We start from the raw sequence: 72089 nt of genomic DNA on the forward strand, positions 1-72089 counted from the left end.
CCTTCCTGCCATTATACACAGAGTGATCTGCCTCATCTGTGCCCTCTCCTGATTATCTGTCCTTCCTGCCCTTATACACACAGTGATCTGCCTCATCTGTGCCCTCTCCTGTTTATCTGTCCTTCCTGCCGTTATACACAGAGTGATCTGCCTCATCTGTGCCCTCTCCTGATTATCTGTCCTTCCTGCCCTTAAACACAGAGTGATCTGCCTCATCTGTGCCCTCTCCTGTTTATCTGTCCTTCCTGCCCTTATACACACAGTGATCTGCCTCATCTGTGCCCTCTCCTGATTATCTGTCCATCCTGCCCTTATACACACAGTGATCTGCCTCATCTGTGCCCTCTCCTGATTATCTGTCCTTCCTGCCCTTATACACAAAGTGATCTGCCTCATCTGTGCCCTCTCCTGATTATCTGTCCTTCATGCCCTTATACACACAGTGATCTTCCTCATCTGTGCCCTCTCCTGATTATCTGTCCCTCTGCCTCTTCTGTGCCCTCTCCTGTTTATCTGTCCTTCCTGCCCTTATACACACAGTGATCTGCCTCATCTGTGCCCTCTCCTGATTATCTGTCCTTCCTGCCCTTATACACACAGTGATCTGCCTCATCTGTGCTCTCTCCTGATTATCTGTCCTTCCTGCCCTTATACACACAGGGATCTGTCTCATCTGTGCCCTCTCCTGAATATCTGTCCTTCCTGCCCTTATACACAGAGTGATCTGTCTCATCTGTGCCCTCTCCTGATTATCTGTCCTTTCTGCCCTTATACACACAGTGATCTGCCTCCTCTGTGCCCTCTCCTGATTATCTGTCCTTCCTGCCCTTATACACAGAGTGATCTGCCTCCTCTGTGCCCTCTCCTGATTATCTGTCCTTCCTGCCCTTATACACACAGTGATCTGCCTCCTCTGTGCCCTCTCCTGATTATCTGTCCTTTCTGCCCTTATACACACAGTGATCTGCCTCCTCTGTGCCCTCTCCTGATTATCTATCCTTCCTGCCCTTATACACACATTGATCTGCCTCATCTGTGCCCTCTCCTGATTATCTGTCCTTCCTGCCCTTATACACACAGTGATCTGCCTCATCTGTGCCCTCTCCTGATTATCTGTCATTCCTGCCCTTATACACACAGTGATCTGCCTCATCTGTGCCCTCTCCTGATTATCTGTCCTTCCTGCCCTCATACACACAGTGATCTGCCTCATCTGTGCCCTCTCCTGATTATCTGTCCTTCCTGCCATTATACACAGAGTGATCTGCCTCATCTGTGCCCTCTCCTGATTATCTGTCCTTCCTGCCCTTATACACACAGTGATCTGCCTCATCTGTGCCCTCTCCTGATTATCTGTCCTTCCTGCCATTATACACAGAGTGATCTGCCTCATCTGTGCCCTCTCCTGATTATCTGTCCTTCCTGCCCTTATACACAGAGTGATCTGCCTCATCTGTGCCCTCTCCTGTTTATCTGTCCTTCCTGCCCTTATACACACAGTGATCTGCCTCATCTGTGCTCTCTCCTGATTATCTGTCCATCCTGCCCTTATACACACAGTGATCTGCCTCATCTGTGCCCTCTCCTGATTATCTGTCCTTCCTGCCCTTATACACAAAGTAATCTACCTCATCTGTGCCCTCTCCTGATTATCTGTCCTTCCTGCCCTTATACACACAGTGATCTTTCTCATCTGTGCCCTCTCCTGATTATCTGTCCCTCTGCCTCATCTGTGCCCTCTCCTGTTTATCTGTCCTTCCTGCCCTTATACACACAGTGATCTGCCTCATCTGTGCCCTCTCCTGATTATCTGTCCTTCCTGCCCTTATACACACAGTGATCTGCCTCATCTGTGCTCTCTCCTGATTATCTGTCCTTCCTGCCCTTATACACACAGTGATCTGCCTCATCTGTGCTCTCTCCTGATTATCTGTCCTTCTTGCCCTTATACACACAGGGATCTGTCTCATCTGTGCCCTCTCCTGAATATCTGTCCTTCCTGCCCTTATACACAGAGTGATCTGTCTCATCTGTGCCCTCTCCTGATTATCTGTCCTTCCTGCCCTTATACACACAGTGATCTGCCTCCTCTGTGCCCTCTCCTGATTATCTGTCCTTCCTGCCCTTATACACAGAGTGATCTGCCTCCTCTGTGCCCTCTCCTGATTATCTGTCCTTCCTGCCCTTATACACACAGTGATCTGCCTCCTCTGGTCCCTCTCCTGATTATCTGTCCTTTCTGCCCTTATACACACAGTGATCTGCCTCATCTGTGCCCTCTCCTGATTATCTATCCTTCCTGCCCTTATACACACATTGATCTGCCTCATCTGTGCCCTCTCCTGATTATCTGTCCTTCCTGCCCTTATACACACAGTGATCTGCCTCATCTGTGCCCTCTCCTGATTATCTGTCCATCCTGCCCTTATACACACAGTGATCTGCCTCATCTGTGCCCTCTCCTGATTATCTGTCCTTCCTGCCCTCATACACACAGTGATCTGCCTCATTTGTGCCCTCTCCTGATTATCTGTCCTTCCTGCCATTATACACAGAGTGATCTGCCTCATCTGTGCCCTCTCCTGATTATCTGTCCTTCCTGCCCTTATACACACAGTGATCTGCCTCATCTGTGCCCTCTCCTGATTATCTGTCCTTCCTGCCATTATACACAGAGTGATCTGCCTCATCTGTGCCCTCTCCTGATTATCTGTCCTTCCTGCCCTTATACACAGAGTGATCTGCCTCATCTGTGCCCTCTCCTGTTTATCTGTCCTTCCTGCCCTTATACACACAGTGATCTGCCTCATCTGTGCTCTCTCCTGATTATCTGTCCATCCTGCCCTTATACACACAGTGATCTGCCTCATCTGTGCCCTCTCCTGATTATCTGTCCTTCCTGCCCTTATACACAAAGTGATCTGCCTCATCTGTGCCCTCTCCTGTTTATCTGTCCTTCCTGCCCTTATACACACAGTGATCTTCCTCATCTGTGCCCTCTCCTGATTATCTGTCCCTCTGCCTCATCTGTGCCCTCTCCTGTTTATCTGTCCTTCCTGCCCTTATACACACAGTGATCTGCCTCATCTATGCCCTCTCCTGATTATCTGTCCTTCCTGCCCTTATACACACAGTGATCTGCCTCATCTGTGCTCTCTCCTGATTATCTGTCCTTCCTGCCCTTATACACACAGGGATCTGTCTCATCTGTGCCCTCTCCTGATTATCTGTCCTTCCTGCCCTTATACACAGAGTGATCTGCCTCATCTGTGCCCTCTCCTGATTATCTGTCCCTCCTGCCCTTATACACAGTGATCTGCCTCAGCTGTGCCCTCTCCTGATTATCTGTCCTTCCTGCCCTTATACACAGAGTGATCTACCTCATCTGTGCCCTCTCCTGATTATCTGTCCTTCCTGCCCTTATACACACAGTGATCTGCCTCATCTGTGCCCTCTCCTGATTATCTGTCCTTCCTGCCCTTATACACAGAGTGATCTGCCTCATCTGTGCCCTCTCCTGATTATCTGTCCTTCCTGCCCTTATACACAGTGATCTGCCTCATCTGTGCCCTCTCCTGATTATCTGTCCTTCCTGCCCTTATACACAGAGTGATCTGCCTCATCTGTGCCCTCTCCTGATTATCTGTCCTTCCTGCCCTTATACACAGTGATCTGCCTCATCTGTGCCCTCTCCTGATTATCTGTCCTTCCTGCCCTTATACACACAGTGATCTGCCTCATCTGTGCCCTCTCCTGATTATCTGTCCTTCCTGCCATTATACACACTGTGATCTGCCTCATCTGTGCCCTCTCCTGATTATCTGTCCCTCCTGCCCTTATACACACAGTGATCTGCCTCATCTGTGCCCTCTCCTGATTATATGTCCTTCCTGCCCTTATACACACAGTGATCTGCCTCAGCTGTGCCCTCTCCTGATTATCTGTCCTTACTGCCCTTATACACACAGTGATCTGCCTCATCTGGGCCCTCTCCTGCTTACAGTACATGTCCTTCCTGCCCTTATACACACAGTGATCTGCCTCATCTGTGCCCTCTCCTGATTATCTGTCCTTCCTGCCCTTACACACAGAGTGAGCTGCCTCATCTGTGCCCTCTCCTGATTATCTGTCCTTCCTGCCCTTATACACAGAGTGATCTACCTCATCTGTGCCCTCTCCTGATTATCTGTCCTTCCTGCCCTTATACACATTGTGATCTGCCTCATCTGTGCCCTCTCCTGATTATCTGTCCTTCCTGCCCTTATACACAGTGATCTACCTCATCTGTGCCCTCTCCTGATTATCTGTCCTTCCTGCCCTTATACACAGAGTGATCTGCCTCATCTGTGCCCTCTCCTGATTATCTGTCCTTCCTGCCCTTATACACAGTGATCTACCTCATCTGTGCCCTCTCCTGATTATCTGTCCTTCCTGCCCTTATACACACTGTGATCTGCCTCATCTGTGCCCTCTCCTGATTATCTGTCCCTCCTGCCCTTATACACACAGTGATCTGCCTCATCTGTGCCCTCTCCTGATTATATGTCCTTCCTGCCATTATACACACAGTGATCTGCCTCAGCTGTGCCCTCTCCTGATTATCTGTCCTTACTGCCCTTATACACACAGTGATCTGCCTCATCTGGGCCCTCTCCTGCTTACAGTACATGTCCTTCCTGCCCTTATACACACAGTGATCTGCCTCATCTGTGCCCTCTCCTGATTATCTGTCCTTCCTGCCCTTATACACAGAGTGATCTGCCTCATCTGTGCCCTCTCCTGATAATCTGTCCTTCCTGCCCTTATACACAGAGTGATCTACCTCATCTCTGCCCTCTCCTGATTATCTGTCCTTCCTGCCCTTATACACATAGTGATCTGCCTCATCTGTGCCCTCTCCTGATTATCTGTCCTTCCTGCCCTTATACACACAGTGATCTGCCTCAGCTGTGCCCTCTCCTGATTATCTGTCCTTCCTGCCCTTATACACAGAGTGATCTACCTCATCTGTGCCCTCTCCTGATTATCTGTCCTTCCTGCCCTTATACACAGAGTGATCTGCCTCATCTGTGCCCTCTCCTGATTATCTGTCCCTCCTGCCCTTATACACACAGTGATCTGCCTCATCTGGGCCCTCTCCTGATTATCTGTCCTTCTTGCCATTATACACACAGTGATCTGCCTCATCTGCACCCTCTCCTGATTATCTTTTTCCTCCTGCCCTTATACACAGAGTGATCTGTCTTCTCTGTGCCCTCTCCTGATTATCTCTCCTTCCTGCCCTTATACACAGTGATCTGCCTCATCTGTGCTCTCTCCTGATTATCTGTCCTTCCTGCCCTTATACACAGAGTGATCTGCCTCATCTGTGCCCTCTCCTGATTATCTGTCCTTCCTGCCCTTATACAGAGTGATCTGCCTCATCTGTGCCCTCTCCTGATTATCTGTCCTTCCTGCCCTTATACACACAGTGATCTGCCTCATCTGTGCCCTCTCCTGATTATCTGTCCTTCCTGCCCTTATACACACAGTGATCTGCCTCATCTGTGCTCTCTCCTGATTATCTGTCCTTCCTGCCCTTATACACACAGGGATCTGTCTCATCTGTGCCCTCTCCTGATTATCTGTCCTTCCTGCCCTTATACACAGAGTGATCTGCCTCATCTGTGCCCTCTCCTGATTATCTGTCCCTCCTGCCCTTATACACAGTGATCTGCCTCAGCTGTGCCCTCTCCTGATTATCTGTCCTTCCTGCCCTTATACACAGAGTGATCTACCTCATCTGTGCCCTCTCCTGATTATCTGTCCTTCCTGCCCTTATACACACAGTGATCTGCCTCATCTGTGCCCTCTCCTGATTATCTGTCCTTCCTGCCCTTATACACAGAGTGATCTGCCTCATCTGTGCCCTCTCCTGATTATCTGTCCTTCCTGCCCTTATACACAGAGTGATCTGCCTCATCTGTGCCCTCTCCTGATTATCTGTCCCTCCTGCCCTTATACACACAGTGATCTGCCTCATCTGGGACCTCTCCTGATTATCTGTCCTTCCTGCCCTTATACACACAGTGATCTGCCTCATCTGTGCCCTCTCCTGATTATCTGTCCTTCCTGCCCTTATACACAGAGTGATCTCTCTTATCTGTGCCCTCTCCTGATTATCTGTCCTTCCTGCCCTTATACACAGTGATCTGCCTCATCTGTGCCCTCTCCTGATTATCTGTCCTTCCTGCCCTTATACACAGAGTGATCTGCCTCATCTGTGCCCTCTCCTGATTATCTGTCCTTCCTGCCCTTATACACAGTGATCTGCCTCATCTGTGCCCTCTCCTGATTATCTGTCCTTCCTGCACTTATACACACAGTGATCTGCCTCATCTGTGCCCTCTCCTGATTATCTGTCCTTCCTGCCCTTATACACACTGTGATCTGCCTCATCTGTGCCCTCTCCTGATTATCTGTCCCTCCTGCCCTTATACACACAGTGATCTGCCTCATCTGTGCCCTCTCCTGATTATATGTCCTTCCTGCCCTTATACACACAGTGATCTGCCTCAGCTGTGCCCTCTCCTGATTATCTGTCCTTACTGCCCTTATACACACAGTGATCTGCCTCATCTGGGCCCTCTCCTGCTTACAGTACATGTCCTTCCTGCCCTTATACACACAGTGATCTGCCTCATCTGTGCCCTCTCCTGATTATCTGTCCTTCCTGCCCTTACACACAGAGTGATCTGCCTCATCTGTGCCCTCTCCTGATTATCTGTCCTTCCTGCCCTTATACACAGAGTGATCTACCTCATCTGTGCCCTCTCCTGATTATCTGTCCTTCCTCCCCTTATACACATTGTGATCTGCCTCATCTGTGCCCTCTCCTGATTATCTGTCCTTCCTGCCCTTATACACAGTGATCTACCTCATCTGTGCCCTCTCCTGATTATCTGTCCTTCCTGCCCTTATACACAGAGTGATCTGCCTCATCTGTGCCCTCTCCTGATTATCTGTCCTTCCTGCCCTTATACACAGTGATCTGCCTCATCTGTGCCCTCTCCTGATTATCTGTCCTTCCTGCCCTTATACACACTGTGATCTGCCTCATCTGTGCCCTCTCCTGATTATCTTTCCCTCCTGCCCTTATACACACAGTGATCTGCCTCATCTGTGCCCTCTCCTGATTATATGTCCTTCCTGCCATTATACACACAGTGATCTGCCTCAGCTGTGCCCTCTCCTGATTATCTGTCCTTACTGCCCTTATACACACAGTGATCTGCCTCATCTGGGCCCTCTCCTGCTTACAGTACATGTCCTTCCTGCCCTTATACACACAGTGATCTGCCTCATCTGTGCCCTCTCCTGATTATCTGTCCTTCCTGCCCTTATACACAGAGTGATCTGCCTCATCTGTGCCCTCTCCTGATAATCTGTCCTTCCTGCCCTTATACACAGAGTGATCTACCTCATCTCTGCCCTCTCCTGATTATCTGTCCTTCCTGCCCTTATACACATAGTGATCTGCCTCATCTGTGCCCTCTCCTGATTATCTGTCCTTCCTGCCCTTATACACACAGTGATCTGCCTCAGCTGTGCCCTCTCCTGATTATCTGTCCTTCCTGCCCTTATACACAGAGTGATCTACCTCATCTGTGCCCTCTCCTGATTATCTGTCCTTCCTGCCCTTATACACAGAGTGATCTGCCTCATCTGTGCCCTCTCCTGATTATCTGTCCCTCCTGCCCTTATACACACAGTGATCTGCCTCATCTGGGCCCTCTCCTGATTATCTGTCCTTCTTGCCATTATACACACAGTGATCTGCCTCATCTGCACCCTCTCCTGATTATCTGTCCTTCCTGCCCTTATACACAGAGTGATCTGTCTTCTCTGTGCCCTCTCCTGATTATCTGTCCTTCCTGCCCTTATACACAGTGATCTGCCTCATCTGTGCTCTCTCCTGATTATCTGTCCTTCCTGCCCTTATACACAGAGTGATCTGCCTCATCTGTGCCCTCTCCTGATTATCTGTCCTTCCTGCCCTTATACACAGTGATCTGCCTCATCTGTGCCCTCTCCTGATTATCTGTCCTTCCTGCCCTTATACACACAGTGATCTGCCTCATCTGTGCCCTCTCCTGATTATCTGTCCCTCCTGCCCTTATACACACAGTGTTCTGCCTCATCTGTGCCCTCTCCTGATTATATGACCTTCCTGCCCTTATACACACAGTGATCTGCCTCAGCTGTGCCCTCTCCTGATTATATGTAGTTACTGCCCTTATACACACAGTGATCTGCCTCATCTGGGCCCTCTGCTGCTTACAGTATATGTCCTTCCTGCCCTTATACACACAGTGATCTGCCTCATCTGGGCCCTCTCCTGCTTACAGTACATGTCATTCCTGCCCTTATACACACAGTGATCTGCATCATCTGTGCCCTCTCCTGATTATCTGTCCTTCCTGCCCTTATACACAGAGTGATCTGCCTCATCTGTGCCCTCTCCTGATAATCTGTCCTTCCTGCCCTTATACACAGAGTGATCTACCTCATCTCTGCCCTCTCCTGATTATCTGTCCTTCCTGCCCTTATACACATAGTGATCTGCCTCATCTGTGCCCTCTCCTGATTATCTGTCCTTCCTGCCCTTATACACACAGTGATCTGCCTCAGCTGTGCCCTCTCCTGATTATCTGTCCTTCCTGCCCTTATACACAGAGTGATCTACCTCATCTGTGCCCTCTCCTGATTATCTGTCCTTCCTGCCCTTATACACAGAGTGATCTGCCTCATCTGTGCCCTCTCCTGATTATCTGTCCCTCCTGCCCTTATACACACAGTGATCTGCCTCATCTGGGCCCTCTCCTGATTATCTGTCCTTCTTGCCATTATACACACAGTGATCTGCCTCATCTGCACCCTCTCCTGATTATCTGTCCTTCCTGCCCTTATACACAGAGTGATCTGTCTTCTCTGTGCCCTCTCCTGATTATCTGTCCTTCCTGCCCTTATACACAGTGATCTGCCTCATCTGTGCTCTCTCCTGATTATCTGTCCTTCCTGCCCTTATACACAGAGTGATCTGCCTCATCTGTGCCCTCTCCTGATTATCTGTCCTTCCTGCCCTTATACACAGTGATCTGCCTCATCTGTGCCCTCTCCTGATTATCTGTCCTTCCTGCCCTTATACACACAGTGATCTGCCTCATCTGTGCCCTCTCCTGATTATCTGTCCTTCCTGCCCTTATACACACAGTGATCTGCCTCATCTGTGCTCTCTCCTGATTATCTGTCCTTCCTGCCCTTATACACACAGGGATCTGTCTCATCTGTGCCCTCTCCTGATTATCTGTCCTTCCTGCCCTTATACACAGAGTGATCTGCCTCATCTGTGCCCTCTCCTGATTATCTGTCCCTCCTGCCCTTATACACAGTGATCTGCCTCAGCTGTGCCCTCTCCTGATTATCTGTCCTTCCTGCCCTTATACACAGAGTGATCTACCTCATCTGTGCCCTCTCCTGATTATCTGTCCTTCCTGCCCTTATACACACAGTGATCTGCCTCATCTGTGCCCTCTCCTGATTATCTGTCCTTCCTGCCCTTATACACAGAGTGATCTGCCTCATCTGTGCCCTCTCCTGATTATCTGTCCTTCCTGCCCTTATACACAGAGTGATCTGCCTCATCTGTGCCCTCTCCTGATTATCTGTCCTTCCTGCCCTTATACACACAGTGATCTGCCTCATCTGTGCCCTCTCCTGATTATCTGTCCTTCCTGCCCTTATACACAGAGTGATCTCTCTTATCTGTGCCCTCTCCTGATTATCTGTCCTTCCTGCCCTTATACACAGTGATCTGCCTCATCTGTGCCCTCTCCTGATTATCTGTCCTTCCTGCCCTTATACACAGAGTGATCTGCCTCATCTGTGCCCTCTCCTGATTATCTGTCCTTCCTGCCCTTATACACAGTGATCTGCCTCATCTGTGCCCTCTCCTGATTATCTGTCCTTCCTGCCCTTATACACACAGTGATCTGCCTCATCTGTGCCCTCTCCTGATTATCTGTCCTTCCTGCCCTTATACACACTGTGATCTGCCTCATCTGTGCCCTCTCCTGATTATCTGTCCCTCCTGCCCTTATACACACAGTGATCTGCCTCATCTGTGCCCTCTCCTGATTATATGTCCTTCCTGCCCTTATACACACAGTGATCTGCCTCAGCTGTGCCCTCTCCTGATTATCTGTCCTTACTGCCCTTATACACACAGTGATCTGCCTCATCTGGGCCCTCTCCTGCTTACAGTACATGTCCTTCCTGCCCTTATACACACAGTGATCTGCCTCATCTGTGCCCTCTCCTGATTATCTGTCCTTCCTGCCCTTACACACAGAGTGATCTGCCTCATCTGTGCCCTCTCCTGATTATCTGTCCTTCCTGCCCTTATACACAGAGTGATCTACCTCATCTTTGCCCTCTCCTGATTATCTGTCCTTCCTGCCCTTATACACAGTGATCTACCTCATCTGTGCCCTCTCCTGATTATCTGTCCTTCCTGCCCTTATACACAGAGTGATCTGCCTCATCTGTGCCCTCTCCTGATTATCTGTCCTTCCTGCCCTTATACACAGTGATCTGCCTCATCTGTGCCCTCTCTGATTATCTGTCCTTCCTGCCCTTATACACACTGTGATCTGCCTCATCTGTGCCCTCTCCTGATTATCTGTCCCTCCTGCCCTTATACACACAGTGATCTGCCTCATCTGTGCCCTCTCCTGATTATATGTCCTTCCTGCCATTATACACACAGTGATCTGCCTCAGCTGTGCCCTCTCCTGATTATCTGTCCTTACTGCCCTTATACACACAGTGATCTGCCTCATCTGGGCCCTCTCCTGCTTACAGTACATGTCCTTCCTGCCCTTATACACACAGTGATCTGCCTCATCTGTGCCCTCTCCTGATTATCTGTCCTTCCTGCCCTTATACACAGAGTGATCTGCCTCATCTGTGCCCTCTCCTGATAATCTGTCCTTCCTGCCCTTATACACAGAGTGATCTACCTCATCTCTGCCCTCTCCTGATTATCTGTCCTTCCTGTCCTTATACACATAGTGATCTGCCTCATCTGTGCCCTCTCCTGATTATCTGTCCTTCCTGCCCTTATACACACAGTGATCTGCCTCAGCTGTGCCCTCTCCTGATTATCTGTCCTTCCTGCCCTTATACACAGAGTGATCTACCTCATCTGTGCCCTCTCCTGATTATCTGTCCTTCCTGCCCTTATACACAGAGTGATCTACCTCATCTGGGCCCTCTCCTGATTATCTGTCCTTCTTGCCATTATACACACAGTGATCTGCCTCATCTGCACCCTCTCCTGATTATGTGTCCTTCCTGCCCTTATACACAGAGTGATCTGTCTTCTCTGTGCCCTCTCCTGATTATCTGTCCTTCCTGCCCTTATACACAGTGATCTGCCTCATCTGTGCTCTCTCCTGATTATCTGTCCTTCCTGCCCTTATACACAGAGTGATCTGCCTCATCTGTGCCCTCTCCTGATTATCTGTCCTTCCTGCCCTTATACACAAAGTGAACTGCCTCATCTGTGCCCTCTCCTGATTATCTGTCCTTCCTGCCCTTATACACACAGTGATCTGCCTCATCTGTGCCCTCTCCTGATTATCTGTCCCTCCTGCCCTTATACACACAGTGATCTGCCTCATCTGTGCCCTCTCCTGATTATATGACCTTCCTGCCCTTATACACACAGTGATCTGCCTCAGCTGTGCCCTCTCCTGATTATCTGTAGTTACTGCCCTTATACACACAGTGATCTGCCTCATCTGGGCCCTCTCCTGCTTACAGTACATGTCCTTCCTGCCCTTATACACACAGTGATCTGCCTCATCTGTGCCCTCTCCTGATTATCTGTCCTTCCTGCCCTTACACACAGAGTGATCTGCCTCATCTGTGCCCTCTCCTGATTATCTGTCCTTCCTGCCCTTATACACAGAGTGATCTACCTCATCTGTGCCCTCTCCTGATTATCTGTCCTTCCTCCCCTTATACACATTGTGATCTGCCTCATCTGTGCCCTCTCCTGATTATCTGTCCTTCCTGCCCTTATACACAGTGATCTACCTCATCTGTGCCCTCTCCTGATTATCTGTCCTTCCTGCCCTTATACACAGAGTGATCTGCCTCATCTGTGCCCTCTCCTGATTATCTGTCCTTCCTGCCCTTATACACAGTGATCTGCCTCATCTGTGCCCTCTCCTGATTATCTGTCCTTCCTGCCCTTATACACACTGTGATCTGCCTCATCTGTGCCCTCTCCTGATTATCTTTCCCTCCTGCCCTTATACACACAGTGATCTGCCTCATCTGTGCCCTCTCCTGATTATATGTCCTTCCTGCCATTATACACACAGTGATCTGCCTCAGCTGTGCCCTCTCCTGATTATCTGTCCTTACTGCCCTTATACACACAGTGATCTGCCTCATCTGGGCCCTCTCCTGCTTACAGTACATGTCCTTCCTGCCCTTATACACACAGTGATCTGCCTCATCTGTGCCCTCTCCTGATTATCTGTCCTTCCTGCCCTTATACACAGAGTGATCTGCCTCATCTGTGCCCTCTCCTGATAATCTGTCCTTCCTGCCCTTATACACAGAGTGATCTACCTCATCTCTGCCCTCTCCTGATTATCTGTCCTTCCTGCCCTTATACACATAGTGATCTGCCTCATCTGTGCCCTCTCCTGATTATCTGTCCTTCCTGCCCTTATACACACAGTGATCTGCCTCAGCTGTGCCCTCTCCTGATTATCTGTCCTTCCTGCCCTTATACACAGAGTGATCTACCTCATCTGTGCCCTCTCCTGATTATCTGTCCTTCCTGCCCTTATACACAGAGTGATCTGCCTCATCTGTGCCCTCTCCTGATTATCTGTCCCTCCTGCCCTTATACACACCGTGATCTGCCTCATCTGGGCCCTCTCCTGATTATCTGTCCTTCTTGCCATTATACACACAGTGATCTGCCTCATCTGCACCCTCTCCTGATTATCTGTCCTTCCTGCCCTTATACACAGAGTGATCTGTCTTCTCTGTGCCCTCTCCTGATTATCTGTCCTTCCTGCCCTTATACACAGTGATCTGCCTCATCTGTGCTCTCTCCTGATTATCTGTCCTTCCTGCCCTTATACACAGAGTGATCTGCCTCATCTGTGCCCTCTCCTGATTATCTGTCCTTCCTGCCCTTATACACAGTGATCTGCCTCATCTGTGCCCTCTCCTGATTATCTGTCCTTCCTGCCCTTATACACACAGTGATCTGCCTCATCTGTGCCCTCTCCTGATTATCTGTCCCTCCTGCCCTTATACACACAGTGATCTGCCTCATCTGTGCCCTCTCCTGATTATATGACCTTCCTGCCCTTATACACACAGTGATCTGCCTCAGCTGTGCCCTCTCCTGATTATATGTAGTTACTGCCCTTATACACACAGTGATCTGCCTCATCTGGGCCCTCTGCTGCTTACAGTACATGTCCTTCCTGCCCTTATACACACAGTGATCTGCCTCATCTGGGCCCTCTCCTGCTTACAGTACATGTCCTTCCTGCCCTTATACACACAGTGATCTGCATCATCTGTGCCCTCTCCTGATTATCTGTCCTTCCTGCCCTTATACACAGAGTGATCTGCCTCATCTGTGCCCTCTCCTGATAATCTGTCCTTCCTGCCCTTATACACAGAGTGATCTACCTCATCTCTGCCCTCTCCTGATTATCTGTCCTTCCTGCCCTTATACACATAGTGATCTGCCTCATCTGTGCCCTCTCCTGATTATCTGTCCTTCCTGCCCTTATACACACAGTGATCTGCCTCAGCTGTGCCCTCTCCTGATTATCTGTCCTTCCTGCCCTTATACACAGAGTGATCTACCTCATCTGTGCCCTCTCCTGATTATCTGTCCTTCCTGCCCTTATACACAGAGTGATCTGCCTCATCTGTGCCCTCTCCTGATTATCTGTCCCTCCTGCCCTTATACACACAGTGATCTGCCTCATCTGGGCCCTCTCCTGATTATCTGTCCTTCTTGCCATTATACACACAGTGATCTGCCTCATCTGCACCCTCTCCTGATTATCTGTCCTTCCTGCCCTTATACACAGAGTGATCTGTCTTCTCTGTGCCCTCTCCTGATTATCTGTCCTTCCTGCCCTTATACACAGTGATCTGCCTCATCTGTGCTCTCTCCTGATTATCTGTCCTTCCTGCCCTTATACACAGAGTGATCTGCCTCATCTGTGCCCTCTCCTGATTATCTGTCCTTCCTGCCCTTATACACAGTGATCTGCCTCATCTGTGCCCTCTCCTGATTATCTGTCCTTCCTGCCCTTATACACACAGTGATCTGCCTCATCTGTGCCCTCTCCTGATTATCTGTCCTTCCTGCCCTTATACACACAGTGATCTGCCTCATCTGTGCTCTCTCCTGATTATCTGTCCTTCCTGCCCTTATACACACAGGGATCTGTCTCATCTGTGCCCTCTCCTGATTATCTGTCCTTCCTGCCCTTATACACAGAGTGATCTGCCTCATCTGTGCCCTCTCCTGATTATCTGTCCCTCCTGCCCTTATACACAGTGATCTGCCTCAGCTGTGCCCTCTCCTGATTATCTGTCCTTCCTGCCCTTATACACAGAGTGATCTACCTCATCTGTGCCCTCTCCTGATTATCTGTCCTTCCTGCCCTTATACACACAGTGATCTGCCTCATCTGTGCCCTCTCCTGATTATCTGTCCTTCCTGCCCTTATACACACAGTGATCTGCCTCATCTGTGCCCTCTCCTGATTATCTGTCCTTCCTGCCCTTATACACAGAGTGATCTACCTCATCTGTGCCCTCTCCTGATTATCTGTCCCTCCTGCCCTTATACACACAGTGATCTGCCTCATCTGTGCCCTCTCCTGATTATATGACCTTCCTGCCCTTATACACACAGTGATCTGCCTCAGCTGTGCCCTCTCCTGATTATCTGTAGTTACTGCCCTTATACACACAGTGATCTGCCTCATCTGGGCCCTCTCCTGCTTACAGTACATGTCCTTCCTGCCCTTATACACACAGTGATCTGCCTCATCTGTGCCCTCTCCTGATTATCTGTCCTTCCTGCCCTTACACACAGAGTGATCTGCCTCATCTGTGCCCTCTCCTGATTATCTGTCCTTCCTGCCCTTATACACAGAGTGATCTACCTCATCTGTGCCCTCTCCTGATTATCTGTCCTTCCTCCCCTTATACACATTGTGATCTGCCTCATCTGTGCCCTCTCCTGATTATCTGTCCTTCCTGCCCTTATACACAGTGATCTACCTCATCTGTGCCCTCTCCTGATTATCTGTCCTTCCTGCCCTTATACACAGAGTGATCTGCCTCATCTGTGCCCTCTCCTGATTATCTGTCCTTCCTGCCCTTATACACAGTGATCTGCCTCATCTGTGCCCTCTCCTGATTATCTGTCCTTCCTGCCCTTATACACACTGTGATCTGCCTCATCTGTGCCCTCTCCTGATTATCTTTCCCTCCTGCCCTTATACACACAGTGATCTGCCTCATCTGTGCCCTCTCCTGATTATATGTCCTTCCTGCCATTATACACACAGTGATCTGCCTCAGCTGTGCCCTCTCCTGATTATCTGTCCTTACTGCCCTTATACACACAGTGATCTGCCTCATCTGGGCCCTCTCCTGCTTACAGTACATGTCCTTCCTGCCCTTATACACACAGTGATCTGCCTCATCTGTGCCCTCTCCTGATTATCTGTCCTTCCTGCCCTTATACACAGAGTGATCTGCCTCATCTGTGCCCTCTCCTGATAATCTGTCCTTCCTGCCCTTATACACAGAGTGATCTACCTCATCTCTGCCCTCTCCTGATTATCTGTCCTTCCTGCCCTTATACACATAGTGATCTGCCTCATCTGTGCCCTCTCCTGATTATCTGTCCTTCCTGCCCTTATACACACAGTGATCTGCCTCAGCTGTGCCCTCTCCTGATTATCTGTCCTTCCTGCCCTTATACACAGAGTGATCTACCTCATCTGTGCCCTCTCCTGATTATCTGTCCTTCCTGCCCTTATACACAGAGTGATCTGCCTCATCTGTGCCCTCTCCTGATTATCTGTCCCTCCTGCCCTTATACACACCGTGATCTGCCTCATCTGGGCCCTCTCCTGATTATCTGTCCTTCTTGCCATTATACACACAGTGATCTGCCTCATCTGCACCCTCTCCTGATTATCTGTCCTTCCTGCCCTTATACACAGAGTGATCTGTCTTCTCTGTGCCCTCTCCTGATTATCTGTCCTTCCTGCCCTTATACACAGTGATCTGCCTCATCTGTGCTCTCTCCTGATTATCTGTCCTTCCTGCCCTTATACACAGAGTGATCTGCCTCATCTGTGCCCTCTCCTGATTATCTGTCCTTCCTGCCCTTATACACAGTGATCTGCCTCATCTGTGCCCTCTCCTGATTATCTGTCCTTCCTGCCCTTATACACACAGTGATCTGCCTCATCTGTGCCCTCTCCTGATTATCTGTCCCTCCTGCCCTTATACACACAGTGATCTGCCTCATCTGTGCCCTCTCCTGATTATATGACCTTCCTGCCCTTATACACACAGTGATCTGCCTCAGCTGTGCCCTCTCCTGATTATATGTAGTTACTGCCCTTATACACACAGTGATCTGCCTCATCTGGGCCCTCTGCTGCTTACAGTACATGTCCTTCCTGCCCTTATACACACAGTGATCTGCCTCATCTGGGCCCTCTCCTGCTTACAGTACATGTCCTTCCTGCCCTTATACACACAGTGATCTGCATCATCTGTGCCCTCTCCTGATTATCTGTCCTTCCTGCCCTTATACACAGAGTGATCTGCCTCATCTGTGCCCTCTCCTGATAATCTGTCCTTCCTGCCCTTATACACAGAGTGATCTACCTCATCTCTGCCCTCTCCTGATTATCTGTCCTTCCTGCCCTTATACACATAGTGATCTGCCTCATCTGTGCCCTCTCCTGATTATCTGTCCTTCCTGCCCTTATACACACAGTGATCTGCCTCAGCTGTGCCCTCTCCTGATTATCTGTCCTTCCTGCCCTTATACACAGAGTGATCTACCTCATCTGTGCCCTCTCCTGATTATCTGTCCTTCCTGCCCTTATACACAGAGTGATCTGCCTCATCTGTGCCCTCTCCTGATTATCTGTCCCTCCTGCCCTTATACACACAGTGATCTGCCTCATCTGGGCCCTCTCCTGATTATCTGTCCTTCTTGCCATTATACACACAGTGATCTGCCTCATCTGCACCCTCTCCTGATTATCTGTCCTTCCTGCCCTTATACACAGAGTGATCTGTCTTCTCTGTGCCCTCTCCTGATTATCTGTCCTTCCTGCCCTTATACACAGTGATCTGCCTCATCTGTGCTCTCTCCTGATTATCTGTCCTTCCTGCCCTTATACACAGAGTGATCTGCCTCATCTGTGCCCTCTCCTGATTATCTGTCCTTCCTGCCCTTATACACAGTGATCTGCCTCATCTGTGCCCTCTCCTGATTATCTGTCCTTCCTGCCCTTATACACACAGTGATCTGCCTCATCTGTGCCCTCTCCTGATTATCTGTCCTTCCTGCCCTTATACACACAGTGATCTGCCTCATCTGTGCTCTCTCCTGATTATCTGTCCTTCCTGCCCTTATACACACAGGGATCTGTCTCATCTGTGCCCTCTCCTGATTATCTGTCCTTCCTGCCCTTATACACAGAGTGATCTGCCTCATCTGTGCCCTCTCCTGATTATCTGTCCCTCCTGCCCTTATACACAGTGATCTGCCTCAGCTGTGCCCTCTCCTGATTATCTGTCCTTCCTGCCCTTATACACAGAGTGATCTACCTCATCTGTGCCCTCTCCTGATTATCTGTCCTTCCTGCCCTTATACACACAGTGATCTGCCTCATCTGTGCCCTCTCCTGATTATCTGTCCTTCCTGCCCTTATACACAGAGTGATCTGCCTCATCTGTGCCCTCTCCTGATTATCTGTCCTTCCTGCCCTTATACACAGAGTGATCTGCCTCATCTGTGCCCTCTCCTGATTATCTGTCCCTCCTGCCCTTATACACACAGTGATCTGCCTCATCTGGGACCTCTCCTGATTATCTGTCCTTCCTGCCCTTATACACACAGTGATCTGCCTCATCTGTGCCCTCTCCTGATTATCTGTCCTTCCTGCCCTTATACACAGAGTGATCTCTCTTATCTGTGCCCTCTCCTGATTATCTGTCCTTCCTGCCCTTATACACAGTGATCTGCCTCATCTGTGCCCTCTCCTGATTATCTGTCCTTCCTGCCCTTATACACAGAGTGATCTGCCTCATCTGTGCCCTCTCCTGATTATCTGTCCTTCCTGCCCTTATACACAGTGATCTGCCTCATCTGTGCCCTCTCCTGATTATCTGTCCTTCCTGCCCTTATACACACAGTGATCTGCCTCATCTGTGCCCTCTCCTGATTATCTGTCCTTCCTGCCCTTATACACACTGTGATCTGCCTCATCTGTGCCCTCTCCTGATTATCTGTCCCTCCTGCCCTTATACACACAGTGATCTGCCTCATCTGTGCCCTCTCCTGATTATATGTCCTTCCTGCCCTTATACACACAGTGATCTGCCTCAGCTGTGCCCTCTCCTGATTATCTGTCCTTACTGCCCTTATACACACAGTGATCTGCCTCATCTGGGCCCTCTCCTGCTTACAGTACATGTCCTTCCTGCCCTTATACACACAGTGATCTGCCTCATCTGTGCCCTCTCCTGATTATCTGTAATTCCTGCCCTTACACACAGAGTGATCTGCCTCATCTGTGCCCTCTCCTGATTATCTGTCCTTCCTGCCCTTATACACAGAGTGATCTACCTCATCTGTGCCCTCTCCTGATTATCTGTCCTTCCTGCCCTTATACACAGTGATCTACCTCATCTGTGCCCTCTCCTGATTATCTGTCCTTCCTGCCCTTATACACAGAGTGATCTGCCTCATCTGTGCCCTCTCCTGATTATCTGTCCTTCCTGCCCTTATACACAGTGATCTGCCTCATCTGTGCCCTCTCTGATTATCTGTCCTTCCTGCCCTTATACACACTGTGATCTGCCTCATCTGTGCCCTCTCCTGATTATCTGTACCTCCTGCCCTTATACACACAGTGATCTGCCTCATCTGTGCCCTCTCCTGATTATATGTCCTTCCTGCCATTATACACACAGTGATCTGCCTCAGCTGTGCCCTCTCCTGATTATCTGTCCTTACTGCCCTTATACACACAGTGATCTGCCTCATCTGGGCCCTCTCCTGCTTACAGTACATGTCCTTCCTGCCCTTATACACACAGTGATCTGCCTCATCTGTGCCCTCTCCTGATTATCTGTCCTTCCTGCCCTTATACACAGAGTGATCTGCCTCATCTGTGCCCTCTCCTGATAATCTGTCCTTCCTGCCCTTATACACAGAGTGATCTACCTCATCTCTGCCCTCTCCTGATTATCTGTCCTTCCTGCCCTTATACACATAGTGATCTGCCTCATCTGTGCCCTCTCCTGATTATCTGTCCTTCCTGCCCTTATACACACAGTGATCTGCCTCAGCTGTGCCCTCTCCTGATTATCTGTCCTTCCTGCCCTTATACACAGAGTGATCTACCTCATCTGTGCCCTCTCCTGATTATCTGTCCTTCCTGCCCTTATACACAGAGTGATCTACCTCATCTGGGCCCTCTCCTGATTATCTGTCCTTCTTGCCATTATACACACAGTGATCTGCCTCATCTGCACCCTCTCCTGATTATGTGTCCTTCCTGCCCTTATACACAGAGTGATCTGTCTTCTCTGTGCCCTCTCCTGATTATCTGTCCTTACTGCCCTTATACACAGTGATCTGCCTCATCTGTGCTCTCTCCTGATTATCTGTCCTTCCTGCCCTTATACACAGAGTGATCTGCCTCATCTGTGCCCTCTCCTGATTATCTGTCCTTCCTGCCCTTATACACAAAGTGATCTGCCTCATCTGTGCCCTCTCCTGATTATCTGTCCTTCCTGCCCTTATACACACAGTGATCTGCCTCATCTGTGCCCTCTCCTGATTATCTGTCCCTCCTGCCCTTATACACACAGTGATCTGCCTCATCTGTGCCCTCTCCTGATTATATGACCTTCCTGCCCTTATACACACAGTGATCTGCCTCAGCTGTGCCCTCTCCTGATTATCTGTAGTTACTGCCCTTATACACACAGTGATCTGCCTCATCTGGGCCCTCTGCTGCTTACAGTACATGTCCTTCCTGCCCTTATACACACAGTGATCTGCCTCATCTGTGCCCTCTCCTGATTATCTGTCCTTCCTGCCCTTATACACAGAGTGATCTGCCTCATCCATGACCTCTCCTGATTATCTGTCCTTCCTGCCCTTATACACACAGTGATCTGCATCATCTGTGCCCTCTCCTGATTATCTGTCCTTCCTGCCATTATACACACAGTGATCTGCCTCAGCTGTGCCCTCTCCTGATTATCTGTCCTTCCTGCCCTTATACACACAGTGATCTGCCTCATCTGTGCCCTCTCCTGATTACCTGTCCTTCCTGCCCTTATACACACAGTGATCTGCCTCATCTGTGCCCTCTCCTGATTCTCTGTCCCTCATGCCCTTATACACACAGTGATCTGCCTCATCTGTGCCCTCTCCTGATTATCTGTCCTTCCTGCCCTTATACACACAGTGATCTGCCTCATCTGTGCCCTCTCCTGATTATCTGTCCTTCCTGCCCTTATACACAGAGTGATCTGCCTCATCTGTGCCCTCTCCTGATTATCTGTCCTTCCTGCCCTTATACACACAGTGATCTGTCTCATCTGTGCCCTCTCCTGATTATCTGTCCTTCCTGCCCTCATACACACAGTGATCTGCCTCATCTGTTCCCTCTCCTGATTATCTGTCCTTCCTGCCCTTATACACAGAGTGATCTGCCTCATCTGTGCCCTCTCCTGATTATCTGTCCTTCCTCCCCTTATACACACAGTGATCTGCCTCATCTGTGCCCTCTCCTGATTATCTGTCCTTCCTCCCCTTATACACACAGTGATCTGCCTCATCTGTGCCCTCTCCTGATTATCTGTCCTTCCTCCCCTTATACACACAGTGATCTGCCTCATCTGTGACCTCTCCTGATTATCTGTCCTTCCTGCCCTTATACACACAGTGATCTGCATCATCTGTGCCCTCTCCTGATTATCTGTCCTTCCTGCCATTATACACACAGTGATCTGCCTCAGCTGTGCCCTCTCCTGATTATCTGTCCTTTCTGCCCTTATACACACAGTGATCTGCCTCATCTGTGCCCTCTCCTGATTACCTGTCCTTCCTGCCCTTATACATACAGTGATCTGCCTCATCTGTGCCCTCTCCAGATTCTCTGTCCCTCATGCCCTTATACACACAGTGATCTGCCTCATCTGTGCCCTCTCCTGATTATCTGTCCTTCCTGCCCTTATACACACAGTGATCTGCCTCATCTGTGCCCTCTCCTGATTACCTGTCCTTCCTGCCCTTATACACACAGTGATCTGCCTCATCTGTGCCCTCTCCTGATTCTCTGTCCCTCCTGCCCTTATACACACAGTGATCTGCCTCATCTGCACCCTCTCCTGATTATTTGTCCTTCCTGCCCTTATACACACAGTGATCTGCCTCATCTGCGCCCTCTCCTGATTATCTGTCCTTCCTGCCCTTATACACACAGTGATCTGCCTCATCTGCGCCCTCTCCTGATTATCTGTCCTTCCTGCCCTTATACACACAGTGATCTGCCTCATCAGTGTCCTCTCCTGATTATCTGTCCTTCCTGCACTTATACACACAGTGATCTGCCTCATCTGTGCCTTCTCCTGATTATCTGTCCTTCCTGCCCTAATACACACAGTGATCTGCCTCATCTGTGCCCTCTCATGATTATCTGTCCCTCCTGCCCTTATACACACAGTGACCTGCCTCATCTGTGTCCTCTCCTGATTATCTGTCCCTCCTGCCCTTATACACACAGTGATCTGCCTCATCTGTGCCCTCTCATGATTATCTGTCCCTCCTGCCCTTATACACACAGTGATCTGCCTCATCTGTGCCCTCTCCTGATTATCTGTCCTTCCTGCCCTTATACACAGAGTGATCTGCCTCATCTGTGCCCTCTCCTGATTATCTGTCCTTCCTGCCCTTATACACACAGTGATCTGCCTCATCTGTGCCCTCTCCTGATTATCTGTCCTTTCTGCCCTTATACACACAGTGATCTGCCTCATCTGTGCCCTCTCCTGATTATCTATCCTTCCTGCCCTTATACACACATTGATCTGCCTCATCTGTGCCCTCTCCTGATTATCTGTCCTTCCTGCCCTTATACACACAGTGATCTGCCTCATCTGTGACCTCTCCTGATTATCTGTCCTTCCTGCCCTTATACACACAGTGATCTGCCTCATCTGTGCCCTCTCCTGATTATCTGTCCATCCTGCCCTTATACACACAGTGATCTGCCTCATCTGTGCCCTCTCCTGATTATCTGTCCATCCTGCCCTTATACACACAGTGATCTGCCTCGTCTGTGCCCTCTCCTGATTATCTGTCCTTCGTGCCCTTATACACACAGAGATCTGCCTCGTCTGTGCCCTCTCCTGATTACCTGTCCTTCCTGCCCTTATACACACAGTGATCTGCCTCATCTGTGCCCTCTCCTGATTATCTGTCCTTCCTGCCCTTATACACACAGTGATCTGCCTCATCTGTGCCCTCTCCTGATTATCTGTCCCTCCTGCCCTTATACACACAGTGATCTGCCTCATCTGCACCCTCTCCTGATTATCTTTCCTTCCTGCCCTTATACACACAGTGATCTGCCTCATCTGCGCCCTCTCCTGATTATCTGTCCTTCCTGCCCTTATACACACAGTGATCTGCCTCATCTGTGACCTCTCCTGATTATCTGTCCTTCCTGCCCTTATACACACAGTGATCTGCCTCATCTGTGCCCTCTCCTGATTATCTGTCCATCCTGCCCTTATACACACAGTGATCTGCCTCATCTGTGCCCTCTCCTGATTATCTGTCCATCCTGCCCTTATACACAGAGTGATCTGCCTCATCTGTGCCCTCTCCTGTTTATCTGTCCTTCCTGCCCTTATACACACAGTGATCTGCCTCATCTGTGCCCTCTCCTGATTATCTGTCCATCCTGCCCTTATACACACAGTGATCTGCCTCATCTGTGCCCTCTCCTGATTATCTGTCCTTCCTGCCCTTATACACAAAGTGATCTGCCTCATCTGTGCCCTCTCCTGATTATCTGTCCTTCCTGCCCTTATACACACAGTGATCTTCCTCATCTGTGCCCTCTCCTGATTATCTGTCCCTCTGCCTCATCTGTGCCCTCTCCTGTTTATCTGTCCTTCCTGCCCTTATACACACAGTGATCTGCCTCATCTGTGCCCTCTCCTGATTATCTGTCCTTCCTGCCCTTATACACACAGTGATCTGCCTCATCTGTGCTCTCTCCTGATTATCTGTCCTTCCTGCCCTTATACACACAGGGATCTGTCTCATCTGTGCCCTCTCCTGAATATCTGTCCTTCCTGCCCTTATACACAGAGTGATCTGTCTCATCTGTGCCCTCTCCTGATTATCTGTCCTTCCTGCCCTTATACACACAGTGATCTGCCTCCTCTGTGCCCTCTCCTGATTATCTGTCCTTCCTGCCCTTATACACAGAGTGATCTGCCTCCTCTGTGCCCTCTCCTGATTATCTGTCCTTCCTGCCCCTATACACACAGTGATCTGCCTCATCTGTGCCCTCTCCTGATTATCTGTCCTTCCTGCCCCTATACACACAGTGATCTGCCTCTTCTGTGCCCTCTCCTGATTATCTGTCCTTCCTGCCCTTATACACAGTGATCTGCCTCATCAGTGCCCTCTCCTGATTATCTGTCTTTCCTGCCCTTATACACAGAGTTATCTGCCTCATCTGTGCCCTCTCCTGATTATCTGTCCTTCCTACCCTTATACAAAGAGTGATCTGCCTCATCTGTGCCCTCTCCTGATTATCTGTCCTTCCTGCCCTTATACACACAGTGATCTGCCTCGTCTGTGCCCTCTCCTGATTATCTGTCCTTCGTGCCCTTATACACACAGTGATCTGCCTCGTCTGTGCCCTCTCCTGATTACCTGTCCTTCCTGCCCTTATACACACAGTGATCTGCCTCATCTGTGCCCTCTCCTGATTATCTGTCCTTCCTGCCCTTATACAGACAGTGATCTGCCTCATCTATGCCCTCTCCTGATTATCTGTCCTTCCTGCCCTTATACACATAGTGATCTGCCTCATCTGTGCCCTCTCCTGATTATCTGTCCCTCCTGCCCTTATACACACAGTGATCTGCCTCATCTGTGCCCTCTCCTGATTATCTGTCCCTCCTGCCCTTATACACAGTGATCTGCCTCATCTGTGTCCTCTCCTGATTATCTGTCCCTCCTGCCCTTATACACACAGTGATCTGCCTCATCTGTGCCCTCTCATGATTATCTGTCCCTCCTGCCCTTATACACACAGTGATCTGCCTCATCTGTGCCCTCTCCTGATTATCTGTCCTTCCTGCCCTTATACACAGAGTGATCTGCCTCATCTGTGCCCTCTCCTGATTATCTGTCCTTCCTGCCCTTATACACACAGTGATCTGCCTCATCTGTGCCCTCTCCTGATTAACTGTCCTTTCTGCCCTTATACACACAGTGATCTGCCTCATCTGTGCCCTCTCCTGATTATCTATCCTTCCTGCCCTTATACACACATTGATCTGCCTCATCTGTGCCCTCTCCTGATTATCTGTCCTTCCTGCCCTTATACACACAGTGATCTGCCTCATCTGTGCCCTCTCCTGATTATCTGTCCTTCCTGCCCTTATACACACAGTGATCTGCCTCATCTGTGCCCTCTCCTGATTATCTGTCCTTCCTGCCCTCATACACACAGTGATCTGCCTCATCTGTGCCCTCTCCTGATTATCTGTCCTTCCTGCCATTATACACAGAGTTATCTGCCTCATCTGTGCCCTCTCCTGATTATCTGTCCTTCCTGCCCTTATACACACAGTGATCTGCCTCATCTGTGCCCTCTCCTGATTATCTGTCCTTCCTGCCCTTATACACAAAGTGATCTGCCTCATCTGTGCCCTCTCCTGATTATCTGTCCTTCCTGCCCTTATACACACAGTGATCTTCCTCATCTGTGCCCTCTCCTGATTATCTGTCCCTCTGCCTCATCTGTGCCCTCTCCTGTTTATCTGTCCTTCCTGCCCTTATACACACAGTGATCTGCCTCATCTGTGCCCTCTCCTGATTATCTGTCCTTCCTGCCCTTATACACACAGTGATCTGCCTCATCTGTGCTCTCTCCTGATTATCTGTCCTTCCTGCCCTTATACACACAGGGATCTGTCTCATCTGTGCCCTCTCCTGAATATCTGTCCTTCCTGCCCTTATACACAGAGTGATCTGTCTCATCTGTGCCCTCTCCTGATTATCTGTCCTTCCTGCCCTTATACACACAGTGATCTGCCTCCTCTGTGCCCTCTCCTGATTATCTGTCCTTCCTGCCCTTATACACAGAGTGATCTGCCTCCTCTGTGCCCTCTCCTGATTATCTGTCCTTCCTGCCCCTATACACACAGTGATCTGCCTCATCTGTGCCCTCTCCTGATTATCTGTCCTTCCTGCCCCTATACACACAGTGATCTGCCTCTTCTGTGCCCTCTCCTGATTATCTGTCCTTCCTGCCCTTATACACAGTGATCTGCCTCATCAGTGCCCTCTCCTGATTATCTGTCTTTCCTGCCCTTATACACAGAGTTATCTGCCTCATCTGTGCCCTCTCCTGATTATCTGTCCTTCCTACCCTTATACAAAGAGTGATCTGCCTCATCTGTGCCCTCTCCTGATTATCTGTCCTTCCTGCCCTTATACACACAGTGATCTGCCTCGTCTGTGCCCTCTCCTGATTATCTGTCCTTCGTGCCCTTATACACACAGTGATCTGCCTCGTCTGTGCCCTCTCCTGATTACCTGTCCTTCCTGCCCTTATACACACAGTGATCTGCCTCATCTGTGCCCTCTCCTGATTATCTGTCCTTCCTGCCCTTATACAGACAGTGATCTGCCTCATCTATGCCCTCTCCTGATTATCTGTCCTTCCTGCCCTTATACACATAGTGATCTGCCTCATCTGTGCCCTCTCCTGATTATCTGTCCCTCCTGCCCTTATACACACAGTGATCTGCCTCATCTGTGCCCTCTCCTGATTATCTGGCCCTCCTGCCCTTATACACAGTGATCTGCCTCATCTGTGTCCTCTCCTGATTATCTGTCCCTCCTGCCCTTATACACACAGTGATCTGCCTCATCTGTGCCCTCTCATGATTATCTGTCCCTCCTGCCCTTATACACACAGTGATCTGCCTCATCTGTGCCCTCTCCTGATTATCTGTCCTTCCTGCCCTTATACACAGAGTGATCTGCCTCATCTGTGCCCTCTCCTGATTATCTGTCCTTCCTGCCCTTATACACACAGTGATCTGCCTCATCTGTGCCCTCTCCTGATTAACTGTCCTTTCTGCCCTTATACACACAGTGATCTGCCTCATCTGTGCCCTCTCATGATTATCTATCCTTCCTGCCCTTATACACACATTGATCTGCCTCATCTGTGCCCTCTCCTGATTATCTGTCCTTCCTGCCCTTATACACACAGTGATCTGCCTCATCTGTGCCCTCTCCTGATTATCTGTCCTTCCTGCCCTTATACACACAGTGATCTGCCTCATCTGTGCCCTCTCCTGATTATCTGTCCTTCCTGCCCTCATACACACAGTGATCTGCCTCATCTGTGCCCTCTCCTGATTATCTGTCCTTCCTGCCATTATACACAGAGTTATCTGCCTCATCTGTGCCCTCTCCTGATTATCTGTCCTTCCTGCCCTTATACACACAGTGATCTGCCTCATCTGTGCCCTCTCCTGATTATCTGTCCTTCCTGCCATTATACACAGAGTGATCTGCCTCATCTGTGCCCTCTCCTGATAATCTGTCCTTCCTGCCCTTATACACAGAGTGATCTGCCTCATCTGTGCCCTCTCCTGTTTATCTGTCCTTCCTGCCCTTATACAGACAGTGATCTGCCTCATCTGTGCCCTCTCCTGATTATCTGTCCATCCTGCCCTTATACACACAGTGATCTGCCTCATCTGTGCCCTCTCCTGATTATCTGTCCTTCCTGCCCTTATACACAAAGTGATCTGCCTCATCTGTGCCCTCTCCTGATTATCTGTCCTTCCTGCCCTTATACACACAGTGATCTTCCTCATCTGTGCCCTCTCCTGATTATCTGTCCCTCTGCCTCATATGTGCCCTCTCCTGTTTATCTGTCCTTCCTGCCCTTATACACACAGTGATCTGCCTCATCTGTGCCCTCTCCTGATTATCTGTCCTTCCTGCCCTTATACACACAGTGATCTGCCTCCTCTGTGCCCTTTCCTGATTATCTGTCCTTCCTGCCCTTATACACAGAGTGATCTGCCTCCTCTGTGCCCTCTCCTGATTATCTGTCCTTCCTGCCCCTATACACACAGTGATCTGCCTCATCTGTGCCCTCTCCTGATTATCTGTCCTTCCTGCCCCTATACACACAGTGATCTGCCTCATTTGTGCCCTCTCCTGATTATCTGTCCTTCCTGCCCTTATACACAGTGATCTGCCTCATCTGTGCCCTCTCCTGATTATCTGTCTTTCCTGCCCTTATACACAGAGTTATCTGCCTCATCTGTGCCCTCTCCTGATTATCTGTCCTTCCTCCCCTTATACAAAGAGTGATCTGCCTCATCTGTGCCCTCTCCTGATTATCTGTCCTTCCTGCCCTTATACACACAGTGATCTGCCTCGTCTGTGCCTTCTCCTGATTATCTGTCCTTCCTGCCCTTATACACACAGTGATCTGCCTCGTCTGTGCCCTCTCCTGATTATCTGTCCTTCCTGCCCTTATACACACAGTGATCTGCCTCGTCTGTGCCCTCTCCTGATTACCTGTCCTTCCTGCCCTTATACACACAGTGATCTGCCTCATCTGTGCCCTCTCCTGATTATCTGTCCTTCCTGCCCTTATACAGACAGTGATCTGCCTCATCTATACACTCTCCTGATTATGTGTCCTTCCTGCCCTTATACACATAGTGATCTGCCTCATCTGTGCCCTCTCCTGATTATCTGTCCCTCCTGCCCTTAGACACACAGTGATCTGCCTCATCTGTGCCCTCTCCTGATTATCTGTCCCTCCTGCCCTTATACACAGTGATCTGCCTCAGCTGTGCCCTCTCCTGATTATCTGTACTTCCTGCCCTTATACACAGAGTGATCTACCTCATCTGTGCCCTCTCCTGATTATCTGTCCTTCCTGCCCTTATACACACAGTGATCTGCCTCATCTGTGCCCTCTCCTGATTATCTGTCCTTCCTGCCCTTATACACAGAGTGATCTGCCTCATCTGTGCCCTCTCCTGATTATCTGTCCTTCCTGCCCTTATACACAGAGTGATCTGCCTCATCTGTGCCCTCTCCTGATTATCTGTCCCTCCTGCCCTTATACACACAGTGATCTGCCTCATCTGGGCCCTCTCCTGATTATCTGTCCTTCCTGCCCTTATACACACAGTGATCTGCCTCATCTGTGCCCTCTCCTGATTATCTGTCCTTCCTGCCCTTATACACAGAGTGATCTCTCTTATCTGTGCCCTCTCCTGATTATCTGTCGTTCCTGCCCTTATACACAGTGATCTGCCTCATCTGTGCCCTCTCCTGATTATCTGTCCTTCCTGCCCTTATACACAGAGTGATCTGCCTCATCTGTGCCCTCTCCTGATTATCTGTCCTTCCTGCCCTTATACACAGTGATCTGCCTCATCTGTGCCCTCTCCTGATTATATGTCCTTCCTGCCCTTATACACACAGTGATCTGCCTCCTCTGTGCCCTCTCCTGATTATCTGTCCTTTCTGCCCTTATACACACAGTGGTCTGCCTCATCTGTGCCCTCTCCTGATTATCTATCCTTCCTGCCCTTATACACACATTGATCTGCCTCATCTGTGCCCTCTCCTGATTATCTGTCCTTCCTGCCCTTATACACACAGTGATCTGCCTCATCTGTGCCCTCTCCTGATTATCTGTCCTTCCTGCCCTTATACACACAGTGATCTGCCTCATCTGTGCCCTCTCCTGATTATCTGTCCTTCCTGCCCTCATACACACAGTGATCTGCCTCATCTGTTCCCTCTCCTGATTATCTGTCCTTCCTGCCATTATACACAGAGTGATCTGCCTCATCTGTGCCCTCTCCTGATTATCTGTCCTTCCTGCCCTTATACACACAGTGATCTGCCTCATCTGTGCCCTCTCCTGATTATCTGTCCTTCCTGCCGTTATACACAGAGTGATCTGCCTCATCTGTGCCCTCTCCTGATTATCTGTCCTTCCTGCCCTTATACACAGAGTGATCTGCCTCATCTGTGCCCTCTCCTGTTTATCTGTCCTTCCTGCCCTTATACACACAGTGATCTGCCTCATCTGTGCCCTCTCCTGATTATCTGTCCATCCTGCCCTTATACACACAGTGATCTGCCTCATCTGTGCCCTCTCCTGATTATCTGTCCTTCCTGCCCTTATACACAAAGTGATCTGCCTCATCTGTGCCCTCTCCTGATTATCTGTCCTTCCTGCCCTTATACACACAGTGATCTTCCTCATCTGTGCCCTCTCCTGATTATCTGTCCCTCTGCCTCATCTGTGCCCTCTCCTGTTTATCTGTCCTTCCTGCCCTTATACACACAGTGATCTGCCTCATCTGTGCCCTCTCCTGATTATCTGTCCTTCCTGCCCTTATACACACAGTGATCTGCCTCATCTGTGCTCTCTCCTGATTATCTGTCCTTCCTGCCCTTATACACACAGGTATCTGTCTCATCTGTGCCCTCTCCTGAATATCTGTCCTTCCTGCCCTTATACACAGAGTGATCTGTCTCATCTGTGCCCTCTCCTGATTATCTGTCCTTCCTGCCCTTATACACACAGTGATCTGCCTCCTCTGTGCCCTCTCCTGATTATCTGTCCTTCCTGCCCTTATACACAGAGTGATCTGCCTCCTCTGTGCCCTCTCCTGATTATCTGTCCTTCCTGCCCCTATACACACAGTGATCTGCCTCATCTGTGCCCTCTCCTGATTATCTGTCCTTCCTGCCCCTATACACACAGTGATCTGCCTCTTCTGTGCCCTCTCCTGATTATCTGTCCTTCCTGCCCTTATACACAGTGATCTGCCTCATCAGTGCCCTCTCCTGATTATCTGTCTTTCCTGCCCTTATACACAGAGTTATCTGCCTCATCTGTGCCCTCTCATGATTATCTGTCCTTCCTACCCTTATACAAAGAGTGATCTGCCTCATCTGTGCCCTCTCCTGATTATCTGTCCTTCCTGCCCTTATACACACAGTGATCTGCCTCGTCTGTGCCCTCTCCTGATTATCTGTCCTTCGTGCCCTTATACACACAGTGATCTGCCTCGTCTGTGCCCTCTCCTGATTACCTGTCCTTCCTGCCCTTATACACACAGTGATCTGCCTCATCTGTGCCCTCTCCTGAATATCTGTCCTTCCTGCCCTTATACAGACAGTGATCTGCCTCATCTATGCCCTCTCCTGATTATCTGTCCTTCCTGCCCTTATACACATAGTGATCTGCCTCATCTGTGCCCTCTCCTGATTATCTGTCCCTCCTGCCCTTATACACACAGTGATCTGCCTCATCTGTGCCCTCTCCTGATTATCTGTCCTTCCTGCCCTTATACACACATTGATCTGCCTCATCTGTGCCCTCTCCTGATTATCTGTCCTTCCTGCCCTTATACACACAGTGATCTGCCTCATCTGTGCCCTCTCCTGATTATCTGTCCTTCCTGCCCTCATACACACAGTGATCTGCCTCATCTGTTCCCTCTCCTGATTATCTGTCCTTCCTGCCATTATACACAGAGTGATCTGCCTCATCTGTGCCCTCTCCTGATTATCTGTCCTTCCTGCCCTTATACACACAGTGATCTGCCTCATCTGTGCCCTCTCCTGATTATCTGTCCTTCCTGCCGTTATACACAGAGTGATCTGCCTCATCTGTGCCCTCTCCTGATTATCTGTCCTTCCTGCCCTTATACACAGAGTGATCTGCCTCATCTGTGCCCTCTCCTGTTTATCTGTCCTTCCTGCCCTTATACACACAGTGATCTGCCTCATCTGTGCCCTCTCCTGATTATCTGTCCATCCTGCCCTTATACACACAGTGATCTGCCTCATCTGTGCCCTCTCCTGATTATCTGTCCTTCCTGCCCTTATACACAAAGTGATCTGCCTCATCTGTGCCCTCTCCTGATTATCTGTCCTTCCTGCCCTTATACACACAGTGATCTTCCTCATCTGTGCCCTCTCCTGATTATCTGTCCCTCTGCCTCATCTGTGCCCTCTCCTGTTTATCTGTCCTTCCTGCCCTTATACACACAGTGATCTGCCTCATCTGTGCCCTCTCCTGATTATCTGTCCTTCCTGCCCTTATACACACAGTGATCTGCCTCATCTGTGCTCTCTCCTGATTATCTGTCCTTCCTGCCCTTATACACACAGGGATCTGTCTCATCTGTGCCCTCTCCTGAATATCTGTCCTTCCTGCCCTTATACACAGAGTGATCTGTCTCATCTGTGCCCTCTCCTGATTATCTGTCCTTCCTGCCCTTATACACACAGTGATCTGCCTCCTCTGTGCCCTCTCCTGATTATCTGTCCTTCCTGCCCTTATACACAGAGTGATCTGCCTCCTCTGTGCCCTCTCCTGATTATCTGTCCTTCCTGCCCCTATACACACAGTGATCTGCCTCATCTGTGCCCTCTCCTGATTATCTGTCCTTCCTGCCCCTATACACACAGTGATCTGCCTCTTCTGTGCCCTCTCCTGATTATCTGTCCTTCCTGCCCTTATACACAGTGATCTGCCTCATCAGTGCCCTCTCCTGATTATCTGTCTTTCCTGCCCTTATACACAGAGTTATCTGCCTCATCTGTGCCCTCTCCTGATTATCTGTCCTTCCTACCCTTATACAAAGAGTGATCTGCCTCATCTGTGCCCTCTCCTGATTATCTGTCCTTCCTGCCCTTATACACACAGTGATCTGCCTCGTCTGTGCCCTCTCCTGATTACCTGTCCTTCCTGCCCTTATACACACAGTGATCTGCCTCATCTGTGCCCTCTCCTGATTATCTGTCCTTCCTGCCCTTATACAGACAGTGATCTGCCTCATCTATGCCCTCTCCTGATTATCTGTCCTTCCTGCCCTTATACACATAGTGATCTGCCTCATCTGTGCCCTCTCCTGATTATCTGTCCCTCCTGCCCTTATACACACAGTGATCTGCCTCATCTGTGCCCTCTCCTGATTATCTGTCCCTCCTGCCCTTATACACAGTGATCTGCCTCATCTGTGTCCTCTCCTGATTATCTGTCCCTCCTGCCCTTATACACACAGTGATCTGCCTCATCTGTGCCCTCTCATGATTATCTGTCCCTCCTGCCCTTATACACACAGTGATCTGCCTCATCTGTGCCCTCTCCTGATTATCTGTCCTTCCTGCCCTTATACACAGAGTGATCTGCCTCATCTGTGCCCTCTCCTGATTATCTGTCCTTCCTGCCCTTATACACACAGTGATCTGCCTCATCTGTGCCCTCTCCTGATTAACTGTCCTTTCTGCCCTTATACACACAGTGATCTGCCTCATCTGTGCCCTCTCCTGATTATCTATCCTTCCTGCCCTTATACACACATTGATCTGCCTCATCTGTGCCCTCTCCTGATTATCTGTCCTTCCTGCCCTTATACACACAGTGTTCTGCCTCATCTGTGCCCTCTCCTGATTATCTGTCCTTCCTGCCCTCATACACACAGTGATCTGCCTCATCTGTGCCCTCTCCTGATTATCTGTCCTTCCTGCCATTATACACAGAGTTATCTGCCTCATCTGTGCCCTCTCCTGATTATCTGTCCTTCCTGCCCTTATACACATAGTGATCTGCCTCATCTGTGCCCTCTCCTGATTATCTGTCCTTCCTGCCATTATACACAGAGTGATCTGCCTCATCTGTGCCCTCTCCTGATAATCTGTCCTTCCTGCCCTTATACACAGAGTGATCTGCCTCATCTGTGCCCTCTCCTGTTTATCTGTCCTTCCTGCCCTTATACAGACAGTGATCTGCCTCATCTGTGCCCTCTCCTGATTATCTGTCCATCCTGCCCTTATACACACAGTGATCTGCCTCATCTGTGCCCTCTCCTGATTATCTGTCCTTCCTGCCCTTATACACAAAGTGATCTGCCTCATCTGTGCCCTCTCCTGATTATCTGTCCTTCCTGCCCTTATACACACAGTGATCTTCCTCATCTGTGCCCTCTCCTGATTATCTGTCCCTCTGCCTCATATGTGCCCTCTCCTGTTTATCTGTCCTTCCTGCCCTTATACACACAGTGATCTGCCTCATCTGTGCCCTCTCCTGATTATCTGTCCTTCCTGCCCTTATACACACAGTGATCTGCCTCCTCTGTGCCCTTTCCTGATTATCTGTCCTTCCTGCCCTTATACACAGAGTGATCTGCCTCCTCTGTGCCCTCTCCTGATTATCTGTCCTTCCTGCCCCTATACACACAGTGATCTGCCTCATCTGTGCCCTCTCCTGATTATCTGTCCTTCCTGCCCCTATACACACAGTGATCTGCCTCATCTGTGCCCTCTCCTGATTATCTGTCCTTCCTGCCCTTATACACAGTGATCTGCCTCATCTGTGCCCTCTCCTGATTATCTGTCTTTCCTGCCCTTATACACAGAGTTATCTGCCTCATCTGTGCCCTCTCCTGATTATCTGTCCTTCCTCCCCTTATACAAAGAGTGATCTGCCTCATCTGTGCCCTCTCCTGATTATCTGTCCTTCCTGCCCTTATACACACAGTGATCTGCCTCGTCTGTGCCTTCTCCTGATTATCTGTCCTTCCTGCCCTTATACACACAGTGATCTGCCTCGTCTGTGCCCTCTCCTGATTATCTGTCCTTCCTGCCCTTATACACACAGTGATCTGCCTCGTCTGTGCCCTTTCCTGATTACCTGTCCTTCCTGCCCTTATACACACAGTGATCTGCCTCATCTGTGCCCTCTCCTGATTATCTGTCCTTCCTGCCCTTATACAGACAGTGATCTGCCTCATCTATACCCTCTCCTGATTATCTGTCCTTCCTGCCCTTATACACATAGTGATCTGCCTCATCTGTGCCCTCTCCTGATTATCTGTCCCTCCTGCCCTTAGACACACAGTGATCTGCCTCATCTGTGTCCTCTCCTGATTATCTGTCCCTCCTGCCCTTATACACACAGTGATCTGCCTCATCTGTGCCCTCTCATGATTATCTGTCCCTCCTGCCCTTATACACACAGTGATCTGCCTCATCTGTGCCCTCTCCTGATTATCTGTCCTTCCTGCCCTTATACACAGAGTGATCTGCCTCATCTGTGCCCTCTCCTGATTATCTGTCCTTCCTGCCCTTATACACACAGTGATCTGCCTCATCTGTGCCCTCTCCTGATTAACTGTCCTTTCTGCCCTTATACACACAGTGATCTGCCTCATCTGTGCCCTCTCCTGATTATCTATCCTTCCTGCCCTTATACACACATTGATCTGCCTCATCTGTGCCCTCTCCTGATTATCTGTCCTTCCTGCCCTTATACACACAGTGATCTGCCTCATCTGTGCCCTCTCCTGATTATCTGTCCTTCCTGCCCTTATACACACAGTGATCTGCCTCATCTGTGCCCTCTCCTGATTATCTGTCCTTCCTGCCCTCATACACACAGTGATCTGCCTCATCTGTGCCCTCTCCTGATTATCTGTCCTTCCTGCCATTATACACAGAGTTATCTGCCTCATCTGTGCCCTCTCCTGATTATCTGTCCTTCCTGCCCTTATACACACAGTGATCTGCCTCATCTGTGCCCTCTCCTGATTATCTGTCCTTCCTGCCATTATACACAGAGTGATCTGCCTCATCTGTGCCCTCTCCTGATAATCTGTCCTTCCTGCCCTTATACACAGAGTGATCTGCCTCATCTGTGCCCTCTCCTGTTTATCTGTCCTTCCTGCCCTTATACAGACAGTGATCTGCCTCATCTGTGCCCTCTCCTGATTATCTGTCCATCCTGCCCTTATACACACAGTGATCTGCCTCATCTGTGCCCTCTCCTGATTATCTGTCCTTCCTGCCCTTATACACAAAGTGATCTGCCTCATCTGTGCCCTCTCCTGATTATCTGTCCTTCCTGCCCTTATACACACAGTGATCTTCCTCATCTGTGCCCTCTCCTGATTATCTGTCCCTCTGCCTCATATGTGCCCTCTCCTGTTTATCTGTCCTTCCTGCCCTTATACACACAGTGATCTGCCTCATCTGTGCCCTCTCCTGATTATCTGTCCTTCCTGCCCTTATACACACAGTGATCTGCCTCCTCTGTGCCCTTTCCTGATTATCTGTCCTTCCTGCCCTTATACACAGAGTGATCTGCCTCCTCTGTGCCCTCTCCTGATTATCTGTCCTTCCTGCCCCTATACACACAGTGATCTGCCTCATCTGTGCCCTCTCCTGATTATCTGTCCTTCCTGCCCCTATACACACAGTGATCTGCCTCATCTGTGCCCTCTCCTGATTATCTGTCCTTCCTGCCCTTATACACAGTGATCTGCCTCATCTGTGCCCTCTCCTGATTATCTGTCTTTCCTGCCCTTATACACAGAGTTATCTGCCTCATCTGTGCCCTCTCCTGATTATCTGTCCTTCCTCCCCTTATACAAAGAGTGATCTGCCTCATCTGTGCCCTCTCCTGATTATCTGTCCTTCCTGCCCTTATACACACAGTGATCTGCCTCGTCTGTGCCTTCTCCTGATTATCTGTCCTTCCTGCCCTTATACACACAGTGATCTGCCTCGTCTGTGCCCTCTCCTGATTATCTGTCCTTCCTGCCCTTATACACACAGTGATCTGCCTCGTCTGTGCCCTCTCCTGATTACCTGTCCTTCCTGCCCTTATACACACAGTGATCTGCCTCATCTGTGCCCTCTCCTGATTATCTGTCCTTCCTGCCCTTATACAGACAGTGATCTGCCTCATCTATACCCTCTCCTGATTATCTGTCCTTCCTGCCCTTATACACATAGTGATCTGCCTCATCTGTGCCCTCTCCTGATTATCTGTCCCTCCTGCCCTTAGACACACAGTGATCTGCCTCATCTGTGCCCTCTCCTGATTATCTATCCTTCCTGCCCTTATACACACATTGATCTGCCTCATCTGTGCCCTCTCCTGATTATCTGTCCTTCCTGCCCTTATACACACAGTGTTCTGCCTCATCTGTGCCCTCTCATGATTATCTGTCCCTCCTGCCCTTATACACACAGTGATCTGCCTCATCTGTGCCCTCTCCTGATTATCTGTCCTTCCTGCCCTTATACACAGAGTGATCTGCCTCATCTGTGCCCTCTCCTGATTATCTGTCCTTCCTGCCCTTATACACACAGTGATCTGCCTCATCTGTGCCCTCTCCTGATTAACTGTCCTTTCTGCCCTTATACACACAGTGATCTGCCTCATCTGTGCCCTCTCCTGATTATCTATCCTTCCTGCCCTTATACACACATTGATCTGCCTCATCTGTGCCCTCTCCTGATTATCTGTCCTTCCTGCCCTTATACACACAGTGTTCTGCCTCATCTGTGCCCTCTCCTGATTATCTGTCCTTCCTGCCCTTATACACACAGTGATCTGCCTCATCTGTGCCCTCTCCTGATTATCTGTCCTTCCTGCCCTCATACACACAGTGATCTGCCTCATCTGTGCCCTCTCCTGATTACCTGTCCTTCCTGCCATTATACACAGAGTTATCTGCCTCATCTGTGCCCTCTCCTGATTATCTGTCCTTCCTGCCCTTATACACACAGTGATCTGCCTCATCTGTGCCCTCTCCTGATTATCTGTCCTTCCTGCCATTATACACAGAGTGATCTGCCTCATCTGTGCCCTCTCCTGATAATCTGTCCTTCCTGCCCTTATACACAGAGTGATCTGCCTCATCTGTGCCCTCTCCTGTTTATCTGTCCTTCCTGCCCTTATACAGACAGTGATCTGCCTCATCTGTGCCCTCTCCTGATTATCTGTCCATCCTGCCCTTATACACACAGTGATCTGCCTCATCTGTGCCCTCTCCTGATTATCTGTCCTTCCTGCCCTTATACACAAAGTGATCTGCCTCATCTGTGCCCTCTCCTGATTATCTGTCCTTCCTGCCCTTATACACACAGTGATCTTCCTCATCTGTGCCCTCTCCTGATTATCTGTCCCTCTGCCTCATATGTGCCCTCTCCTGTTTATCTGTCCTTCCTGCCCTTATACACACAGTGATCTGCCTCATCTGTGCCCTCTCCTGATTATCTGTCCTTCCTGCCCTTATACACACAGTGATCTGCCTCCTCTGTGCCCTTTCCTGATTATCTGTCCTTCCTGCCCTTATACACAGAGTGATCTGCCTCCTCTGTGCCCTCTCCTGATTATCTGTCCTTCCTGCCCCTATACACACAGTGATCTGCCTCATCTGTGCCCTCTCCTGATTATCTGTCCTTCCTGCCCCTATACACACAGTGATCTGCCTCATCTGTGCCCTCTCCTGATTATCTGTCCTTCCTGCCCTTATACACAGTGATCTGCCTCATCTGTGCCCTCTCCTGATTATCTGTCTTTCCTGCCCTTATACACAGAGTTATCTGCCTCATCTGTGCCCTCTCCTGTTTATCTGTCCTTCCTCCCCTTATACAAAGAGTGATCTGCCTCATCTGTGCCCTCTCCTGATTATCTGTCCTTCCTGCCCTTATACACACAGTGATCTGCCTCGTCTGTGCCTTCTCCTGATTATCTGTCCTTCCTGCCCTTATACACACAGTGATCTGCCTCGTCTGTGCCCTCTCCTGATTATCTGTCCTTCCTGCCCTTATACACACAGTGATCTGCCTCGTCTGTGCCCTCTCCTGATTACCTGTCCTTCCTGCCCTTATACACACAGTGATCTGCCTCATCTGTGCCCTCTCCTGATTATCTGTCCTTCCTGCCCTTATACAGACAGTGATCTGCCTCATCTATACCCTCTCCTGATTATCTGTCCTTCCTGCCCTTATACACATAGTGATCTGCCTCATCTGTGCCCTCTCCTGATTATCTGTCCCTCCTGCCCTTAGACACACAGTGATCTGCCTCATCTGTGTCCTCTCCTGATTATCTGTCCCTCCTGCCCTTATACACACAGTGATCTGCCTCATCTGTGCCCTCTCATGATTATCTGTCCCTCCTGCCCTTATACACACAGTGATCTGCCTCATCTGTGCCCTCTCCTGATTATCTGTCCTTCCTGCCCTTATACACAGAGTGATCTGCCTCATCTGTGCCCTCTCCTGATTATCTGTCCTTCCTGCCCTTATACACACAGTGATCTGCCTCATCTGTGCCCTCTCCTGATTAACTGTCCTTTCTGCCCTTATACACACAGTGATCTGCCTCATCTGTGCCCTCTCCTGATTATCTATCCTTCCTGCCCTTATACACACATTGATCTGCCTCATCTGTGCCCTCTCCTGATTATCTGTCCTTCCTGCCCTTATACACACAGTGATCTGCCTCATCTGTGCCCTCTCCTGATTATCTGTCCTTCCTGCCCTTATACACACAGTGATCTGCCTCATCTGTGCCCTCTCCTGATTATCTGTCCTTCCTGCCCTCATACACACAGTGATCTGCCTCATCTGTGCCCTCTCCTGATTATCTGTCCTTCCTGCCATTATACACAGAGTTATCTGCCTCATCTGTGCCCTCTCCTGATTATCTGTCCTTCCTGCCCTTATACACACAGTGATCTGCCTCATCTGTGCCCTCTCCTGATTATCTGTCCTTCCTGCCATTATACACAGAGTGATCTGCCTCATCTGTGCCCTCTCCTGATAATCTGTCCTTCCTGCCCTTATACACAGAGTGATCTGCCTCATCTGTGCCCTCTCCTGTTTATCTGTCCTTCCTGCCCTTATACAGACAGTGATCTGCCTCATCTGTGCCCTCTCCTGATTATCTGTCCATCCTGCCCTTATACACACAGTGATCTGCCTCATCTGTGCCCTCTCCTGATTATCTGTCCTTCCTGCCCTTATACACAAAGTGATCTGCCTCATCTGTGCCCTCTCCTGATTATCTGTCCTTCCTGCCCTTATACACACAGTGATCTTCCTCATCTGTGCCCTCTCCTGATTATCTGTCCCTCTGCCTCATATGTGCCCTCTCCTGTTTATCTGTCCTTCCTGCCCTTATACACACAGTGATCTGCCTCATCTGTGCCCTCTCCTGATTATCTGTCCTTCCTGCCCTTATACACACAGTGATCTGCCTCCTCTGTGCCCTTTCCTGATTATCTGTCCTTCCTGCCCTTATACACAGAGTGATCTGCCTCCTCTGTGCCCTCTCCTGATTATCTGTCCTTCCTGCCCCTATACACACAGTGATCTGCCTCATCTGTGCCCTCTCCTGATTATCTGTCCTTCCTGCCCCTATACACACAGTGATCTGCCTCATCTGTGCCCTCTCCTGATTATCTGTCCTTCCTGCCCTTATACACAGTGATCTGCCTCATCTGTGCCCTCTCCTGATTATCTGTCTTTCCTGCCCTTATACACAGAGTTATCTGCCTCATCTGTGCCCTCTCCTGATTATCTGTCCTTCCTCCCCTTATACAAAGAGTGATCTGCCTCATCTGTGCCCTCTCCTGATTATCTGTCCTTCCTGCCCTTATACACACAGTGATCTGCCTCGTCTGTGCCTTCTCCTGATTATCTGTCCTTCCTGCCCTTATACACACAGTGATCTGCCTCGTCTGTGCCCTCTCCTGATTATCTGTCCTTCCTGCCCTTATACACACAGTGATCTGCCTCGTCTGTGCCCTCTCCTGATTACCTGTCCTTCCTGCCCTTATACACACAGTGATCTGCCTCATCTGTGCCCTCTCCTGATTATCTGTCCTTCCTGCCCTTATACAGACAGTGATCTGCCTCATCTATACCCTCTCCTGATTATCTGTCCTTCCTGCCCTTATACACATAGTGATCTGCCTCATCTGTGCCCTCTCCTGATTATCTGTCCCTCCTGCCCTTAGACACACAGTGATCTGCCTCATCTGTGCCCTCTCCTGATTATCTGTCCCTCCTGCCCTTATACACAGTGATCTGCCTCAGCTGTGCCCTCTCCTGATTATCTGTACTTCCTGCCCTTATACACAGAGTGATCTACCTCATCTGTGCCCTCTCCTGATTATCTGTCCTTCCTGCCCTTATACACACAGTGATCTGCCTCATCTGTGCCCTCTCCTGATTATCTGTCCTTCCTGCCCTTATACACAGAGTGATCTGCCTCATCTGTGCCCTCTCCTGATTATCTGTCCTTCCTGCCCTTATACACAGAGTGATCTGCCTCATCTGTGCCCTCTCCTGATTATCTGTCCCTCCTGCCCTTATACACACAGTGATCTGCCTCATCTGGGCCCTCTCCTGATTATCTGTCCTTCCTGCCCTTATACACACAGTGATCTGCCTCATCTGTGCCCTCTCCTGATTATCTGTCCTTCCTGCCCTTATACACAGAGTGATCTCTCTTATCTGTGCCCTCTCCTGATTATCTGTCGGTCCTGCCCTTATACACAGTGATCTGCCTCATCTGTGCCCTCTCCTGATTATCTGTCCTTCCTGCCCTTATACACAGAGTGATCTGCCTCATCTGTGCCCTCTCCTGATTATCTGTCCTTCCTGCCCTTATACACAGTGATCTGCCTCATCTGTGCCCTCTCCTGATTATATGTCCTTCCTGCCCTTATACACACAGTGATCTGCCTCATCTGCGCCCTCTCCTGATTATCTGTCCTTCCTGCCCTTATACACACTGTGATCTGCCTCATCTGTGCCCTCTCCTGATTATCTGTCCCTCCTGCCCTTATACACACAGTGATCTGCCTCATCTGTGCCCTCTCCTGATTATATGTCCTTCCTGCCCTTATACACACAGTGATCTGCCTCAGCTGTGCCTTCTCCTTATTATCTGTCCTTACTGCCCTTATACACACAGTGATCTGCCTCATCTGGGCCCTCTCCTGCTTACAGTACATGTCCTTCCTGCCCTTATACCACAGTGATCTGCCTCATCTGTGCCCTCTCCTGATTATCTGTCCTTCCTGCCCTTATACACAGAGTGATCTGCCTCATCTGTGCCCTCTCCTGATTATCTGTCCTTCCTGCCCTTATACACAGAGTGATCTACCTCGTCTGTGCCCTCTCCTGATTATCTGTCCTTCCTGCCCTTATACACAGAGTGATCTGCCTCATCTGTGCCCTCTCCTGATTATCTGTCCTTCCTGCCCTTATACACACAGTGATCTGCCTCAGCTGTGCCCTCTCCTGATTATCTGTCCTTCCTGCCCTTATACACAGAGTGATCTACCTCATCTGTGCCCTCTCCTGATTATCTGTCCTTCCTGCCCTTATACACAGAGTGATCTGCTTCATCTGTGCCCTCTCCAGATTATCTGTCCCTCCTGCCCTTATACACACAGTGATCTGCCTCATCTGGGCCCTCTCCTAATTATCTGTCCTTCTTGCCCTTATACACACAGTGATCTGCCTCATCTGTGCCCTCTCCTGATTATCTGTCCTTCCTGCCCTTATACACAGAGTGATCTGTCTTCTCTGTGCCCTCTCCTGATTATCTGTCCTTCCTGCCCTTATACACAGTGATCTGCCTCATCTGTGCTCTCTCCTGATTATCTGTCCTTCCTGCCCTTATACACAGAGTGATCTGCCTCATCTGTGCCCTCTCCTGATTATCTGTCCTTCCTGCCCTTATACACAGTGATCTGCCTCATCTGTGCCCTCTCCTGATTATCTGTCCTTCCTGCCCTTATACACACAGTGATCTGCCTCATCTGTGCCCTCTCCTGATTATCTGTCCTTCCTGCCCTTATACACACTGTGATCTGCCTCATCTGTGCCCTCTCCTGATTATCTGTCCCTCCTGCCCTTATACACACAGTGATCTGCCTCATCTGGGCCCTCTCCTGATTATATGTCCTTCCTGCCCTTATACACACAGTGATCTGCCTCAGCTGTGCCCTCTCCTGATTATCTGTCCTTACTGCCCTTATACACACAGTGATCTGCCTCATCTGGGCCCTCTCCTGCTTACAGTACATGTCCTTCCTGCCCTTATACACACAGTGATCTGCCTCATCTGTGCCCTCTCCTGATTATCTGTCCTTCCTGCCCTTATACACAGAGTGATCTGCCTAATCTGTGCCCTCTCCTGATTATCTGTCCTTCCTCCCCTTATACACACAGTGATCTGCCTCATCTGTGCCCTCTCCTGATTATCTGTCCTTCCTCCCCTTATACACACAGTGATCTGCCTCATCTGTGCCCTCTCCTGATTATCTGTCCTTCCTGCCCTTATACACACAGTGATCTGCATCATCTGTGCCCTCTCCTGATTATCTGTCCTTCCTGCTATTGTACACACAGTGATCTGCCTCAGCTGTGCCCTCTCCTGATTATCTGTCCTTCCTGTCCTTATACACACAGTGATCTGCCTCATCTGTGCCCTCTCCTGATTACCTGTCCTTCCTGCCCTTATGCACACAGTGATCTGCCTCATCTGTGCCCTCTCCTGATTCTCTGTCCCTCATGCCCTTATACACACAGTGATCTGCCTCATCTGTGCCCTCTCCTGATTATCTGTCCTTCCTGCCCTTATACACACAGTGATCTGCCTCATCTGTGCCCTCTCCTGATTCTCTGTCCCTCATGCCCTTATACACACAGTGATCTGCCTCATCTGTGCCCTCTCCTGATTATCTGTCCTTCCTCCCCTTATACACACAGTGATCTGCCTCATCTGTGCCCTCTCCTGATTATCTGTCCTTCCTCCCCTTATACACACAGTGATCTGCCTCATCTGTGCCCTCTCCTGATTATCTGTCCTTCCTGCCCTTATACACACAGTGATCTGCCTCATCTGTGCCCTCTCCTGATTATCTGTCCTTCCTGCCCTTATACACACAGTGATCTGCCTCATCTGTGCCCTCTCCTTATTGTCTATCCTTCCTGCCCTTATACACACAGTGATCTGCCTCATCTATGCCCTCTCCTGATTATCTGTCCTTCCTGCCCTTATACACACAGTGATCTGCCTCATCTGTGCCCTCTCCTGATTATCTGTCCTCCCTGCCCTTATACACAGTGATCTGCCTCATCTGTGCCCTCTCCTGATTATCTGTCCTTCCTGCCCTTATACACACAGTGATCTGCCTCATCTGTGCCCTCTCCTGATTATCTATCCTTCCTGCCCTTATACACACAGTGATCTGCCTCATCTGCGCCCTCTCCTGATTATCTGTCCTTGCTGCCCTTATACACACAGTGATCTGCCTCATCTGCGCCCTCTCCTGATTATCTGTCCTTCCTGCCCTTATACACACAGTGATCTGCCTCATCTGTGTCCTCTCCTGATTATCTCTCCTTCCTGCCCTTATACACACAGTCATCTGCCTCATCTGTGCCTTCTCCTGATTATCTGTACTTCCTGCCCTAATACACACAGTGATCTGCCTCATCTGTGCCCTCTCATGATTATCTGTCCCTCCTGCCCTTATACACACAGTGATCTGCCTCATCTGTGTCCTCTCCTGATTATCTGTCCCTCCTGCCCTTATACACACAGTGATCTGCCTCATCTGTGCCCTCTCATGATTATCTGTCCCTCCTGTGATTATACACACAGTGATCTGCCTCATCTGTGCCCTCTCCTGATTATCTGTCCTTCCTGCCCTTATACACAGAGTGATCTGCCTCATCTGTGCCCTCTCCTGATTATCTGTCCTTCCTGCCCTTATAAACACATAGTGATCTGCCTCATCTGTGCCCTCTCCTGATTATCTGTCCTTCCTGTCCTTATACACACAGTGATCTGCCTCATCTGTGCCCTCTCCTGATTATCTTTCTTTACTCCCCTTATACACACAGTGATCTGCCTCATCTGTGCCCTCTCCTGATTATCTGTCCTTCCTGCCCTTATACACACAGTGATCTGCCTCATCTGTGCCCTCTCCTGATTATCTGTCCTTCCTGCCCTTATACACACAGTGATCTGCCTCATTTGTGCCCTCTCCTGATTATCTGTCCTTCCTGCCCTCATACACACAGTGATCTGCCTCATCTGTGCCCTCTCCTGATTATCTGTCCTACCTGCCCCCATACACACAGTGATCTGCCTCATCTGTGCCCTCTCCTGATTATCTGTCCTTCCTGCCGTTATACACAGAGTGATCTGCCTCATCTGTGCCATCTCCTGATTATCTGTCCTTCCTGCCCTGATACACAGAGTGATCTGCCTCATCTGTGCCCTCTCCTGATTATCTGTCCTTCCTGCCCTTATACACACAGTGATCTGCCTCATCTGTGCCCTCTCCTGATTATCTGTCCTTCCTACCCTTATACACACAGTGATCTGCCTCATCTGTTCCCTCTCCTGATTATCTGTCCTTCCTGCCCTTATACACACAGTGATCTGCCTCATCTGTGACCTCTCCTGATTATCTGTCCTTCCTGCCCTTATACACACAGTGATCTGCCTCATCTGTGCCCTCTCCTGATTATCTGTCCTTCCTGCCATTATACACACAGTGATCTGCCTCAGCTGTGCCCTCTCCTGATTATCTGTCCTTCCTGCCCTTATACACACAGTGATCTGCCTCATCTGTGCCCTCTCCTGATTACCTGTCCTTCCTGCCCTTATACATACAGTGATCTGCCTCATCTGTGCCCTCTCCTGATTATCTGTCCTTCCTGCCCTTATACACACAGTGATCTGCCTCATCTGTGCCCTCTCCTGATTACCTGTCCTTCCTGCCCTTATACACACAGTGATCTGCCTCATCTGTGCCCTCTTCTGATTCTCTGTCCCTCCTGCCCTTATACACACAGTGATCTGCCTCATGTGTGCCCTCTCCTGATTATCTGTCCTTCCTGCCCTTATACACACAGTGATCTGCCTCATCTGTGCCCTCTCCTGATTATCTGTCCTTCCTGCCCTTATACACACAGTGATCTGCCTCATCTGTGCCCTCTCCTTATTATCTATCCTTCCTGTCCTTATACACACAGTGATCTGCCTCATCTGTGCCCTCTCCTGATTATCTGTCCTTCCTGCTCTGTCCTTCCTACCCTTATACACACAGTGATCTGCCTCATCTGTGCCCTCTCCTGATTATCTGTCCTTCCTGCCCTTATACACACAGTGATCTGCCTCATCTGTGCCCTCTCCTGATTATCTGTCCTTCCTGCCCTTATACACAGTGATCTGCCTCATCTGTGCCCTCTCCTGATTATCTGTCCTTCCTGCCCTTATACACACAGTGATCTGCCTCATCTGTGCTCTCTCCTGATTATCTGTCCCTCCTGCCCTTATACACACAGTGATCTGCCTCATCTGTGCCCTCTCCTGATTATCTGTCCTTCCTGCCCTTATACACACAGTGATCTGCCTCATCTGTGCCCTCTCCTGATTATCTGTCCTTCCTGCCCTTATACACACAGTGATCTGCCTCATCTGTGCCCTCTCCTGATTATCTGTCCCTCCTGCCCTTATACACACAGTGATCTGCCTCATCTGCGCCCTCTCCTGATTATCTTTCCTTCCTGCCCTTACACACACAGTGATCTGCCTCATCTGCGCCCTCTCCTGATTATCTGTCCTTCCTGCCCTTACACACACAGTGATCTGCCTCATCTGCGCCCTCTCCTGATTATCTGTCCTTCCTGCCCTTATACACACAGTGATCTGCCTCATCTGTGCCCTCTCCTGATTATCTGTCCTTCCTGCCCTTATACACACAGTGATCTGCCTCATCTGCGCCCTCTCCTTATTATCTGTCCTTCCTGCCCTTATACACACAGTGATCTGCCTCATCTGCGCCCTCTCCTGATTATCTGTCCTTCCTACCCTTATACACACAGTGATCTGCCTCATCTGCGTCCTCTCCTGATTATCTGTCCTTCCTGCCCTAATACACACAGTGATCTGCCTCATCTGTGCCTTCTCCTGATTATCTGTCCTTCCTGCCCTAATACACACAGTGATCTGCCTTATCTGTGCCCACTCATGATTATCTGTCCCTCCTGCCCTTATACACACAGTGATCTGCCTCATCTGTGTCCTCTCCTGATTATCTGTCCTTCCTGCCCTTATACACACAGTGATCTGCCTCATCTGTGCCCTCTCCTGATTATCTGTCCTTCCTGCCCTTATACACAGAGATCTGCCTCATCTGTGCCCTCTCCTGATTATCTGTCCTTCCTGCCCTTATACACACAGTGATCTGCCTCATCTGTGCTCTCTCCTGATTATCTGTCCCTCCTGCCCTTATACACACAGTGATCTGCCTCATCTGTGCCCTCTCTTTATTATCTGTCCCTCCTGCCCTTATACACACAGTGATCTGCCTCATCTGCGCCCTCTCCTGATTATCTGTCCTTCCTGCCCTTATACACACAGTGATCTGCCTCATCTGTGCCCTCTCCTGATTATCTGTCCTTCCTGTCCTTATACACACAGTGATCTGCCTCGTCTGAGCCCTCTCCTGATTATCTGTCCTTCCTGCCCTTATACACACAGTGATCTGCCTCGTCTGTGCCCTCTCCTGATTATCTGTCCTTTCTGCCCTTATACACACAGTGATCTGCCTCATCTGTGCCCTCTCCTGATTATCTGTCTTTCCTGCCCTTATACACACAGTGATCTGCCTCATCTGTGCCCTCTCTTGATTATCTGTCCTTCCTGCCCTTATACACACAGTGATCTGCCTCATCTGTGCCCTCTCCTGATTATCTGTCCCTCATGCCCTTATACACACAGTGATCTGCCTCATCTGTGCCCTCTCCTGATTACCTGTCCTTCCTGCCCTTATACATACAGTGATCTGCCTCATCTGTGCCCTCTCCTGATTCTCTGTCCCTCATGCCCTTATACACACAGTGATCTGCCTCATCTGTGCCCTCTCCTGATTATCTGTCCTTCCTGCCCTTATACACACAGTGATCTGCCTCATCTGTGCCCTCTCCTGATTACCTGTCCTTCCTGCCCTTATACACACAGTGATCTGCCTCATCTGTGCCCTTTCCTGATTCTCTGTCCCTCCTGCCCTTATACACACAGTGATCTGCCTCATGTGTGCCCTCTCCTGATTATCTGTCCTTCCTGCCCTTATACACACAGTGATCAGCCTCATCTGTGCCTTCTCCTGATTATCTGTCCTTCCTGACCTTATACACACAGTGATCTGCCTCATCTGTGCCCTCTCATTATTATCTATCCTTCCTGCCCTTATACACACAGTGATCTGCCTCATCTGTGCCCTCTCCTGATTATCTGTTCTTCCTGCTCTGTCCTTCCTACCCTTATACACACAGTGATCTGCCTCATCTGTGCCCTCTCCTGATTATCTGTCCTTCCTGCCCTTATACACACAGTGATCTGCCTCATCTGTGCCCTCTCCTGATTATCTGTCCTCCCTGCCCTTATACACAGTGATCTGCCTCATCTGTGCCCTCTCCTGATTATCTGAACTTCCTGCCCTTATACACACAGTGATCTGTCTCTTCTGTGCCCTCTACTGATTATCTGTCCTTCCTGCCCTTATACACACAGTGATCTGCCTCATCTGTGCCCTCTCCTGATTATCTGTCCTTCCTGCCCTTATACACAGTGATCTGCCCCATCTGTGCCCTCTCCTGATTATCTGTCCTTCCTGCCCTTATACACACAGTGATCTTCCTCATCTGTGCTCTCTCCTGATTATCTGTCCCTCCTGCCCTTATACACACAGTGATCTGCCTCATCTGTGCCCTCTCCTGATTATCTGTCCTTCCTGCCCTTATACACACAGTGATCTGCCTCATCTGTGCCCTCTCCTGATTATCTGTCCTTCCTGCCCTTATACACACAGTGATCTGCTTCATCTGTGCCCTCTCCTGATTATCTGTCCCTCCTGCCCTTATACACACAGTGATCTGCCTCATCTGTGCCCTCTCCTGATTATCTTTCCTTCCTGCCCTTATACACACAGTGATCTGCCTCATCTGTGCCCTCTCCTGATTATCTGTCCTTCCTGCCCTTATACACACAGTGATCTGCCTCATCTGCGCCCTCTCCTGATTATCTGTCCTTACTGCCCTTATACACACAGTGATCTGCCTCATCTGCGTCCTCTCCTGATTATCTGTCCTTCCTGCCCTAATACACACAGTGATCTGCCTCATCTGTGCCTTCTCCTGATTATCTGTCCTTCCTGCCCTAATACACACAGTGATCTGCCTCATCTGTGCCCTCTCATGATTATCTGTCCCTCCTGCCCTTATACACACAGTGATCTGCCTCATCTGTGTCCTCTCCTGATTATCTGTCCCTCCTGCCCTTATACACACAGTGATCTGCCTCATCTGTGCCCTCTCATGATTATCTGTCCCTCCTGCCCTTATACACACAGTGATCTGCCTCATCTGTGCCCTCTACTGATTATCTGTCCTTCCTGCCCTTATACACAGAGTGATCTGCCTCATCTGTGCCCTCTCCAGATTATCTGTCCTTCCTGCCCTTATACACACATAGTGATCTGCCTCACCTGTGCCCTCTCCTGATTATCTGTCCTTCCTGTCCTTATACACACAGTGATCTGCCTCATATGTGCCCTCTCCTGATTATCTGTCCTTCCTGTCCTTATGCACAAAGTGATCTGCCTCATCTGTGCCCTCTCCTGATTATCTGTCCTTCCTACCCTTATACACACAGTGATCTGCCTCATCTGAGCCCTCTCCTGATTATCTGTCCTTCCTGCCCTTATACACACAGTGATCTGCCTCATCTGTGCCCTCTCCTGATTATCTGTCCTTTCTGCCCTTATACACACAGTGATCTGCCTCATCTGTGCCCTCTCCTGATTATCTGTCCTTCCTGCCCTTATACACACAGTGATCTGCCTCATCTGTGCCCTCTCCTGATTATCTGTCCTTCCTGCACTCATACACACAGTGATCTGAATCATCTGTTCCCTCTCCTGATTATCTGTCCTTCATGCCCTCATACACACAGTGATCTGCCTCATCTGTGCCCTCTCCTGATTATCTGTCCTTCCTGCCCTCATACACACAGTGATCTGCCTCATCTGTGCCCTCTCCTGATTATCTGTCCTTCCTGCCGTAATACACCGAGTGATCTGCCTCATCTGTGCCCTCTCCTGATTATCTGTCCTTCCTGCCCTTATACACACAGTGATCTGCCTCATCTGTGCCCTCTCCTGATTATCTGTCCTTCCTGCCGTTATACACAGAGTGATCTGCCTCATCTGTGCCCTCTCCTGATTATCTGTCCTTCCTGCCCTTATACACACAGTGATCTGCCTCATCTGTGCCCTCTCCTGATTATCTGTCCTTCCTGCCCTTATACACACAGTGATCTGCCTCATCTGTGCCCTCTCCTGATTATCTGTCCTTCCTGCCCTTATACCAACAGTGATCTGCCTCATCTGCTGCCCTCTCCTGATTATCTGTCCTTCCTGCCCTTATACACACAGTGATCTGCCTCATCTGCGTCCTCTCCTGATTATCTGTCCTTCCTGCCCTAATACACACAGTGATCTGCCTCATCTGTGCCTTCTCCTGATTATCTGTCCTTCCTGCCCTAATACACACAGTGATCTGCCTCATCTGTGCCCTCTCATGATTATCTGTCCCTCCTGCCCTTATACACACAGTGATCTGCCTCATCTGTGTCCTCTCCTGATTATCTGTCCCTCCTGCCCTTATACACACAGTGATCTGCCTCATCTGTGCCCTCTCATGATTATCTGTCCTTCCTGCCCTTATACACACAGTGATCTGCCTCATCTGTGCCCTCTCCTGATTATCTGTCCTTCCTGCCCTTATACACACAGTGATCTGCCTCATCTGTGCCCTCTCCTGATTATCTGTCCTTCCTGCCCTTATACACAGAGTGATCTGCCTCATCTGTGCCCTCTCCTGATTATCTGTCCTTCCTGCCCTTATACACACATAGTGATCTGCCTCACCTGTGCCCTCTCCTGATTATCTGTCCTTCCTGTCCTTATACACACAGTGATCTGCCTCATATGTGCCCTCTCCTGATTATCTGTCCTTCCTGTCCTTATGCACAAAGTGATCTGCCTCATCTGTGCCCTCTCCTGATTATCTGTCCTTCCTACCCTTATACACACAGTGATCTGCCTCATCTGAGCCCTCTCCTGATTATCTGTCCTTCCTGCCCTTATACACACAGTGATCTGCCTCATCTGTGCCCTCTCCTGATTATCTGTCCTTCCTGCCCTTATACACAAAGTGATCTGCCTCATCTGTGCCCTCTCCTGATTATCTGTCCTTCCTGCCCTTATACACACAGTGATCTTCCTCATCTGTGCCCTCTCCTGATTATCTGTCCCTCTGCCTCATCTGTGCCCTCTCCTGTTTATCTGTCCTTCCTGCCCTTATACACACAGTGATCTGCCTCATCTGTGCCCTCTCCTGATTATCTGTCCTTCCTGCCCTTATACACACAGTGATCTGCCTCATCTGTGCCCTCTCCTGATTATCTGTCCTTCCTGCCCTTATACACACAGTGATCTGCCTCATCTGTGCCCTCTCCTGATTATCTGTCCTTCCTGCCCTTATACACACTGTGATCTGCCTCATCTGTGCCCTCTCCTGATTATCTGTCCTTCATGCCCTTATACACACAGTGATCTGCCTCATCTGTGCCCTCTCCTGATTATCTGTCCTTCCTGCCCTTATACACACAGTGATCTGCCTCATCTGTGCCCTCTCCTGATTATCTGTCCTTCCTTCCCTTATACCCACAGTGATCTGCCTCATCTGTGCCCTCTCCTGATTATCTGTCCTTTCTGCCCTTACACAAAAAGATCTGCCTCATCTGTGCCCTCTCCTGTTTATCTGTCCTTCCTGCCCTTATACACAGTGATCTGCCTCATCTGTGCCCTCTCCTGATTATCTGTCCTTCCTGCCCTTATACACAGAGTGATCTGCCTCATCTGTGCCCTCTCTAGATTATCTGTCCTTCCTGCCCTTATACACACAGTGATCTGCCTCGTCTGTGCCCTCTCTAGATTATCTGTCCTTCCTGCCCTTATACACACAGTGATCTGCCTCGTCTGTGCCCTCTCCTGATTATCTGTCCTTCCTGCCCTTATACACACAGTGATCTGCCTCATCTGTGCCCTCTCATGATTATCTATCCTTCCTGCCCTTATACACAGTGATCTGCCTCGTCTGTGCCCTCTCCTGATTACCTGTCCTTCCTGCCCTTATACACACAGTGATCTGCCTCATCTGTGCCCTCTACTGATTATCTGTCCTTCCTGCCCTTATACACACAGTGATCTGCCTCATCTGTGCCCTCTCCTGATTATCTGTCCTTCCTGCCCTTATACACACAGTGATCTGCCTCATCTGTGCCCTCTCCTGATTATCTGTCCCTCCTGCCCTTATACACACAGTGATCTGCCTCATCTGTGCCCTCTCCTGATTATCTGTCCTTTCTGCCCTTACACAAAAAGATCTGCCTCATCTGTGCCCTCTCCTGTTTATCTGTCCTTCCTGCCCTTATACACAGTGATCTGCCTCATCTGTGCCCTCTCCTGATTATCTGTCCTTCCTGCCCTTATACACAGAGTGATCTGCCTCATCTGTGCCCTCTCTAGATTATCTGTCCTTCCTGCCCTTATACACACAGTGATCTGCCTCGTCTGTGCCCTCTCTAGATTATCTGTCCTTCCTGCCCTTATACACACAGTGATCTGCCTCGTCTGTGCCCTCTCCTGATTATCTGTCCTTCCTGCCCTTATACACACAGTGATCTGCCTCGTCTGTGCCCTCTCCTGATTATCTATCCTTCCTGCCCTTATACACAGTGATCTGCCTCGTCTGTGCCCTCTCCTGATTATCTGTCCTTCCTGCCCTTATACACACAGTGATCTGCCTCGTCTGTGCCCTCTCCTGATTATCTATCCTTCCTGCCCTTTTACACAGTGATCTGCCTCGTCTGTGCCCTCTCCTGATTACCTGTCCTTCCTGCCCTTATACACACAGTGATCTGCCTCATCTGTGCCCTCTCCTGATTATCTGTCCTTCCTGCCCTTATACACACAGTGATCTGCCTCATCTGTGCCCTCTCCTGATTATCTGTCCTTCCTGCCCTTATACACACAGTGATCTGCCTCATCTGTGCCCTCTCCTGATTATCTGTCCCTCCTGCCCTTATACACACAATGATCTGCCTCATCTGTGCCCTCTCCTGATTATCTGTCCTTTCTGCCCTTACACAAAAAGATCTGCCTCATCTGTGCCCTCTCCTGTTTATCTGTCCTTCCTGCCCTTATACACAGTGATCTGCCTCATCTGTGCCCTCTCCTGATTATCTGTCCTTCCTGCCCTTATACACAGAGTGATCTGCCTCATCTGTGCCCTCTCTAGATTATCTGTCCTTCCTGCCCTTATACACACAGTGATCTGCCTCGTCTGTGCCCTCTCTAGATTATCTGTCCTTCCTGCCCTTATACACACAGTGATCTGCCTCGTCTGTGCCCTCTCCTGATTATCTATCCTTCCTGCCCTTATACACAGTGATCTGCCTCGTCTGTGCCCTCTCCTGATTACCTGTCCTTCCTGCCCTTATACACACAGTGATCTGCCTCATCTGTGCCCTCTCCTGATTATCTGTCCTTCCTGCCCTTATACACACAGTGATCTGCCTCATCTGTGCCCTCTCCTGATTATCTGTCCTTCCTGCCCTTATACACACGGTGATCTGCCTCATCTGTGCCCTCTCCTGATTATCTGTCCCTCCTGCCCTTATACACACAGTGATCTGCCTCATCTGTGCCCTCTCCTGATTATCTGTCCCTCTGCCTCATCTGTGCCCTCTCCTGATTATCTGTCCCTCCTGCCCTTATACACACAGTGATCTGCCTCATCTGGGCCCTCTCCTGATTATCTGTCCCTCCTGCCCTTATACACACAGTTATCTGCCTCATCTGTGCCCTCTCCTGATTATCTGTCCTTCCTGCCCTTATACACAGAGTGATCTGCCTCATCTGTGCTCTCTCCTGATTATCTATCCTTCCTGCCCTTATACACACAGTGATCTGCCTCATCTGTGCCCTCTCCTGATTATCTGTCCTTCCTGCCCTTATACACAGTGATCTGCCTCATCTGTGCCATCTCCTGATTATCTGTCCTTCCTGCCCTTATACACACAGTGATCTGCCTCATCTGTGCCCTCTCCTGATTATCTGTCCTTCCTGCCCTTATACACACTGTGATCTGCCTCATCTGTGCCCTCTCCTGATTATCTGTCCTTCCTGCCCTTATACACACAGTGATCTGCCTCATCTGTGCCCTCTCCTGATTATCTGTCCCTCCTGCCCTTATACACACAGTGATCTGCCTCATCTGTGCCCTCTCCTGATTATATGTCCTTCCTGCCCTTATACACACAGTGATCTGCCTCAGCTGTGCCCTCTCCTGATTATCTGTCCTTACTGCCCTTATACACACAGTGATCTGCCTCAGCTGTGCCCTCTCCTGATTATCTGTCCTTCCTGCCCTTATACACAGAGTGATCTGCCTCATCTGTGCCCTCTCCTGATTATCTGTCCTTCCTGCCCTTATACACACAGTGATCTGCCTCATCTGTGCCCTCTCCTGATTATCTGTCCTTCCTGCCCTTATACACAGTGGTCTGCCTCATCTGTGCCCTCTCCTGATTATCTGCCCCTCCTGCCCTTTTACACAGAGTTATCTGCCTCATCTGTGCCCTCTCTTAATTATCTGTCCTTCCTGCCCTTATACACACAGTGATCTGCCTCATCTGTGCCCTCTCTAGATTATCTGTCCTTCCTGCCCTTATACACACAGTGATCTGCCTCGTCTGTGCCCTCTCTAGATTATCTGTCCTTCCTGCCCTTATACACACAGTGATCTGCCTCGTCTGTGCCCTCTCCTGATTATCTGTCCTTCCTGCCCTTATACACACAGTGATCTGCCTCATCTGTGCCCTCTCATGATTATCTATCCTTCCTGCCCTTATACACAGTGATCTGCCTCGTCTGTGCCCTCTCCTGATTACCTGTCCTTCCTGCCCTTATACACACAGTGATCTGCCTCATCTGTGCCCTCTACTGATTATCTGTCCTTCCTGCCCTTATACACACAGTGATCTGCCTCATCTGTGCCCTCTCCTGATTATCTGTCCTTCCTGCCCTTATACACACAGTGATCTGCCTCATCTGTGCCCTCTCCTGATTATCTGTCCCTCCTGCCCTTATACACACAGTGATCTGCCTCATCTGTGCCCTCTCCTGATTATCTGTCCTTTCTGCCCTTACACAAAAAGATCTGCCTCATCTGTGCCCTCTCCTGTTTATCTGTCCTACCTGCCCTTATACACAGTGATCTGCCTCATCTGTGCCCTCTCCTGATTATCTGTCCTTCCTGCCCTTATACACAGAGTGATCTGCCTCATCTGTGCCCTCTCTAGATTATCTGTCCTTCCTGCCCTTATACACACAGTGATCTGCCTCGTCTGTGCCCTCTCTAGATTATCTGTCCTTCCTGCCCTTATACACACAGTGATCTGCCTCGTCTGTGCCCTCTCCTGATTATCTGTCCTTCCTGCCCTTATACACACAGTGATCTGCCTCGTCTGTGCCCTCTCCTGATTATCTATCCTTCCTGCCCTTATACACAGTGATCTGCCTCGTCTGTGCCCTCTCCTGATTATCTGTCCTTCCTGCCCTTATACACACAGTGATCTGCCTCGTCTGTGCCCTCTCCTGATTATCTATCCTTCCTGCCCTTATACACAGTGATCTGCCTCGTCTGTGCCCTCTCCTGATTACCTGTCCTTCCTGCCCTTATACACACAGTGATCTGCCTCATCTGTGCCCTCTCCTGATTATCTGTCCTTCCTGCCCTTATACACACAGTGATCTGGCTCATCTGTGCCCTCTCCTGATTATCTGTCCTTCCTGCCCTTATACACACAGTGATCTGCCTCATCTGTGCCCTCTCCTGATTATCTGTCCCTCCTGCCCTTATACACACAATGATCTGCCTCATCTGTGCCCTCTCCTGATTATCTGTCCTTTCTGCCCTTACACAAAAAGATCTGCCTCATCTGTGCCCTCTCCTGTTTATCTGTCCTTCCTGCCCTTATACACAGTGATCTGCCTCATCTGTGCCCTCTCCTGATTATCTGTCCTTCCTGCCCTTATACACAGAGTGATCTGCCTCATCTGTGCCCTCTCTAGATTATCTGTCCTTCCTGCCCTTATACACACAGTGATCTGCCTCGTCTGTGCCCTCTCTAGATTATCTGTCCTTCCTGCCCTTATACACACAGTGATCTGCCTCGTCTGTGCCCTCTCCTGATTATCTATCCTTCCTGCCCTTATACACAGTGATCTGCCTCGTCTGTGCCCTCTCCTGATTACCTGTCCTTCCTGCCCTTATACACACAGTGATCTGCCTCATCTGTGCCCTCTCCTGATTATCTGTCCTTCCTGCCCTTATACACACAGTGATCTGCCTCATCTGTGCCCTCTCCTGATTATCTGTCCTTCCTGCCCTTATACACACAGTGATCTGCCTCATCTGTGCCCTCTCTAGATTATCTGTCCTTCCTGCCCTTATACACACAGTGATCTGCCTCGTCTGTGCCCTCTCTAGATTATCTGTCCTTCCTGCCCTTATACACACAGTGATCTGCCTCGTCTGTGCCCTCTCCTGATTATCTATCCTTCCTGCCCTTATACACAGTGATCTGCCTCGTCTGTGCCCTCTCCTGATTACCTGTCCTTCCTGCCCTTATACACACAGTGATCTGCCTCATCTGTGCCCTCTCCTGATTATCTGTCCTTCCTGCCCTTATACACACAGTGATCTGCCTCATCTGTGCCCTCTCCTGATTATCTGTCCTTCCTGCCCTTATACACACAGTGATCTGCCTCATCTGTGCCCTCTCCTGATTATCTGTCCCTCCTGCCCTTATACACACAGTGATCTGCCTCATCTGTGCCCTCTCCTGATTATCTGTCCCTCTGCCTCATCTGTGCCCTCTCCTGATTATCTGTCCCTCCTGCCCTTATACACACAGTGATCTGCCTCATCTGGGCCCTCTCCTGATTATCTGTCCCTCCTGCCCTTATACACACAGTTATCTGCCTCATCTGTGCCCTCTCCTGATTATCTGTCCTTCCTGCCCTTATACACAGAGTGATCTGCCTCATCTGTGCTCTCTCCTGATTATCTATCCTTCCTGCCCTTATACACACAGTGATCTGCCTCATCTGTGCCCTCTCCTGATTATCTGTCCTTCCTGCCCTTATACACAGTGATCTGCCTCATCTGTGCCCTCTCCTGATTATCTGTCCTTCCTGCCCTTATACACACAGTGATCTGCCTCATCTGTGCCCTCTCCTGATTATCTGTCCTTCCTGCCCTTATACACACTGTGATCTGCCTCATCTGTGCCCTCTCCTGATTATCTGTCCTTCCTGCCCTTATACACACAGTGATCTGCCTCATCTGTGCCCTCTCCTGATTATCTGTCCCTCCTGCCCTTATACACACAGTGATCTGCCTCATCTGTGCCCTCTCCTGATTATATGTCCTTCCTGCCCTTATACACACAGTGATCTGCCTCAGCTGTGCCCTCTCCTGATTATCTGTCCTTACTGCCCTTATACACACAGTGATCTGCCTCAGCTGTGCCCTCTCCTGATTATCTGTCCTTCCTGCCCTTATACACAGAGTGATCTGCCTCATCTGTGCCCTCTCCTGATTATCTGTCCTTCCTGCCCTTATACACACAGTGATCTGCCTCATCTGTGCCCTCTCCTGATTATCTGTCCTTCCTGCCCTTATACACAGTGGTCTGCCTCATCTGTGCCCTCTCCTGATTATCTGCCCCTCCTGCCCTTTTACACAGAGTTATCTGCCTCATCTGTGCCCTCTCTTAATTATCTGTCCTTCCTGCCCTTATACACACAGTGATCTGCCTCATCTGTGCCCTCTCCTGATTATCTGTCCTTCCTGCACTTACACACACAGTGATCTGCCTCATCTGTGCCCTCACCTGATTATCTGTCCCTCCTGCCCTTATACACAGTGATCTGCCTCATCTGTGCCCTCTCCTGATTATCTGTCCCTCCTGCCCTTATACACAGTGATCTGCCTCGTCTGTGCCCTCTCCTGATTACCTGTCCTTCCTGCCCTTATACACACAGTGATCTGCCTCATCTGTGCCCTCTCCTGATTATCTGTCCTTCCTGCCCTTATACACACAGTGATCTGCCTCATCTGTGCCCTCTCCTGATTATCTATCCTTCCTGCCCTTATACACACAGTGATCTGCCTCATCTGTACCCTCTCCTGATTATCTGTCCTTCCTGCCCTTATACACACAGTGATCTGCCTCATCTGTGCTCTCTCCTGATTATCTGTCCTTCCTGCCCTTATACACACAGTGATCTGCCTCATCTGTGCCCTCTCCTGATTATCTGTCCTTCCTGCCCTTATACACAGAGTGATCTGCCTCATCTGTGCCCTCTCCTGATTATCTGTCCTTCCTGCCCTTATACACACAGTGATCTGCCTCATCTGTGCCCTCTCCTGATTATCTGTCCTTCCTGCCCTTATACACAGAGTGATCTGCCTCATCTGTGCCCTCTCCTGATTATCTGTCCTTCCTGCCCTTATACACACAGTGATCTGCCTCATCTGTGCTCTCTCCTGATTATCTGTCCTTCCTGCCCTTATACACACAGTGATCTGGCTCGTCTGTGCCCTCTCCTGATTATCTGTCCTTCCTGCCCTTATACACAGAGTGATCTGCCTCATCTGTGCCCTCTCCTGATTATCTGTCCTTCCTGCCCTTATACACAGTGGTCTGCCTCATCTGTGCCCTCTCCTGATTATCTGCCCCTCCTGCCCTTATACACAGAGTTATCTGCCTCATCTGTGCCCTCTCTTGATTATCTGTCCTTCCTGCCCTTATACACACAGTGATCTGCCTCATCTGTGCCCTCTCCTGATTATCTGTCCTTCCTGCCCTTACACACACAGTGATCTGCCTCATCTGTGCCCTCTCCTGATTATCTGTCCCTCCTGCCCTTATACACAGTGATCTGCCTCAGCTGTGCCCTCTCCTGATTATCTGTCCTTCCTGCCCTTATACACACAGTGATCTGCCTCATCTGTGCCCTCTCCTGATTATCTGTCCTTCCTGCCCTTATACACACAGTGATCTGCCTCATCTGTACCCTCTCCTGATTATCTGTCCTTCCTGCCCTGATACACACAGAGATCTGCCTCATCTGTGCCCTCTCCTGATTATCTGTCCTTCCTGCCCTTATACACACAGTGATCTGCCTCATCTGTGCCCTCTCCTGATTATCTGTCCTTCCTGCCCTTATACACAGAGTGATCTGCCTCATCTGTGCCCTCTCCTGATTATCTGTCCTTCCTGCCCTTATACACAGAGTGATCTGCCTCATCTGTGCCCTCTCCTGATTATCTGTCCTTCCTGCCCTTATACACACAGTGATCTGCCTCATCTGTGCTCTCTCCTGATTATCTGTCCTTCCTGCCCTTATACACACAGTGATCTGCCTCATCTGTGCCCTCTCCTGATTATCTGTCCTTCCTGCCCTTATACACAGAGTGATCTGCCTCATCTGTGCCCTCTCCTGATTATCTGTCCTTCCTGCCCTTATACACAGAGTGATCTGCCTCATCTGTGCCCTCTCCTGATTATCTGTCCTTCCTGCCCTTATACACAGAGTGATCTGCATCTTGGGGCATCACAGCATACCTGCCGACGTTCTTGCTGCTCCTTCTTGGAGGGAGCAGCCAGATCACCAGGACTTGGGGGAGGGCGTGGCCGTGACAAGGGTGAGTGGCCGGGCGGGTGACAGCACTTATGGGCGAGGCGGGGGCGGGGTCACGCAATTGCATCTGTTTGGCCTCGCCCCCGCTACACAATGCCGATAAAATAGGCATTGTGAAGCAGGGGGCGGGGCCAAAATGATGCAAATCACATCTCCGGCCCCACCACTGCGGGATTTGCAGGGGTTATTGTGGGGGGACAGGAGGGATGGGTGGCAGCCGGGAGAATAGCCTGCCTTCCAGGGAGGTCCAGAGCGGCACCTGATTTTCGGGAGGCTTCCGACCAAATCGGGAGGGTAGGCAAGTATGCTTCACTGTAAGGTGCGAAATGTAATGGACAATATATAGCAGCAAGTTACCAGCCCCTCAGTCCTATCCTTGTCCCCCCTAATATTCTGGTTATGTCACCACATTATGGAACATTGAGATTACCTTATGTTTATTGTCATTACAATGGATCCTGTAATCTTATAGGTTTTGGACTGTGCGCAATAAATTTATATTATGTTTATTAGGCATGAGTGGGTTTGGATTTTAGAAATCCGAACCCCCCCCGATCCGAGCCGTGAACCGAGTCAGGCTCAGGTTTTCCCGCCTGGCTCGGAACTGAAATTGAGGCAAAACATCATCCTCGTGCTTTCGGATTCTCGTGGGTTTTGGAATCTATAAAAGGTCCCCGCGTCGGCGCCATTTTTCACTCCGGCTGTGGACAGTGAAGAGGGAGGGTGGGGGTTGCTGTGCTGGTGCTGCTGTTGTCCATAGGGGCTGGCTGGGATGTGTTGTCCATAGGGCTGGCTGGGCTATGTTGTGCGGTGCTGTTGTCCCATAAAGGCTTTGTTGTCCAGAGGAGCTGTGTGCAGACAGAAGAGGGGGGGCTTCAGTGGTTCCTGTGTCACTGTAGTCCTGAAGGGGTGCTGTAGTGTTGTCCAGGGGGTGCTCTGTCCATCAGGGGTGCTCCTCCCAAGTGCAAAAAAATATATATTTTTTATGTGTTTGTGTGCGCGTTAGCCGCACATACAACAACAAAGTAGCAGCGCCAAGCGTGCGCCTATGTCATAAGTCAAGGGCCGGCTGGTCTGTTGAAGGGCGGTGTCACCCCCAAAGTGCCTAAAAAAATTAAAACTTGTTTTTTTTGTGTTTGCATAGCAGCGCCAAATTTGTACTGTTTGGGGCCTAGTTTTTCAAACTGCCATCCTGTCTGCCACTGCAGTGTCACTCCTAGATGGGCCACGTGTTTGTGCCGCCCACTCGTGTCGCTAAGCATAGTCATCCAGCTACCTCGGTGCAACCTTTTGGCCTAAAAACACTATTGTGATGTGTGAGGTGTTCAGAATAGACTGGAAATGAGTGGAAATTAAGGTTATTGAGGTTAATAATAGCATAGGAGCAGAAAAACCTACAAATTCTGTGATTTTAGCTGTTTTTATGCTTTTTTAAAAAAAAATACAGATCCAAAACACAAAACCCAGAACCCAAAACACGGAAGGGTGGTTTTGGCAAAACCAATCCAGATCCAAAACACGAAGAAAGATCCAGATCCAAAACCAAAACACAAAAAGTGGCCGGTGCACACCCCTAATGTTTATCTTACACCAATAACATTGTCAGACTTATCAGAGAAATAATGGATATTACCCCATAGAGCGTCTCATTATAATATGGTGTCTTCCGCAGAACATTTGTGTTAGCGATCTCAGAGGCTCATGCAGAGTTTTAGGCAAGTCTGTTTTGCGCCCGTAACTACGGACAAAATAATAATGATGGAGGTCACCCCCCCCACTAATAACACCCCCCAGACACATCACACCCGCCTGGTCCACACTTCTTCCCCTCTGCCTTCTCTCTGTAGGAAAAGGCTTTGCCGGCGCCCTCTGGTATCTAGGGGGTATAGTTACTAAAGTGGGGGTTTTAGGAAGTGGAGATGTTGCCCATAGCAACCAATCAGAGTCCACCTAAACTTCATCTAGCACCTTCTAGAAGATAATAGCTAGAATCTGATTGGTTGCTATCGGCAACATCTCCACTTCTGATAACCCGCACCTTAGTAACTATACCCCTGTGTGTTTTGTCTCTCGTCTGCCGCCTTATGTGCCCGATTCTTCGCAACTGTGATTTTGCACGCCGTCTCACTGCGTAAATATGCTTATGATTGCAACCGCAGTGCTGTCGCAGCCAGGGGCGCCAAGAGAGGGGGGGACGGGTACTGATTACCCGGGCCCGGCCACGCCAGGGGGCCCAGGCCGCAGCACACACCAATAGCGGTTAGCATTTTTCTTTTTTCTTTGCCTTCTCTAAAATAAAAATCCTTTAGGAAACGTTTGCGGCGGCAGCTCGGGTGGGGGATGTGTGGGTGTCTTGCTCACCCCGGACTGTGTCTGTGCATCACTACTAACTCCCAGCTGCTGCGGAGCTAACTCTGAGCCTGTTGTTGAAGAGAGATGATGACGTCATCAGGCGCCAGGCGGTGGGCGGGGACTGGAAGAGACAGGAAGGCGGGGCTGGGTGATTCCTGAGTGAGATGGGCTGTATATTTTGAATACATACATCCATCCTTGTGTTTGCACAGTGTATATATATATTATATAAACTGTATATACTACTATATATATATATATATATATATATATATGTACACACACACACACACACACACACACACATATATATATACACTACTTAAATAATGTGTTTTATATATTATATATATATATATATATATATATACACACATACATACATACACACACACACACACACACATACAGTGTGTGTGTATATATATATAGTGATCCAACTTATGTTCTTTAGTGCAACCTGTACCCCAGAATTACAGTGGGGGACCCACTTTCAAAAAATAATTTGGTCCTGGGGGGATGCGCTCTACAACCAATGATAGCTGAGATGCACAGCAGATAATAGTATCCAGTAGTGTTCCCGGTAGGCTACCCGCTTTTTAAGAGACTCCCTGCACCCTCAGCGCCCTGCCCTACCCGTGGTCTAGCTTAGACACTAATCCGGCTGCTATGTGCTGCAGTTATTAAGATCTTGCTCTGTCTCCTTCTCCAATACACAGTGAAAATGTCACGTGCTGTGTATGGCTGGGGGGTCCCTGGAAACTTGCTGTACCGGGGCCCAGGATTTCTCTTGGCAGCCCCGGTTGCAGCTACACACAAGGACGCCCACCTTACCTTACATACATCCATAATACTTAGCAAGACTGAGAAACCATCAGTAACAGTGAGTACCATCGCAGCACTACATAGGGACGCTTACCATACACACATCCATAATACTTAGCAGCACTGTGACACCATCAGTAACAGTGAGTACCATCGCAGCACTACATAGGGACGCCTACCTTACCTTACACACATCTGTAATACTTAGCAAGACTGTGACACCATCGGTAACATGGAGTACCATCGCAGCACTACATAGGGACACCTACCTTACCTTACATACATCCATAATACTTAGCAAGACTGAGAAACCATCAGTAACAGTGAGTACCATCGCAGCACTACATAGGGACGCTTACCATACACACATCCATAATACTTAGCAGCACTGTGACACCATCAGTAACAGTGAGTACCATCGCAGCACTACATAGGTACGCCTACCTTACCTTACACACATCTGTAATACTTAGCAAGACTGTGACACCATCGGTAACATGGAGTACCATCGCAGCATTACATAGGGACGCCTACCTTACCTTACACACATCTGTAATACTTAGCAAGACTGTGACACCATCAGTAACATGGAGTACCATCGCAGCACTACATAGGGACGCTTACCATACACACATCCATAATACTTAGCAGCACTGTGACACCATCAGTAACAGTGAGTACCATCGCAGCACTACATAGGGACGCCTACCTTACCTTACACACATCTGTAATACTTAGCAAGACTGTGACACCATCGGTAACATGGAGTACCATCGCAGCATTACATAGGGACGCCTACCTTACCTTACACACATCTGTAATACTTAGCAAGTCTGTGACACCATCGGTAACATGGAGTACCATCGCAGCACTACATAGGGACGCCTACCTTACCTTACACACATCTGTAATACTTAGCAAGACTGTGACACCATCGGTAACATGGAGTACCATCGCAGCACTACATAGGGACACCTACCTTACCTTACATACATCCATAATACTTAGCAAGACTGAGAAACCATCAGTAACAGTGAGTACCATCGCAGCACTACATAGGGACGCTTACCATACACACATCCATAATACTTAGCAGCACTGTGACACCATCAGTAACAGTGAGTACCATCGCAGCACTACATAGGGACGCCTACCTTACCTTACACACATCTGTAATACTTAGCAAGACTGTGACACCATCGGTAACATGGAGTACCATCGCAGCATTACATAGGGATGCCTACCTTACCTTACACACATCTGTAATACTTAGCAAGACTGTGACACCATCAGTAACATGGAGTACCATCGCAGCATTACATAGGGACGCCTACCTTACCTTACACACATCTGTAATACTTAGCAAGTCTGTGACACCATCGGTAACATGGATTACCATCGCAGCACTACATAGGGACGCCTACCTTACCTTACATACATCTGTAATACTTAGCAAGACTGTGACACCATCGGTAACATGGAGTACCATCGCAGCATTACATAGGGATGCCTACCTTACCTTACACACATCTGGAATACTTAGCAAGTCTGTGACACCATCGGTAACATGGAGTACCATCGCAGCACTACATAGGGACGCCTACCTTACCTTACACACATCTGTAATACTTAGCAAGACTGTGACACCATCAATAACAGTGAGTACCATCGCAGCACTACGTAAGGACGCTTACCATACACACATCCATAATACTTAGCAGCACTGTGAAACCATCAGTAACATGGAGTATCATTGCAGCCTCACACACACACTTACACAAGCTCTGACCTTACTCAGGAATTGCTGACCTCAGCGCACGCTATGAGACCTCAGGCTGCACACGGCATTGTAGTGTGTAATTTATGCACGCCCGGGCAATGGGACACCCCCCCATCATCACCCACAAATGTCAATCACTCTGCGATGGGTCTGCGTAGTCTCTGCCCGAACGCAGTGGAGTCTTCGCGCACTTGCACTGTGATGCATATGCATGCACAGAACGCAACAATCCGTCGGTTGCGTGCGTAATCGCAGTTGCGATCGGTAATAAATCAGGCCCTTTATTCTGTTATCTGACATCAATAGTCTGTTTTTATATAAACAACTGCAACAAATAGGTGCAAAGACGATGAGTAACGTAGCAATAATGACATACAGCCTATTATTACCCTATTATTCCACTAAGTATCTGACGATTGTCACCACAATAACACTTTTCAGGTATTCACAGGGTGCAGTAATTACACATCTCATAGGAATATCCGGGATAAATAAACTCTGAACCAGAAGGTTTTACTTTATTTCATAGACTTGAAAGAATCGCAAAACGTCATTAGTTTTGTAATTTGGATACAAATGAGACTGGTGCATTCTCATCGTCACAGAATAATGGCAGCTACAGTACCTGCCCGAATTCTACCCCCCGACTCTGTCTAATATCTTCTCCAATATGTACCTGCCCAAATTCTACCCCCCGACTCTGTCTAATATCTTCTCCATTATGTACCTGCCCGAATTCTACCCCCGACTCTGTCTAATATCTTCTCCATTATGTACCTGCCCGAATTCTACCCCCTGACTCTGTCTAATATCTTCTCCAATATGTACCTGCCCGAATTCTACCCCCCGACTGTCTAATATCTTCTCCAATATGTACCCGCCCGAATTCTACCCCCCGACTCTGTCTAATATCTTCTCTAATATATAAGTGTAACTTCACTCAAACTAATAAGTTAACATACATTATATGTAATAATAACATGCAACACGTATGTCTGTTTGTACTATTAGCAGCATGTAAATGGTAAATAACTCCTGTAATAATAACCTCACCCCGACATACTGTATGATATATATATATATATTTGCATCCTGTTTCTGTGTCCCCTTTCTGCCTGTGAAAGTTAGTACGAGCCACAGAACACACGTCCCAGAGACACAGATAACACTAGTCACATAGGGAGCTGGCACTGCTCCTCACCGAGGACTTTGTGGTCCTTACCTGGGACAAGGATGGGACAGAGGCAAATCCAAATGGCGAGAAGTACAGGACCTTGTAGCTCCATGACCTGCTGGCAGTGACAGAGCTCTCAGGTAGCTGCTGTCTGGCTGTAGCTGTAGGGGGAAGAGGTGGAGCTGTCACCTACATGACACTCATACTGAGACAGGGATACTGTCACTGAGAGATCTGTCCCTGCTCCTAGGTTCCAGCGATGGGAGGTATCACCTAAGGTGGGTGTAGTATACGTTCTCTCTCCATCCGTCCTCATGTGTGTCCCCTATTCATAATATTCTACATGACTACAAGTACCACCCAATTCTCTCCACTGCCAGAGAGCCAACCCTTCTCTTCCCACCCACCCACCCACCCACCCACCTTATAACCTGTGGTCAGATCACTGGGGACAATCATTTCTGTCACGAAGCTTAGACTCACATTCAGTCCTATTTGATTCCACATGGGCCAGACTCTCACATTCACTTCTATGTGATTCCACATGGGCCAGACTCTCACATTCAGTCCTATGTGATTCCACATGAGCCAGACTCTCACATTCAGTCCTATGTGACTCCACATGGGCCAAACTCTCACATTCAGTCCTAAGTGAGTCCACATGGGCCAGACTCTCACATTCAGTCCTAAGTGACTCCACATGGGCCAGACTCTCACATTCAGTCCTATGTGATTCCACATGAGCCAGACTCTCACATTCAGTCCTAAGTGACTCCACATGGGCAAGACTCTCACATTCAGTCCTATGTGATTACATGGGCATGACTCTCACATTCAGTTCTATGTGATTTCATATGGGTCAGACTCTCACATTCAGTCTTATGTGATTTCATATGGGTCAGACTCTCACATTCAGTCCTATGTGATTCCACATGGGCCAGGCCATCACATTCAGTCCTATGTGATTCCACATGGGCCAGGCCATCACATTCAGTCCTATATGATTTCACATGGGCCAGACTCTCACATTCAGTCCTAAGTGGTCCCACCTGGGCCAGACTCTCATAGGATTCTCAAGAAAGACAAACATAAGACTTTAATGGGTAAATTTAATTGACTAAAGTGAGAGTTTTTAGAAGTGATGTTGCTTGCCCATAGAAAATAATCAAATTCTATCTATTATCTTCTAGAAATCAATGTTAAGTAGAATCTGATTGGTTGTTATGGGCAACATCACTTCTAAAATGCACTTCTAAAAACTCTCACTTTGGTAAATTAAATTTACCCCTTAATATCTTTGTGCTGGTTAACTGGCAGTTTGGAGGCCACTAACTAACTATGGCCCTCATTCAGAGCCGCTCGTTAGCGGCAGTACGCTCGTTCCGAGCGATGTTTGCACATCTGCGCATGCGTACGGATTTTAGTACGCATGCGCGAACCAGTCAGTGCGGCCGAAAATCGTTGGTACGCAATATAGCGAGGGCCTGCTATTTTGAGTGACAGAATGAGGCGTATGTGGGTGGTAACAGGGGAAGGTGCTTGAAAACGGGGAGTGGAGATCCGATCGCAGGCGTGCTTAAAGGTCAAAACGGGCGTTTTAAGGGAGTGCATAATTAATACAGCAGCGTCATTGACCACGTCACTGGGTTATTTTATAGCCAGAACTGCTCGCAAATTTGTGGTAGCAAAAACCAACCACAAGAATAGCGAGCAGTTCATACGCTGGTCGATGTACTCGATTAATCTAATAAATAGCGGACATGACGTATGGTGCGAGCGGCCAGGGGGCGTTTTTAACAAATAAACGAGCGTATGTTTTGCACGCTCATTCAGACTTAGAGGTGTGAACAGACTGCAATGTGCGTACGGATCATTTGAATAGCCACCCCTTGTTTTTGAACGAACGAACGCAAATAGCGTACGGCTCTGAATGAGGGCCTATGTTTTTTTAATGTCACTGTACAAGTTGGAAAATGCTTTTTCTATGTGGAAAGTACTACTAGAAGTCTTCCTGGTCCCCTTCTGGGATGAGAAAATCTACTCCCAGCAGCAGGCATGGTGCTCAAGAATTCTTCTAGGGCAAGGACTGATGTGAATGAGTAAAATATTTTTTTGTAAATGCCTCCTCCTTTTCTCACTCAAATTTACTTCAGAATAAAAATGAAATTAAATTTACTACCAAACCTTTCCTGTCCCTGCCTTCAACTACATGCATACTCCAACTCCCTCAGGCCTCTCTTGAATAATAAAATCATTTGTTTCCTGATGTACCATGTTGGAAGTTGAACTGCTACTTTTTTGTGCCGCCCACTGCTGCCGCATAGCCAGCTAGCTTGGTGCAAATTTTGGGCCTAAGCTGGATGAAAACAATATAGTGAGCTGTGAGGTGGTCAAAATTGACTGGAAATGAGTGGAAAAAAAATGTTATTGAGGTTATTAATACTGTAGGAATAAAAACAGGCCCATTTTATGTGATTTTAGCTGTTTTTATGATTTTTTTTAGAGAAAAAAAATCCAGATTCAAAAACAAAAAAACAAAACATGGAGGTGGGGTTTTGGCAAAACCAATCCAGATCCAAAACTAGGGGAGATCCAGATACAAAACAAAAACCAAAACATGGGGGTCGACAGACATGTCTATTTATAATGCAAATTAAGTGTTTGTGGATCACAGATGCTGTGGACAGGACTGTGCCTTGGACATTAATAGCAGTGACATAACTACCATGGGTTCAGCTGCTATGGGGCCCGGGCTTCTGCCAGGGCCCGCCGCTTCCCCTGCACCCAGTCATGCATGGATTCAGCCTGAGTCACCTGTCCAGGGGTGGATTGGGCCACCAGGACAGCGTGAATGTTCCTACTGCTCTGATCCCATATTTCCCACTGCCGGCCGGGCTGGCTCACATCAGGGTTGAGCTTATTTCCCCTTCATGCTAGGGACCTGGTAGTGATGTGAGGGCGGAAGTGCAGTTCCATGCCCATTAAGGCCACCTAAAGAAGAAAGTTGACACCACCTAAAGAAGAAAGTTGTCCGCTCACCACCCTTCAGGCTGGGTGGCTCGCTACGCTTTCCATAAGGTTATATTCCCCCTCTAAGCCCACTTGGATGGTAGGGAATGACGTTTGACACTAACTGATGATGCCAGGGTCCTCTCCATGAAGGGCATTTATACATTACCCTCACATCAGCCGACTGCCGTGGAATGCAAACTTGTAGCGGACATCTGCTCTGGGTAGTGGGCACTTCTGGGTGCTGCTAGCCGGGAGTAGTGCCATAGTGTGCAGGGCTGGCCTGATGCGCTGATCATCCCTGTAACCTGGACCAGGCCGTTCACATCACCGCACATCGTTCCCCATCCACGCACAGTCCCTGATAGGCAAGCTGCGGTGATGAGGTGAGGGGCTGAGCCAAGAACAGTAATTTGTGGAGCAGCTGAGGATAGCGATGAGGTCCTGAGGATAGTGATCAGGGGCTGGGACAGAGGAAGGTGATGAGGGGCTAAGGATGGTGGTGAGGGGCTGAGGATGGTGGGGAGGCACTGGGGCCAAGGAAGGTGATGAGGGGCTAATGATGGTGGTGAGGGGCTGAGGATGGTGGTGAGGGGCTGGTGCTGAGGAAGGTGATGAGGGGCAGAGGATGGGAGTGAGGGGCTGGGACAGAGGAAGGTGGTGATGGGCAGAGGATGGGTGTCAGGGCCTGGGACAGATAAAGGTGATGAGGGGCTGAAGATGGTGGTGAAGGGCTGGGGCAGAGAAAGGTGATGAAGGGCAGAGGATGGTGGTGAGGTAGAGGAAGGTGGTGATGGGCAGAGGATGGGATGAAGGCCTGGGGCAGAGGAAGGTGATGGGGCAGAGGAAGGTGGTGAGGGGCTGAGGATGAGGGTGAGGGACAGTGTGTTTGCTTTCCTATTGTGGCCAATGTGTTTCTTTTTTTCCTGTGGGGGCCAATAGAAGATGTGCAAATGGGGCCGCAAAGTCCTAGTTACGCCTCTGATTAATAGGTATATTAATACATCTGAATCTGTTGTGTTACTATGAGCAATATGTAAATCAAGTTGTGTACATTATATAGGTGCTTTGTCCCTGTCAGTGACTTTATCTCTAAACCTGAATGTCACATACAGGATGTATATAACATATGTGATAGTGCTACATGACCAGAGATATAGTGATTATGTATTACGGCTTATGATGCCTTGTTATCCAGTGTGAATATGTGACTTGTCTGTGCTTCTAGGACCCACCACAGGAAATCCCAAACTGTCAGCCCCTTACACCCCCCCCTCTCTCAGATCCACACAGGAAGCCAGGATCAGCCAAATGCTCTGTGACATCAAAAATGCCTGCATAGGGTTAGAGATGCTAATTCTATTGCACCTGAACAGCCGACCACCATCAGCATGATGGAGTGACCATTGTTCCAGAGGGTAGCTTGCTAGACATTGTGGCCCAAAAACAGCATGAGACAGAGGGGAGAACACAGGCCCACTGACCTAATACCAATAGAAAGAATAGCCAGGCGCTGGTGTGACACACAGGAAACCATTCGAAAAATATAAATATATACGTTTTTATAAAAGCAATATCACATATTCATTAGAATAAATGCAAATATAAAAAATATGAAAAAGAAGAAAAAAAAACTCCCTGATGTGATAATCGGTGCAGAGTAACATAGGGCTCTATTCAGAGGTGGCCGTACGGTCTACGACCGCACGGCCGCCTCGATGTTTGTCTAGTGCGCATGTGCACGAGGGAGCTGGCTCCCTCGTGCGCATGCGTGAGACCCGCTACGACTGACAGCGCTGGTCGTAGCGGGTCTCTTTCCAAAGGCGGCGAGCTGTCGATGTTGATTGACAGCTCGCCCCGTTTGGAAGGCGGGCCGGGGGGGTGGCAGCCCAAATGGAGGCGTTCCTATGGGAACGCCTGCCATTTGGGGGAGGCCCCACTGACATCACTAGTGATGTCAGTGGAGAGCTTTTGGCTCAGACAGAGCCAGAAGCTCTCCGGGGCTTACGACAAGACCATAGGGTCTCGTCGTAAGCCCCGATGGTCGCGATGGTCTCTGACCATCGCGACCATCACCCGAGCGGTCGTTAGAGCTGTGGGTGTTAACCCACAGCCTAACGACCGCAACAGAGGCGGCCGGTCAGGATGCAAGTGGCCGCCCAGACTCTGAGCGACCGCTTGCATCCTCCGACCGCCTCTGAATGAGGCCCATAGTATCACACAATATTCATTCTTTTCCAGTAGAATGTAACAACCTAAATTGTATCCACACAAAGCACAATCAGTAAATTAATACTGAAGTCCCAGGGTCTTGGAGTGAGAAACCTTAAAAATGATAAAAAACTATGTTTAGCAGAAGACTAATACAGTGGAATGAGCTCCTAGAGATAATGATGTAATCAGCCTATAATTTCCCGCTCGCCGTTCCCTATGCTTCTGGTCCGGCCTTGCCACGGTCTTTAGTGCTGTATAAGAACAGACAGTTTGGGGAGCAAAGTTCTCTTCACAATGAACCAAACATCCCAATGTGTGATGCGGTAGTCGGCTTGGAGAGTGATAAAGTGGAGAAAGAGAAAGTACCAACCAATCAGCTCCTGTTGGTTTTCAAAAACACAGCCTGGAACATGAGTTAGGAGCTGATTGGTTGGTACTTTATCTCTCTCACAGTTTTAAAACATCTACCATCTTATCTATCTCCAAGCTTTGATACATCTCCCTCTTAGCCTTTTTAAAAATGACTGTCGGTCTGTCGTCCAGATGTTTGGACAGTATAGAATCCATCAGAAGAAACTAATGGGGCAATACTGTCATTTACATTTAGAAACAAAAGGAAGGGGTCTCGTTAATTTGCATAGGGTCAAGCTTCTAACTTTCTAGTCATTTAGATCTATTTAAAGAGATGGACTCTAGAAGAGCTTCTCCCAAGATTGGGACTAATTACTCACATCTTGTATTTTCAAACTAATGTCTAAATAATTGATCTGTGAAGAATGATGCTGTGACCGGACACCTTTCATCTAGGCCAGCCCTGGTCATGGATTAGCGCTTTTGGACTCCCACTCTCCGTCAGTGACCACCTGTCACTGACTCCGCCCACTGCGTCGTCGGCATTTACTGAAGCTGCTACCACCAAACTCTACCATCAGTGTTTGGAACCACTTATATAGGTACAAATCAGGCTCCTACCTCGGCACCTGGAACCGCTTCTGCTGCGTATGCGTTTGACTAGCTGCGGCCACACCCCCTGATTGGTGTTGGCTGTTCCCACCTGATCCCTCGCAATGGACCAGGTCTGCACAGTAGCTTGGCAGAGGCCTTGAACTTGGAGACGCTAAGCTCTTACCCAGAACAGCTGGAGAACGGAACAGCATTTGGCGCAATTCTGTTGTCGCAGGGTACAGATATAGTCGAAGTAAAGGCAAAAAGGTGTTTATTGCTCTCAGTCTTAAAGAAGACACGTCCTTCCGGATGAAGGGGTACAATGCATATAAGAAATCTTATCAAGCAGTTCTT

This window comes from Taudactylus pleione, unplaced genomic scaffold (genome assembly GCF_031769625.1).
Source record: "Taudactylus pleione unplaced genomic scaffold, aTauple2 ptg000440l, whole genome shotgun sequence".
In the NCBI taxonomy this organism is placed as follows: domain Eukaryota; kingdom Metazoa; phylum Chordata; class Amphibia; order Anura; family Myobatrachidae; genus Taudactylus; species Taudactylus pleione.